This window comes from Miscanthus floridulus, chromosome 15 (genome assembly GCF_019320115.1).
Source record: "Miscanthus floridulus cultivar M001 chromosome 15, ASM1932011v1, whole genome shotgun sequence".
Lineage (NCBI taxonomy): Eukaryota > Viridiplantae > Streptophyta > Magnoliopsida > Poales > Poaceae > Miscanthus > Miscanthus floridulus.
Window position 1 is genome coordinate 17,698,826 of NC_089594.1, and position 72,089 is coordinate 17,770,914.

A 72,089-nucleotide genomic window follows, 5' to 3' on the forward strand; every position below is an offset into this window, starting at 1 on the left:
GGGACCTAGATGCTTTCAATCTCCCCCTTTTTGGTGATTGATGACAACAACCTCGAGTATGTGTATAAGAGATGAGTGAGGTTTTCAACATACTTGGTTTGTATAAGCATGAGATAATAAGAACAAGGGGTTAGGCATGCTTATACAAACCAAGCCAACATAAGTACTCAAAGAATATGAAATAAGCTCGAGTACAAAACATTATGCTAATATTAATCAGAGTAAAACACGGAAGCAAAGCAAATGAGCATAAGCGATGACATGACATATATAAATAACAGAGAGAGCACACATGTCACATTATCCATCACACATGCATGAAAGTAAATATGATATGCATGAAGAGCACCCAAAAGAATGAATCCATCTCATGACGCTCCCCTAAGTCTAACATACTCTCTCTCCCCTTTGGCGTCAAGCACAAAAAACTAAGGATCCTGCGGTGGGGTTGGAGCAAACGAGTCGGGCTATGAGGTCCGTGGGGTGTACTCAAACTGAGCAGCAAGAGTGTCGATGTCGGACTCTGGGGACTTAGAACTCTGAGCAGTCTGACCCTGAGCAGACTCAAGCTACCCCACTGACTGTGTAGGTGGTGGTGAAGCAGTCTGGGTCTGCTCAGCGGTCTCTGTAACTGGGTCGGCCGGGTGAGACTCTGAAGTAGCAGTAGCCGCGTGATCCTATGGCTCTGTAGCTGACTCTGGAGGAATAGGAGCCACAACAGCCTCCGGCTCTATCACTAGTGCCTCTGATACAAAAGAAGGAGAAGGAGGCTGCCTCACAATAGGTGGTTGCTCAGTCGACGCTACTGAAGACGGGATCGTCTCTGTCATGGGCACTGGAGCTGCTATAGTAGTCATAGGCACCTGATGCTCTGAAGGAGTAGGGTGGCATGTGAGCTCACTAAAAGAAGCAGACATGCTCTATGAAGTGGCTAGCTCTGACTCAGATGCTGTAGGAGTGAAACCAGTAATGATCGGCATAAACCCCTGAGCTTGCCCTGTGCTTGGAGTAGCAAACCACTGAGAGAACTGCATGGAGGGCGAGGCAAACTGAACTGGCAGCGGTCCCTAACTTTGTAGTCCGCTGGACTGTAATGCTAGAGTCAGGACCGAGGCGGTAGCTGCTGGACCAGTCTGCTGTAGCTGAGGTCTGTACGAAGGAGCACCAGTAGCCATAAGGATGTGCTCCATGAAACCGAACGTGGTCTGCTGCATCTGTGCTTGGGCTGCTGCCTAACACAGCTGCTCCTCTGCCTGGCGGTTATGCTCATGCTGCATCCAGTCAAGTATGGCTAAGAGAGTGGGGTCCGTCTACGGAGCCTGTTGTGGAGCTGAGCTAGAGCCGCTAGCCTCTCTGTCGTGTGTGCGTGGAGGCATCTGAGGTAACGACTGGTAGTCCTCGTCTGTGCTGTCAGACAGGAGGTCATCCAGAGCCTCGTCATCCTGTTGAGCCTTCAACTCTACAATCTCTATCTCTACATGTCGTCTGATAGCCTCATCCTGCTCCTCCACAGTCTCGGGAATAGCAGGTCTCTAGCGTGGCTCTCTAGCTACCTGTTCCCTCGACCCAGACCCATCCGCTAGCACATGTAAGTCTGAGTGGCTCTCTGGCTCTAGTGTTGTACAGCCTGTAATCACGGCCTTTGAAACTAAAGTGAATGTACCTATGATCTGGGTTGATCCAAAGAGAGGCGTAGAACTCCCAGACCCAAGACTCAATGTAAGCACCGGTCTGCCCAAGAAGGTCTGCCAAGCTAGGCAGGTAAGTGAGTAGGGGTCGAACCTGCTCTCCTCCAGCTGCAACTATCGCCTCTAGTGGTCATACTCGCTGAGATCTGATCACTGCTCCACTGTTGACATAGGCATTATGGAAGTTCTCCAGCAGCACTATGCAGAAGCCCTTTGAAGCTCTGGGGTCCCGCTAAGGTGGGAACCACTGCTCGAACTCAACAAAGCGTAACTCCTTTACTTAGCGAGCTGTGGCTGCTCTCAAGTCAAGGTGAACCACTAGCAGGGGACCATGTGGTCTGGGTGGTACACGAGCACCACGTCTCGGTCCCTTGGGTCTAGGAGACACCATGGTACGAGAACGAGAGGACCGATGAAACCTTTGCTCCTATGGCTGCTCAGGCTGCTCTGACTCCTGCTGCTCAGCCTCTGTCTCAACTGTGGTGTCCTTTGGCGGATCATCAAGATTGACACAGACACCTCCAATCATGACACTACCTCGAGGAGCACCGGCGGCTATCATCTGTATAGCTCTGTTAGCCCGAGCTAGATCTAGATCCTCAATCCGGAGACTACCACCTCTGCCACCTCTCTCAGCACTAGCGGCTGCCTCTGCAATGGCAATGGCCATCTGTGTATCTCTGTCAAGCCGCTGGTGCTTTTTCTTCTTTGCAGGCTCCTACATCTGGCCCTTCCCCTTGTCTCTGCCTGACGAAAGGGCAGGACGCCTCTCATCGTCACTTGGACCACCACCTGCATTCTTGCAACGCACCATGGTGATCAGCTTTCAAGAACAAACTGCCACTAGGAAACTGACAAACAATTTCTCCCCCTGACTTACTACCACTAACAGACAACCCACTGACTAGGTCATCACTGTACCAGCTGACACTCCAGAGGCTTGGCCTCAATCCTTATCCGTAGGCTTGGCCCTGGATTCACTAACACTGTCAACAGCCAAGCACTGTATCAAGCAACACGACCCGTACCTGACAAGAGCGACGATCCAACTATCAATAGCAAAGGGAAGAAGTCACGGGGGCCGAACATGTCACTGCAAGGGTGAATGCTAGAGGAGAGTAAGCAACAGCAAGGTATCTTTCTTTGCGGAATTTTGTTGAGCAACTACAGGGCAACCAACACGATACAGAGCTATGGAAGAGAGAGGATAATCACCTGCTCAGGGGGACTTGTCGGGGATGAGAATGAGCGTAGGGGCACCAGTGAGCCTTGAACTAGCAGAGGTGAGCTTGGCCAGGCAAGGGCGCGACAAATGCAGGGCGGTGCGGCACGGCGGCGATGGACCGGAGTGGCGGCGTGGCGGTGGTGATAGTGCGGGTGGCCGGTGAGCGTGGTTAGGGTTTGGATGTTGAGAGCAGCCGGCGACGTACGGGCGAGCGTGGGCGAGAGAAAGAGAGCGACTGCGGGCCCCACATGTCAGTTTGGATTTTAAACCATTTGCGCTTCCACTGCAGCGACCGGACGCGTCAGGTGAAATGACTGGACACCCCAATAGTAGAGTCCGGTCCAACACAAAGAGCTCCAGAAAGCCTCTTGAGATGACCAGACGCATCCGATGCTCTTGACCGGACACTGGAGGAGTCTAGTGCAACTATGCCGAATGATCGGACGCTCCCTTCTTCTCACGACCGGACACGACGGTGACATTTGTCACTGAGGCCGGTCCTTCACAACTGACTGGACGCCACTGTACGAGAGTCCGGTCACTGCGTCCGGTGCAAGTTTAACAGCTATTTCTTCATCTTCCATCGTGGCGCTTTCTCCCAACCAAGTTCCAACTCAAATAAGGGCCAAATAAACACCAATTGGAACTGGAATGAGTGACCTCTCTCAATCCCTCAAATTTTTTAAATATTTTGCCTTAGGCTATATGAATTTTAGCGAAAATAAGCTATAAAGCGGGGCGAGGAGCATCATGAGACCACACAATAGGGGTCATAACCAATTTAGAGCTTCAAATGCTCCCCCTATATGTGGATGAATTCAGCGGATGCTCAAACTTAACCAAAAAGAAACGACAAAGCAACACACATGCATATGCAATGCAATACTTGAAAGTAAATCTAGTTGCTTGTCAAGTTTAAACCTTGGTTAAGCGTCTTCACACACTTTTTGGGCGGTTATCTTAACCAAGTTAGCCAAGCCCTAAGTGCAATACAAGTTATTTAAACATGTTTTTATGTTACAATGCAATGCAAGGGACAACACAAGCTCATCTTTTAGTGAAATTACATAGATCAAGTACATTGAGCTCGTTCCTCAACTTACAAAACTGTGTTTCATCTAGAGGTTTTGTGAAGATATCCGCCAATTGATCTTCCATCCTTACACCTTCTAGTGATATATCATCCTTAGCAACATGATCTCTAAGGAAGTGATGATGGATATCTATGTGCTTGGTGCAAGAGTGTTGAACTAGGTTATTAGCAAGTTTTACGGTGCTCTCGTTGTCACACAAAAGTGGTACCTTTTCTAGAACTACACCATAGTCTAGAAGGGTTTGCTTCATGTAAAGAATTTGTGCACAACAAGCACCGGCGGCGATGTACTCCACCTCAGCGGTGGATAAGGCAACACTATTTTGCTTTTTGGAGGACCAAGACACTAGTGATCCACCAAGCATATGGCACCCTCCGGATGTGCTTTTTCTATCAACCTTGCAACCCGCATAATCCGAATTGGTATAGCCAACGAGTTGAAAATTAGCTCCTTTGGGATACCAAAGGCCAATGATTGGTGTGTGCTTTATGTACCTAAGGATTCTTTTGACGGCAACTAAGTGAGCCTCCTTATATTTAGCTTGGAATCTAGCACACATACACACACTAAACATGATGTCGGGCCTAGATGCGGTCAAGTATAACAAGCTACCAATCATAGAACGGTAGAGAGTTTGATCAACCGATTTACCTCCCTCATCTAGGTTGAGATGTCCATTGGTTGGCATTGGTGTCTTGATTGGCTTACATTCATCCATATTGAACTTTTTGTGAAGGTCCTTGGTATACTTTTCTTGAGAGATGCATGTCCCTTCTCTCATTTGCTTGACTTGAAAACTAAGGAAGAATGTAAGCTCTCCTATCATAGACATCTCGAACTCCTTCGACATCAATTCACCAAATTCTTCGCAATAGTCTTCATTTGTTGAGCTAAATATGATATCATCAACATATACTTGACAAATGAAGATTTCACCATCAAACTTCTTGGTGAATAGTGTGGTATCAACCTTCCCAATGGTGAAGGCCTTCTCAATAAGGAAATCCCGAAGGCACTCATACCAAGCTCTTGGGGCATGTTTGAGCCCATATAGCGCCTTGGACAACCTATAAACATGATTAGGATATCTAGGGTCTTCAAACCCCGGAGGTTGATCAACATAGACTAGTTCATTTATGAAGCCATTTAAAATGCACTTTTCACATTCATTTGATATAGTTTCATATCATGATGGGATGCATATGCAAGGAGGATATGGATGGCTTCAAGTTTTGCAACCGGTGCAAAGGTCTCTCCAAAATCCAAGCCTTCAACTTGAGAGAACCCCTTTGCCACTAGTCTTGCATTATTCCTTACTACAACGCCTTGATCATCTTTCTTGTTGCGGAACACCCACTTTGTTCCAATGACTCTTGCATCTTGTGGTCGCTCTTCAAGTGTCCAAACTTGATTGCGGGTGAAGTTGTTCAATTCTTCGTGCATGGCATTTACCCAATCCAGATCCTTGAGAGCATCATCTATGCTAGTAGGCTCAACACAAGAGACAAAGAAGTGATGTTCAATAAAAGAAACAAGTTTTTGAGAGCGAGTCATTACACTCCTTGAAGGATTCCCTATGATGAGATCTTGTGGATGTGATTGAAGTAGTGGAGTTGTTCTTCTTCCAACCACTTGAGGAGGAGGTTGTGGTGCATCAACATCTTGAGCTTGTGTCACCGCTTGATCATGAGAGACATATGTATCTTCATTTGTTTCTCTCACATCTTTATCATCATCTTGTGGCACATTTGATGAAGAAGGCATATCAATCACTTGCACCTCATCTTCATCATCTTTTGGCTTGATGGCTCCAACCGGCATGTTCTTCATAGCCTCCCTCAATGGTTCTTCACCTACATCATCAAGATTCTCATGTGCTCCTTGGGAGCCATTAGATTCATCGAATTCCACATCATATGTTTCTTCTACCAAGCCGGTGGCATGGTTGAATACACGATATGCTTTGGACTTCAATGAGTAACCAACAAGAAAACCAATGTCACATCATCTTTGAAACTTGCCTAGGTGTTGTTGCTTCTTTTAGATGTAGCATTTGCAACCAAACACCTAAAAAAATGAGACATCTGGCTTCTTCCCATTGAGCAACTCATAAGGGGTCTTCTCTAGAAACCATTGAATGAATAGGCGGTTGGACGCATAGCAAGCGGTGTTGATTGCTTCGGCCCACAAATTCTCTGGTGTGTTGTACTCATCAAGCCTAGTTCTTGCTAGGGTAATCAATGTCTAGTTCTTTCTCTCAACTACACCATTTTGTTGAGGAGTGTAAGTTGCAGAGACCTCATGCTTGATCCCAACTTCATCACAATAGCCTTCTATGTTTGTGTTGTCAAATTCTTTGCCACTGTCACTCCTTATCTTCTTGATCTTCACATCAAACTCATTTTGTGCTCTTTTTGGCAAACTTCTTGAATGATGCGGCCACTTCGGTCTTGTCATGAAGGAAGAACACCCAAGTATATCCTTAATAATCATCAACAATCACTAGTCAATAGAGGTTGCCTCCCAAACTTGCATAAGTTGTAGGTCCAAATAAATCCATATGGAGAAGCTCTAGCACTCTTGATGTTGACATAGAAGCCTTGCATGGATGAGTGTTGGCAACTTGCTTGCTGGCTTAACATGCACTATAAAGCTTGTCTTTCTCAAACACAACATCTTTCAAACCTCTAACCATGTCCTTCTTCAATATTTTATTGAGTGTACTCATTCCAACATGAGCAAGCCTTCTATGTCATAGCCACCCAATAGATGATTTGGTGAATAGGCATGTCTTCAAGTTAGCATCATCGGAGGTGAAGTTCACTAGATATAAGTTGTTGTATCTAAAGTCTTTGAATATGACTTGATCATCATCCTTGTTTGACACAACCACTTCTTTCTCGGTGAATAAGCATTGAAAGTCAAGATCACATAATTGACCAACGGATAGCAAGTTGAAACTCAATGAAGCAACAAGTAGCACATTTGAGATTGAGTGATTATTTGATATTGCAACTTTGCCCAACCCTTGTACTTTGCCCTTTGAATTGTCACCAAATATAATCCTTTCTTGATCATCCACATCTTCATCTAGTGAGGAGAACATACGAGGATCACCGGTCATATGTTGTGTGCAACCACTATCAATAACCCAATGACTTTCACCGGTCTTGTAGTTCACCTACACACATAAGAGATCAAGCTTGATTCTTATGCACCCACACTTGACGGGGGCCAACCACTTTCTCAACTAGTGACTTTGCTACCCAAATTTGCCTAGGCCTATTCTTGTTAGGTGGACCTAGAAACACAACTTGAGGTCTTCCTTTTGTGTCCTTTCTAAACACATAATGAGCATTGAAGGCAAAGGGTCTAGCATGCTTGGGCAAGGGTTGTGGTGATGGAGTTTTGCAATCATGAGCAAAGTGACCTTCTTGTCCACACTCAATACATCTCTTTGGCTTGGGCTTTGGCTTATGTTGATGTTGAGCTTGATATTGAGCTTTGGCTTTCTTCTCTTTGTTTGCCTTGAAGCCAATACCACACTTGTCATTCTTCATCACGGTGTTCATGAGTAGCTCACTTTGAAGATTATTCCCTTTTGTGAACTTGTACAAGCCGGTGGTGAGATGAGCCTTCTTAATCTTGAGTTTCTTATTTAACTCTCTAAGCTTCTCAATCTCATTCTTGATCTTGACACAATCATCATAATGATCAGCCACAACCACTTGCTTGCCTTTGCTACTAGATCCTTGCTCAATGTTCTCATCAATCAAATCATCACATGATGTAGCTATATCAATCTTAACAACATGGTTAGTAGCTTCATGAGGTTCATTTGATAAGAACTCATTTGAAATGACAAGGTTATCATGATTGACCTTGAGAGTGGTATATTCTTCTTTTAGCAAGCTATATCTAGTGTTGAGCTCTTTGTGTATCCCTTCAAGTTTATCATGTTTTTCTTTAACCTTTTTAAGTTAGCTTTGAGCTCCTTGAGGGTGGATGACACAACCTTGTTTTCATCTCTAAGCTCATCACTAGCTTTTTGGGCTATGTCATACTTAGCTAAAAGAGATTCATTCTCAAGTTCAAGCTTTTCATTTTTAGCTCTTGTCTTTCTTATGATTTTAGAGTACTTGTTAAGCAAGGCAACTAGTTCATCATAAGAAAGTGCTTCGAATTCATCATCACTATCACTACCACTTTCATTACCACTACTATCATCATCACTTTGTACCTTTCGTTCACCCTTGGCCATGAGGCATAGGTGTGTAGAGGATGATGGCGGTGGTGGTGGTGGAGGTAGTGAAGTCCCAATCACAAGAGCGGCCACCTTCTCCTTCTCATCATCGCTATCTTCATCGGATGAGCCACTTGGTGATTCAATATCCATGAGCCAATCACCAACAATATAAGCTTTGCCATTCTTCTTCTTGTGGTGTTGCTTCTTCTTGCCATCTCTCTTCTTGTATGGCTTTTCTTTCTTCTTCTCACCATCACTTGAGTCATCTTTATTGTCCTTGTACTTCTTCTTCTACTTGTCTTTCTTGGGCTTTGGACATTGATGAGCTAGATGACCAAGATCACCACAATTGTAGCAATCCATTTCGGAGATGGGCTTCCTCTTGCCACTTGTGAAGAATTTCTTCTTCTTGGAATCGAACTTGACACCATTCTTGTTTAGCTTTTTGAGCATCTTGGTGGTCTTCCTCACCATGAGAGCAATGTTGGTGTCATCTTCATCTTTAGTTGAGCTTTCAAGAGCCACTTTTGCTTTGCCCTTCTTCTCTTGGCTAGCCTTGAAAGCCAAATATTTCTTCTTGGTGGAAGAGGAAGAGCCATCTTGTGGAGTGATGTGCATGTACATCTCATGTGCATTGATCTTTCCCAATATTTGTGTTGGTGTAGATGTGGAAAGATCACCTTGATGAAGCACGGTCACAATATGCCCATACTTGTCAATGGGAAGAACACTCAATATCTTTCTTACAACATCGGATGGTTGCAATTGTGTAAGTCCAAGCCCATTGACTTCCTCTACAAGCACATTCAAGCATGAATACATCTTATTAGCACATTCATTAGGAAGCATTTCAAATGAATTGAGCTTTTTGATAACAAGATGATAGAGTTCCTCATGCTCACTCTTAGTTCCCTCATGGAGCGCACAAATGTCCGACCATAGTGCATGGGAGTCTTTGTGGTTCCGGATACGGTTGGAGACATCCTTGCAAAGGCCTCTAAAGAGGGTGTTTTTGGCCTTTGCATTCCACTTTTCGTAGTTGGCCTCATCACCAACAAGGTTGGTGGGATCCTTAGGTTTTGGGAAGCCTTGTGTGGCGGTTCTAAGCACTCCAATGTCTATAGCCTCTAGGTACGCCTCCATACGAATTTTCCAATAAGGAAAATCATCTCCCTCAAAGTAGGGAGGGGGTCCAACCCCATCAGACATCTTGCTCTAGGCGGTTAAGACTAAATCAAAGAGCACTCAGCTCTGATACCAATTGAAAGGATCAAGATGCCCAAGAGGGGGGGAATTGGGCTTCTCTAAAAATTCTTGCAATAATTAAGTCCTATACTTAGCCCTCTTCACCCCTAGTGCCTAATTGTGTATCCTATTGTCCTATCGCACAAAGAGTTTAGCAACCTAGGTTCCAATCCTACTGTAGCATGGCAATTCTAGGAATGTAAAGACAAGTATTGAATTGCTCAAAGTAAATGCTCATAGTAAAGAGAGGGAAGGAACACGGCGACATTTTGCCGAGGTATCGAAGAGTCGGCACTCCCCACTAGTCCTCGTTGGAGCACCGTGCAAGGGTATCGCTCCCCCTTGATCTGCGCAAGGATCAAGTGCTCTCTATGGGCTGATTCTTCACCACTCTGGCATGGTGAATCGCCCACAACCACTCACAAGATGAGTTGGGTCATCCACAAGCTTCGCCAGATGATCACCAAGCTGCCAATCACCACCAAGCCATCTAGGTGATGCCAATCACCAAGAGTAACATGCACAAACTCTCACTTAACCCAAAACAAGGCTAATGAGGAAGGTGGATGCACACTTGCTACTCTCTAGACACAAATGAGGTCCATAATCTTGGATTATCAAATCTCAATCACCCCACTAGGCACTTGCTCTCACTTGAACTCCAAATGGTTGCCTCAGCTGAACAAATGAGCAAGAGAGGTATGTTGGATGAGTAGGAGATGTATATATAGCCCCCACTTTCAAACATACCCGTTGAGGTCCAACTCAGCAACTTCAGTGATGACCGGACGCGCCTGTCGGGGTGACCAGATGTGTCATGTCAGTAGCCAACGGCTATGTGACGCCAGCTCTGATAGGCAACGGCTAGTGTGACCGGACTCTACTAGGGTCCTGTCCACACTGACCGGATGCGTCTGGTGAAGAAAACCCTTCTCTGGAACCTCTCTGCATTGGATCAGATGCGCTGACCTCAAGCGTCTGGTGCCACGGGCACAGCGTCCGGTCCTCACGGCACACAAAACCCTAAGCACAGTCGCTTCCGGTGATGACACTGTGTCAGAGTCCGAACGACTATAGGGTTCTCTCTGCGCTGTCTTACACTGATCTGGCCCTCCACCGGATCCTGCTCCCTCCACCGGACTCGGCGCCTCCTTGCCGGATCTGGCCCGTCATGGAGCCTGCTCGAAGATGCCATCGCATGTGAGCCCTACAGCAGCACAGGAGCAGCGACCCATCCTCCACCTCCGCCTCCCGGCCGCATGGGCCGCCGTCGGCTCTCCGCCGCTGGCCAGGGCCTCCCCACCACATGCACCGCCGCCGCACACGCGCGGATCCAGCCGCTGGTGCGAGCCCCGCCGCCACCGCTCGTTAGTAAGAAGAAGAGAGGGAGTCCATTTTCGCGAGAAGGAGAGGGAGTCCAAGAGGGAGGAGAGAAGAGAGGGGCACCGCGCCAGCGGAGAGGCTGGGGCACCGAGCTAGGGAGGAGAAGCAGGGGCGCGGTGCCAGGAAGATAGAGGAGCGCCGTGCCAGGGAGAGAGAGCTGAGAGAGAGAGAGTGCAGTTGAGAAACCCTAAGTCCTTTATTTATATGAGCCCGGTAGAAGCCCGATTTGGGCTTTGGCTGGGCCTCGGACACGTTTAACAGAAGCAGGCCTCATAAGAGGTCCGCCTCCGAAAATGGCCTCCATTTTTGGAGGCAGACCTCTTAGAAGGACCGCCTCGGTAAATCGATTTATGGAGCCAGGCGCCTTAAGACGACTGCCTCCGAAAATAGACCATTTTTTGAGGCGGTTGTCTTAAAACGACCGCCTCCGTAAATCCATTTTCGGAGGCGGGCATTTTCTGACCGCCTCCGTAAATCGATTTTTGGAGGTGGTCATTTTTTGTGCCTCGGTAAATAAAACGACTGACTCCGTTAATCGCAAGGTATTTTACGAGGCGGTTGGATTTTGTGACCGCCTCGGCTAAAGTTTGGACAGTGTCTTGCAAAATCATTTTTGTAGTAGTGTGATTGCTCGATTCGTCACACCAATTGCTAATATGCCGCCCTATCGTCCAAAGGCGACCTTCCCAGCCAGCTTGGTCACTAGCATGGATATGAGGGGTGTGGTGTGGATCTTTGAGGAGGAAGAGAGAGAGAGAGATGTGACACAGAGAAAGAACGGAAGAGAGAGGGGTGGTAGCGCCTGGTGTGTGGGATGGGGTATCTCTGTGTGAGGCTTTGGGGAGGCCGAATTTCCAGCCACATCTGAAATTGTATTTCTAGAGACAGCTTCGTCAGTGGGATCTGATGGAGGCTTCCGTAGAGGCGGCTAGAAATTCACCCGTCCATGCCCTAAAATGGTTGTGTTGCTAAAAAACAATTATGAAGTAGTGAACATAGTTATATATAACTGAAATGAATATACTGATGTACAATCAGGATTTACTTCACCATAGAGAACATTTTTGCATCGCTAGCTAAAAGAGGTTATAAATGCATCATAGATATTAATCAAGCAGAGGCCAGAAGACTTTTTTAAGACTTTGTATCACATCGATGTATTGTTCTTGAAAATTAATACAATCTTCCATTATCGAAAAATATGCATCATCGATGTAGGCATATATCTACAAAAGTTCCCTAAAACGGTTCAAAAGTATATTTTGGGCTATAGCCGTAGACCGTAGTGGGCAGGTCCATTGCCGTTACGAACCATGTCCAACTTTGACCACTTTGTATGACTGAAATAACCATTAGCCATTCTCCCGTTCCTGAAAATTTTTAGAGGTCGTGCTAACAAGGTGAGAGTGCGCTAGCTCCATAAATACACACACGTTAGCACCACAACTCAAAGTTTATTGTTGTAAAAGAAAACTCAAAGTTTGCACAAGTAGAACGAAACAGCTGTTATAGTTTACTTAAATTTGTAGTACTTTATTCAATCAAGTAGAACGAGTAGCTCCATTCATTTGTTAAAATTTTTCAAACAATTTCGAATGGGAGACATGTCCTCTTATCAAAGTTATAGTGCTTGACAAGATCTATTAAAAGTGTGTAGTTCAAACCTTTTTCATTTCAGATTATTTAATGGTCATAATATTCAATACAAGATTACTAAATCCTGATATGAAAGAATAATAAGATATACTCCCTCGTGCGTGCAAGATTTCCGGCTCCCTTAGCACTTTGCCTAAAGTTCTCGATACTGTTCAGTCCCTATTCACAACACGGTTCAGTAGTGTTTAACACACTGTTTATTTACTGCTAAAAACACTGCTCTGTTCAAAACCATGTTTTCCTGTTTACAGCACTACATATATGCCTGTGCATTAAAGCGCGCGTGTTAGGGCTAGTATCATATACTCACCCACGAGTGAGTGTATAGTTTAGTAGTAGAGACGTATCATGTGAGACTGACATTATCGGTTTAAAATCTTAGAAACCACTCTCTCCTTTTTTTTGTCTTCTTGAAGTGGTGGCCGGTTTGCATGTAAAGAAATATCTTCTCGCAGCAGTGTACATAGTGCAACTGAACATACATGGCCGTAGTGGCGGTAGTGCGCAGGTCTATTGACGTGTTACAAACCATGTCCAAGTTTGACCACTTTGTGTGACTGAAAAATAAGCACTACTCATTCTCCCGTTCCTGGAACTTTTATCGTGCTAACTCCTAAGGTGGGAGTGTGCTAGCTCTGTAATAAATATGCACACACGTTAGCTTCACAAGCACCACAACTCAAAGTTTGCAATCCAAAGTAGAAACACCAGCAGCAGCAGCAACGTCGCCGTGTAGATGGCCACCATCCCTGGTTTCCCTGTGCTTGTGGTCACCATCTTGCTTGCATTTGCATGCACATCCTGCTTCCTCTCATTCTCAACTGCATCTTCTTCAGCTCCTGCTACACTTCACAGCACGACATCCGATGATACTGATCTCCAGGCCCTGCTTTGCCTCAAGCTCCACCTCTCCGACTCCGACACCGCCGGAGCCATGGCTTCATGGAGCAATGACTCGTCAGTGCAGTACTGCAGCTGGCCTGGTGTCACCTGCGGCAAGAGGCACGCATCTCGTGTCACCATCCTGGATTTCGATTCGGCCAACCTCAGTGGCCAGATACCGCCATGTGTTGGCAGCCTCACTTTCCTTAGGGCTATCCACCTTCCAAACAACCAGCTGAACGGGCACATCCCGCCAGAGCTCGGCAGCCTGAATCGCCTCTTCTATTTGAACCTCAGCTACAACCATCTCATGGGCATGATACCAAGCACTCTATCCTCCTCCCGCCTCCAGTTCATCGATCTTTCAACCAATCTCCTTGAAGGTGAGATCCCCTCAAGTCTGGTGAGCAATAAAACTTCACAACTGCAGGAGATCATCCTGAGCAACAACAAGCTACATGGCAGAATCCCAGATGGGCTGGGTACACTCTCCAGCCTTTCAGCTCTACTTGTCGCCAACAACACGCTGACAGGAGGCATCCCAGCTTTCCTTGCAAACAGTTCATCGCTTGAATTCCTAGATCTAACAAACAACCATCTCAGTGGGGAGATTCCTTCCGCTCTTTTTAACAGCTCATCGATTGAAGTCCTAGGCCTTGGAGGCAATACCTTTGTTGGGTCTGTGCCACCACTAGTGCATATCTTGTCACCACTAGATACCCTGATCCTATCCAATAACAATCTCTCAGGTAGCATACCTTCCTCTCTAGGAAATTTTTCAAATCTTACTTGTCTCTTGCTTTCACAAAACAACTTCCAAGGAGCCATTCCATCGAGTTTAGGCATGATTCCAAGCCTTGAACAATTGGACCTGACTTTCAACAACCTGTCAGGGACTGTTCCAGCCTCTCTTTACCACAAAACAACACTTACATACCTCGCCGTCGGCACCAACAGACTCAGTGGCCAAATTCCATATGACATAGGTTTTACCCTTCCAAACATCCAAACACTAATTCTGCAAGGAAATCATTTCCAAGGTCAGATCCCTGCTTCACTAGGCAATGCAACAAATATTCAGGTGTTGGACCTCCATGACAATTCATTCCAAGGTACTATTCCTTCTTTTGGGAACCTGTCCAGCTTAACTGAACTGAATCTTGGGATGAATCAGCTAGAAGCCGGAGACTGGTCATTCTTGTCCTCATTGGCAAATTGCAGCCAGTTGGTTCTATTAAACCTAGACAGGAACATCCTTAAAGGAGAATTACCTGTTTCCACTGGGAACCTTCCAAGAAGTTTACAAGTATTATTGTTAACAGAAAATCAGATATCTGGAACCATACCACCAGAGATAGAGCACCTTACAAACCTTACCATTCTATACATGGAAAATAATTTACTTGCTGGAAACCTCCCTGACTCCATTGGAAACCTTCCAAACTTGTTTGTCCTTAGCTTATCCCAAAACAAACTTTCTGGACAGGTTCCATCATCCATTGGTAACCTCAACAAACTGAGTGACCTCTATTTACAAGAAAATAATTTCAGTGGCTTGATCCCAAGAGCTTTAGGATACTGTAAAAATCTGGAAACTCTTAACCTCTCCTGTAATGGCTTCACTGGTAGCATACCGAAGGAGCTCTTCACCCTTTCCATGCTTTCGGAAGGTCTGGACTTGTCTCACAATGAACTATCTGGAGAAATACCATTGGAGATTGGCGGCTTGATAAACCTCGACGTGCTGAATATTTCCAATAACCAACTGAGTGGAACAATCCCCTCCGCTCTAGGATCCTGCGTGCACTTGGGGTCCCTCCACATGGAAGGGAACCTTCTACATGGGAAAATCCCTGAATCTTTCATTAGTTTGAGAGGCATCAGTGAGATGGATCTTTCTCGAAATTACTTGTCTGGTGAAGTTCCTGAGTTCTTTGAGCTTTTCAGCTCTATGATGCTTCTCAATTTGTCGTTCAACAACCTCGAAGGACCGGTACCGACTGGTGGGATATTTCAGAAAATAGGAGAGGTTGTGTTCATTGAAGGTAACAAGTTGTGTGCCAGCAGTATCCACTTGCCACAGCTTCCACTTTGCAGTGAAGTGAGATCAAAAAAGAGAAAAGCCTACGGTATTCTGAAGATAGCAGGATTTACTGCTCTTTCCTTGGCCATCTTCTCGTGCTTTGTCGTCGTTCTCTCGAAGAAGAGAAAGAAAGTTAAACAAGAATCTCATCCACCTTGCAAGGAGTTGAGGAAGTTCTCATATGCTGATTTAGTCATGGCAACAAATGATTTCTCATTGGCCAACTTGATTGGTTCTGGAAAATCTGCATCAGTCTACAAAGGTAGACCAGGGCTCGAAGAAGATATAGTTGCTATCAAGGTTTTCAAACTCGATCAACTTGGCGCACCAAAGAGCTTCGTTGCTGAGTGTGAAGCGCTGAGGAACACTCGTCATCGCAATCTTGTAAGGGTGATTACTGCATGCTCAACATTTGATCCATCAGGACATCCATTCAAAGCTCTTATTCTTGAATATATGCTTAATGGAAGCCTAGAGAGCTGGCTCTATCCTAATTTGAACAGGTATGGGTTGAGAAGCCCATTGAGTTTGAGCACCAGAATAACAATAGCAATGGATGTAGCTTCCGCTTTGGATTATCTACACAACCATTGTGTGCCCCCTATGATCCATTGTGACTTAAAGCCCAGCAATGTCCTTCTTGATGATGTCATGTGTGCACGCCTTGCTGACTTCGGGTTAGCTAAATTTCTTCAAAGCTATAGTCATCAAAGTTCGACAAGCTTATTGGGACCAAGAGGATCAATTGGATACATTGCACCAGGTGAAAACTTATCCTTCAAAAACTTTCCACTATTCAATAATGCTTTTTAAGTTTTTCCAATATTAAGAAATAAAATTGTTTGATCAGTTACACACACATTAATTACAGAGTACGGCTTGGGAAGCAAACTCTCAGCAGAAGGTGATGTCTACAGCTATGGAATTATTATCTTAGAACTGCTGACAGGGAAGTGTCCAACAGATGAGATGTTTACAAATGGTTTGAACCTTCACAGATTTGTGGAGAATGCGTTTCCTCAAAAGATTGGTGAGATTCTAGATCCTTGTATCGTTCAAGGTTTTGAAGATGATGGTGATGTGTACAACAATTTGGAGCAAGGAAATAATGCAACAGCTGGAGTGGAAAGCTGCATCCTGCATCTTGTTAAACTCGGTCTCTCATGCTCTGTGGAGACACCAAAGGAAAGACCATCAACGCATGATGTTTATACTGAGGTTATCACAATCAAAGAAACATTTGCTGCGCTACGTGGATGAGTGAAAGGATTGTGGTTTCAACTGTTCACAAATTAGTGTTGCATGATGGCCATTGTCTAATTTTCTTTTGAAAGGTCTTTTACTCTAAGATGAGCAGCATTTAAAAATAGTTTTGAATTTTCATTAAAATATAAATTATGTATTTGAATTCGATTGTTAATACCTTTGCCATGATAATATATATTTCCCTAGAACTCAAATCCCTCACAAAAGAAACTTATTTCCATGTACAATTTTTCCTATGTACACAATTCTGCGGGAAAGTACCTTTTTATATATGCAGGACCAACATCTACCATGTCAGCAACTTTTCTAGGGAGGTAGTTCCTAGGTAAATAATGGTTCCCTACTGTTTCTTAGTAGTAAAACTATTAGTAAACGAGACAAGTTGATTGGAGGTGAGAATTGAACCCCTGAACCTTTAGAAGGGTTATCTTAATACTCTGCCACCATGGTTACAAGAAAGATAACGAGCGGATCGCCTAGCGACTTGCTCGAAAGCTGCCGCCATCGCCCCTACTTCCACCACCGCTAATCTCCATTCCCCCTCCGGCATCTCGCCGGAGGATGGAGGGAGTGGGGATCCATCGTTTTATTAAGTTTTCGAGTAGATTGAGTCTATTAGGGTTAGGGTCTCTCCATGTGTAGCACCCGGTTTTGAAGAACAAAATCAGATACACACTATATGTGAGCTCAGGAAGTAAAATCTCACATATAGCTACAAATAAGGGTAATATCAATAGACAATGCTCAATATATAACATACTTAGTATAAAGGATATAACCTTAAACAGCAAACAGTGGAAAGACAACTCCGATCTTCAGGTGAAGACTCTAATTCCACAGGGACAACTGACTGGTTGACCACAAGCCTAATTCCTCCAAACTCTAGCAATCTGGTACCCATCCGGGATTTTTATCCAAATAATTAAAAAATAAAGCAAGCCTAAGTACATGTCGTACTCAACTAATATAACATGGGGTTCATGAGGCTCAAAAGGCTGACACTGGTTCAACTGCGATTAGCTTTTAATTGTCACAATTTTAGCAAAGGAGTAGCAACAAGTTTATCACAAGCCCATATAAACACATGATCATGTAAACATGAATAATGAATAGCATAAACAATAATCACTAGTGAGCATCTTTATCATCAGTATCATCAGTGTTCATCATCTATTCCGTAAGGATTTCAAGGCCGCTCATGACCATGAGCACGGCTGTTATAACAGTTTTACACTCGGCAGATGTTGTACACTTTCACTGTGCGTCGTGATTTACCCTTTCACCTGAGGTGATCAGCCTCTTGACCCACTACCTAGGAAGGTCGGTAGGGTTCACTATGAAGCCTTTCAAAGGTTCGTCTAACAAGGTAGGGCCGCTAAGGTTTCCCCATCAATAAGCGTGAACCCCCCTCAAAGGAGTGACTAATAAAATACCAAGAAACCAAAGTGCACTTTTGCAAGTCATAAAACCTTAATTACTTGAATCCAACAATGATGTAATATGCTCAAAACCAACTTTGTGAAGATGTTCCTTTGATTCTTATGATCCTCATAGATGTCACTTATCATGCCCAAGTAGATAGTACCTCATGCTCCACAATGGATAACTCCAGATCATACGTTAGATGTTCTATCTCATGTTTTCTTGCATATGCCTCTACTTTTTTTTTCTTGCATAAGGACACATCCCACACCTTGATAGGGTGCATCCTAGTGGATATAAAGCTCTTGTCCTAATCTAACAAAGCTAATACATAGGTTTTACTCCAACCTCTCTTTTTTTTACTCCTTCAAACACTTACCTGAGGTTTCTTGATCCAAACTAACCTAAAAGCTTCTCCGGTAGCTCTACCAATATCTTGATGATCTTGGATAAACCTCCCTTAAACCTCATTGAAAACTCTAAGTTCTCTCTTACATTCTCGAGTGGATTCCAATCACATCATTAACTTTCTTCAATCCCAAACCTTCTTGTCATGCTTAGTATATCATTGGTATTTCCTGAGACTCCATAGAACCATCTATAGTTATTAAATATCTCATTCCTATGTCATCAACACCTACTTGTCCTAGGTATGTTGAAGATTGGACTCCTAGCTGAGGATAGCTCAAGTTGCAGGGCCATATTGATGAATGCATCAATTCCTCATAGATGATCCAATAACTTATCAACCGAGCAAATGATACTTACTTTGGATGATGAAGCCCTTAAGTGATATACATCCTCTAGGTAACACCTTTCTTATCAGATTAACCGATTCTTCCAAGTGAGAGCTAGAGACCATAACTGAACTTCTTATGGCACCTTGAGTATTTGGACCCTTCTTAGTTGGATAGTTTGCATAGGCGTGATCATCTATCTTATTGATCCCCTCTAAAGGTTTAAATCCTAGGACCTGCGGGTTATGGGCCCACCACGCTTCCGCTGCGCAAACTAGAACGTATGATACTTCATCTTGCAAATCCTTCAACTTGGCTACCCCCCTTAAGAAAAGATAAAATAGGAGACACCAAAGTATAGCTTGCACCTCCTTCCAGATGAGTTAACTAGTATCAGGACGTTCTGACATCCCAATGATACTCTCGTGTAGGGCAAGAACAAGAAACCTGGAATTCCTCACGAGCAGAAAAATAACAACGTAGTAAAACAACTGTAACTCTCATTCAGTTAATCCAATGAAGTTGTAGCTTATACTGTTGGAAAGATTATCAAATTCTCCACAACTTCCTTATAGAACACTTTTCCAAATTCTGCAGTTCAGGCAGTCGAAAACAGTGCATAACAGAAACTACTCCAGATTTTAGACAGCGCGGTTGCATCGTCTTGTGATTTTCATAACTCCATAACCAAAACATATATGAGGACGGTTCTTATGGTCACAGAAAGATATTGAAGTCTACTATTGTCTAGAATTTTTCTCATGATTTTTGGTCCTCCAAGAATAGATATATAAGCCGATAAAGACATGTTGATCCGAAAGACAAGATAGAGGAAATAGGAGAAACTAAAACCCTACTATTTATTTCATTAATCCTTATACCTTAGGCCTATAAACTAAATAAAATTGTGGGAACACCCAACAACATCATTGCAATCATTACAAAGATTCAAAATAAGCAGAAATATAATGACAATTTAACAAAGCACTAAAGGTGCACAATTCAATCATTGACTCAACTTGTGATACTATTGTCCTCATTGTACTAGGGGTAACAATCCTAAGACTCATCTTCAGAATACGCAAGAATGTGGTGAGGACTAGTTCTAAAATCATATCAAACGAAGGAGTGGAGATGAGAACAAGGACTTTAAAATAAGCACCAAGGTAGAGATAAATAGCAAGTGTAGAGATATAGTAGAGAAGAAAATATCAAGGTTCATAGAGCAAGGGTTTTTGTAGTAACTTCTAAATATTAGAACGACCAGTTTCTACTAGGCTTGTGTTCTACAGTCAGCATTGCTCTGAAACCACTTTATAGCAACCGGTTTTCAAGAACAAAACCAGATACACACCATATGTGAGCCCAGGAAGTTAAATCTCACATATAGCTACAAATAAGGGTAATATCAATAGACAATGCTCAATATATAGCGTACTTAGTATAAAGGATATAACCTTAAACAGCAAACAGCGGAAAGACAACTTCGATCTTTGGGTGAAGACTCCAATTCCACAGGGACAACTGACTGGTTGACCACAAGCCTAATTCCTCCAAACTCTAGCAATCTGGAACCCATATAGGATTTTTATCCAAATAATTGAAAAATAAAGCAAGCGTAAGTACATGTCGTACTCAACAAATATAACATGGAGTTCATCAGGCTCAAAAGGCTGACACTGGTTCAACTGCGATTAGCTTTTAATTGTCACAATTTTAGCATAGGAGTAGCAACAAGTTTATCACAAGCCCATATAAACATATGATCAGGTAAACATGAATAATGAATAGCATAAATAGTAATCATTAGTGAGCATCTTTATCATCAGTATCATCAGTGTTCATCATCTAGTTTGTAAGGGTTCCAAGGTCGCTCATGACCATGAGCACGGCTGTTATAACAGTTTTACACTCTGTAGAGGTTGTACACTTTCACTGTGAGTCATGATTTACCCTTTCGCCCGAGGTGATCAGCCTCTTGACCCACTACCTAGGAAGGTCGGTAGGGTTCACTATAAAGCCTTTCAAAGGTTCGTCTAACAAGTTAGGGCCACTAAGGTTTCCCCATCAATAAGCATGAACCCCCCTCCAAGGAGTGACTAACAAAATACCAAGAAACCAAAGTGCATCCTCTTGGCAGGCCGAGATCATACTTGTTGGAGCCCCTCTTGCGCCATAAAGGTAACCACTAACAAGCTAGAAAAGGTCCTCATACTGATCTAAAGCCAGAGCCAGGTAGCCCTCACAGTTGAACTATAAGTCCTGGATGTTCGCTTACAGATAAGTCCTTAGGGAGAGGAATCTAGAGCACCATAAAATAGCCCAATGCTCAAGCCCCCTGATTCCATGTTGCTAAAAACATCTTTTTGTGTTTATTGCATATACCATTAGTCAAGTTACAAGATCATGGTTTTGGTTGAGCACTAGCATCATACTACCCAATGCATAAACCCATAGGTATCAAGGTACAAGTATAAAAGACTATGATATCCTTAGTGGTAGTCAAGGTAGACACATGCAGCATGAATTAAATGATTAAAGATGTATAGGACAATAAGGAAGATCCAATGCTATACTTGCCTTAGACTTAGATCCTTCTTCTAGTCCAAACCTTCAATGGAACTCCTTCTTGATCAGCACGTAAAGCTCACCGACTGGACATGATCATAAAGCACCACACAAGCATCCATGCAATCATACACGAAGCAAACAATAGATCTAAATTAGAATAGTACACCAAACATAAAATCAAGATGAAAAGTTTGTAAAATGAATCTCTTGAATTTCAAAAGTTGAAAATATATTTAACAGTAGCTTGAACATGTAGATTACGTAATTACGAATCTAATGGAGCTTGAACGGGTCAAATCGGAGTTAAAACGGAGATTTTATGGCTAAAACAAGATCAGTGGCATTTTTGTAAATAAATAGAACTCAATTTTGATTTAAAATAAATAAAATCAGATTTTGAATTCAGGCCAGGGACTGTGGGTATTATTTCATAAAAAGGCAGGGGGTCTTTAGCAAAACTGTAGGGACGACGGGTTCTATATCAAAAATCCGAGGGGCTCTTATGCAATTAAGCCACACGAAGGGTTACTGGCTAATCTAGGGCTTTGGATCTGAAACGGACGGCTAAAATTAGAAGGAGGAAGGGAGAGGGGAAACTGCCGGCCGGAATAGTGACCTCGGCGGCGGTTCCATGGCCGAGCCCTCGTCGGAGTTCACCAAAACGGCGATTTCGGGCTCGGTTGCTTCATCGGATGGCATGGGGAGATAGATCTCGAGCTCACAAACTCGATGGGGATACCGGTTGAAGCAGAAGATGAAAGAATACGGTGGTGAGCTCGATTTGGCATCCGGTGTTGGTTCAGCGACAGCGTGTTGGTTCACTGATCACATGTGGAGATGTCTGGGTTTTTGGCATCCGACGTCACAATTTGCTCGAAACCTTTACAATTTTTTACCACAGCCTCCACATGTGATAACACGACGCCTCGACAAGTTTCATGATTTTCGGACTTCGTTTGCATTTTATATAATTTAAAATCACATTTCCGGCAAGTACCTCGACATGTTACGTCAACGAGATACTCGAGATTTCACGTGACTTCCTGGATACGGCCTAAACATACCCTAAATATCATGAGTATCAATTTTTGGATGACCAAAGTCCATTATTCCATGTACTTGCAGTTCAAATTTGAAATATCCCAAACAATTAGACGAAACGAAATAAACTAATGAAATATATCAAAAAAGTCAAAATTGCCCCAAACTTTAAAATAGAGTTTGAAATACTATCACAAGGCCACAGAAAAAAATTTGGGCCTAAAATCAAAAAAAAAATTGCCGAGTGCCATGGGGGGCACTCGGCAAAGTGGGCTTTGCCGAGTGCCGGCCCAGGGGGCACTTGGCAAAGCTGATTTTCAAAAATAAAAAAAAAATTTGCCGAGTGCCTGACGCTGGCACTCGGCAAAATAAGTTTAAAAAAAAATTTGCCAAGTGCTCAAGGCTTACAATCGGCAAAAATTTTTTTAAAAAAATAAAACCGCCGGCCCAAAATCCCCCCCCACCCCTAGTACCCTAGCCGCCTGCTCTGCTCTGTCCCGACGCCCGCCGCGCCTCCCCTGCCGGCCAGCGCCGCCAGTGCCGCTCCGTCGCGCCGGCGAGCCCCCGCCACCGCGCGCCCCCCACCCCCGAGCACCCCCCAGCCTGGCTGCGTGGCTCCCCGGCGCGCCCACGCCGGCGAGACCCCACCCCCGAGCACCCCCAGCCCCGCCGCGCGACTCCTCGGCGTGCCCACGGTGGTGAGACCCCGCCACCGCGCTCCCCCGCCCCCGCCCCCCGAGGACCCCCCAGCCCCGCCGCGCCTCCCGGCCGCGCGGCTCCCCGGCGCGCCCACGCCGGCGAGCCCCCGCCACAGCGCGCCCCCGCCCCCGAGCACCCCCCAGCCCGCCCACGCGGCTCCCCGGCGCGCCCACGCCGGCGAGCCCCCGCCACCGCGCGCCCCCACCCCCGAGCACCCCCCAGCCCGGCCGCGCCGCCGCCGGCGCGCGCGGCTGTCCTCCCCTGCACGCGCCGGCCCCGTGCACCCCTGCTCTTGCTGCTGGCTTGGAAGGAGGAGGAAGCAGCAGTAAGGAGAAGAAGGAAGAAGAAGGAAGAAAAAGAGGAGAAAGAAAGAAAAGGAAAAGGAAGAAGAAGAAGGAAAAAGAGAAGAAAAAGGAAGAAGGAGGAGGAGGAGAGGAAGGAGGAGGAGAAGGGGAGAGGGGGAGGAAGCCGAGGTAGAGGGGAGGAGGAGGTGCCTCGGCCGTCTTCTCTGCGTGCCCGTCCCGCCGATGCCCCTACCGTCACTGAACCGCCTACGAGCGTGGGCAAGGTATATCCACCCTTTCTCCGTTTGTCGGCCTTCGTGCCGTTGTGATGTCGGCCTTCGTGCCGCTGTTCTTATCGGCCTTCGTGCCGTTTGTGATTGTCGGCCTTCATGCCGTTGTTTTTTGCAGGTTTTGGAAACCTCCCCGTGCAAGGGAGGTGCTGCCGAAATTTTGAACTTATAGTGTCGTGTTTCTTCTTTTGCAGAGTAGGACCTGTTGGAAGTGACCCGGAGGTCCCCGATCGTTTTAGTCGGCGTCGCGGGTCTGCCTGCACTGCGTCGACTCGCCATTGCCTCGCTAGCCTGACTTCACCGACACCCTAGGTATAAATCATCTCTTTTTCCGCTTGTCTGTCGTCGTAGATCGGTGTAGCCTAGTTAGGCGTCTCCCGTCCGAAAGAGATATCTTTGGAGGTATGCAGATCTTTGCATATCTGCGAGCATTTCTGTTTTGGATTGTCCACGTTTTTTGGACAGCCCGCGGATGCGTAGATGGGTTAGTTTCCATGATCCGCTCCGGTCCGAGACGGTGTTTCGGCATCACCCCCTGTTGTTCTCCGGATACACACTCTCCCTTGCAGGACGTGTATCGGGAGAACAGCAGGGAGGTGCTGCCGAAATTCCGTCTCCGATAGGAGCGGAGCATGGAAACTAACCTCATCTACGGATCCACGGGTGGGATTAGGACCTATCCTCACCTATTAGAGAGTAGGGACACTGCGTAGATGCAATTGATGGTGACTCATATGTGCTGATACATCTGTTAAAGGATGGAGGACCGTGAGTGGATGTACACGCTCCGAAGAGACGAGCACGATTACGACTTGCTATTTATAGTCAAGGTCGAAGAATTCTTACAGCATGCATTTGGTGAGAGTGCCGGAGGCCATTCTCTAGTGGTTTGTCCGTGCAGCGGTTGTGACAACAAAAGAAGGAAAGATAGGTTAACCATGGGTAAACATATTGTGAAGTTTGGATTTACTCCGGGCTACCACCGGTGGATCCACCATGGTGAAGTCGATTGTATCAGGGAGGAGGTGGTGAGACCACGGCTCGAGGCTTTTCGATGATGATGCCGGGGTAGCAGACATGCTGGATGACACGCACCAAGCTCAGTTCACTGAAGGACATGACAAGGAGGAGATGGAGGCTGCCGCAGATGCCTTCTACCTGATGTTGGACTCGGCACAGAGACCCCTTCATGATCATACTAATGTTTCTCAGCTGGACGCCATTGGTCGCGTAATGGAGTTGAAGGCCGAGTTAAACCTAAGTCGAGAAGGCTTCGACAAGATGGTGGCCATGTGGAGCGATATGCTACCAAAGACACACATTATGCCAAAGAACTTGTACGAGTCAGAGAAGCTCCTTCTTGCACTTAAGATGCCGTATGACAAGATACATGTGTGTCCGAAGGGGTATGTCCTATTTAGGAAAGAACACGCGGATGCAAAGTACTGCCCGAAGTGTAAATCCTCTAGGTACATGGAGGTAGACTCAGGCGATGGCCAGAAGAGGCAGCTTAAGATCCCCATGAGAGTCCTACGACACCTTTCGTTCCTGCCGAGGCTCCAATGGCTATTCATGACCGAGGAATCCACAAAACAGATGACATGGCACAAAAACGGCACACGATACAATCCTGAGAAGATGGTACATCCATCCGATGCTGATGCATGGAAGTACTTCAATTCGCGGCATCCTCTCAAAGCAGAGGAGGCTCGTAATGTACGTGTCACGCTGGCAACAGATGGGTTCAATCCATATGGCATGATGGCTGCACCATACACATGTTGGCCCATGTTCGTCATCCCCCTGAATCTCCCCCCCCGGCATCTCCTTTCAACAGCATACCGTGTTCCTGTCGTTGATAATCCCTGGACACCCAGGGAGTAATATGGGTATATTCATGGAGCCTATGATAGATGAGTTGATCGATGCTTGGGTTAAAGGGGTGTGGACATACGACCGAGCTACGAAGACTAGCTTCAAAATGCACGTCTGGTACCACTACTCCCTGCACGACTTCCTGGCGTACGGGTTAATGTGCGCCTGGTGTGTTCAGGGGAAGTTCCCATGCCCAATATGCAAGGAAGCTGTGAGGTTCATATGGTTGAAGAAGGGTGGCAAGTATTCGTCGTTCGACAAACATCGTCAATTCCTCCCTCTTGACCATCCATTCAGAGAAGACGTCAAGAGCTTTACGAAAGGTGTCAAAGCGATGGACCCTAGACCGCACTAGAGGACTGGGGCAGAGGTTCATGCTCAGATAGATGCTCTCATGCCCAACGAAGATGGTGGTTTCATGGGATATGGTGAGCAACATATGTGGACTCATAAGTCTGGCTTGACGAGGCTCCCTTATTTCGATGACCTCCTACTACCCCATAACATTGATGTCATGCACACTGAAAAGAATATCGCTGAGTCACTTTGGGCAGCGCTCATGGACACTGACAAGTCTAAGGACAACCCTAAGGCTAGAGTGGACCTGGCGACGTGGTGCGATAGGCCAAACCTAGAGATGCGGCCTCCTGCAATAGGAAAGCAGTGGAGAAGGCCTAGGGCCCCCTATGTCTTGAAAATCGATCAAAGGAGGGAAGTACTTTGATGGATCAAGAATTTAATGTACCCTGATGGGTATGCAGCGAATCTGAGCAGGGGAGTGAACTTAGAGACTCTGCGAGTCAACGGGATGAAGAGTCGTGACTACCACATATGGATTGAGCGCATACTTCCATCGATGGTTTGAGGCTATGTCCCTGAGCATGTCTAGCTAGTGCTGGCAAAGTTGAGCTACTTCTTTCGCCAGCTTTGTGCCAAGGAGCTATCTTCGACCATCATTACAGAATTGGAAACTATGACACCTGAGTTGGTCTGTGAGCTTGAGAAGATCTTTCCACCCGGCTTCTTCTTTGCCGATGCAGCATCTAATTGTGCACCTCCCGACCGAGGCACGGTTGGGGGGCCCGTGCAGGCCCATTGGTGCTATCCAATCGAGCGATGTCTAAAGACTCTTCGCAAGAAATGTACAAATAAAGCCAGAATTGAGGCTTCCATTGCAGAGGCAAGCATTCGGGAGGAGGTTGCAAACTTCACGACATCCTACTACAAGCCAAACCTTCCTAGCAAGTATAATCCACCCCCTCGTTACAATGCTAGCGAAGTTGAATCGACCCTCAGCCTTTTCAAATGCCAACTAGGCAGCGCAAGTGGATCGACCCCCAAGAGATTGGATCCAGAAGAGTGGCGCAGAATCACGCTATATGTGTTCACCAACCTTGTCGAGGTTGCGCCATTCATTAAGTAAGTTCTCAACGAACTTGTTTCAATACGACGTCACTATTCTGTATCGAACCCCATTGATTCTCTTTGGTACAGGGAATTTGTTCGTCAAGAGTGGCATCAATCAAGGGATCCTACCTCGCACGAACATGATACCCTTCTTTCAGAGGGTGCGGGAGCTGGGAGTCCTGATTTCATTTTTTTGGTTCAAACAAAAGGTCGTACGTTCGTCGATATTCCTTAGTAGCTTGTATGTTCCAATAGTATAACGATGTATCATGCTTGAGCTTGCAGGCGCAAACCAATGCGTCCATGAGTGACGAGTTGAGACAGGTTGCAAACGGCTTCAAGTTAAGGGTGAAGTCATATACCGGTTATGATGTGAACGGATATCGCTTCCACATGTCAAGACACGAGCAGACTCGGCCCGGTCGGAAAACCACCAACAGCCAAGTTTTTACGTCGGGCACTAATGGCGTCGAATACTACGGAATAATTGAGGAGATCTATGAACTTGAATATGAGGGCCGGGTACCTCTTACTCCTGTCATATTCAAGTGCCACTGGTTTGATCCTGCACGAACAAGACGGCCCCCTCATCTTGGGCTAGTCGAGATTAGGCATGATTCCGTCTATAAAGGAAAAGACGTCTATATTGTGGCTCAACAGGCGGTGCAGGTGTATCATACGCCATACGCGTGCCAAGACAAAGACCATCTTAAGGGTTGGTCTATTGTGCACCAGGTATCTTCGCACGGTAAACTACCTGTTCCAAACGATGAAGATTACACCTTCGACACAAACACATATGATGGAGAGTTCTATCAAGCAGATGAGCTACAAGGGAGCTTTGAGATAGTCTTACCCGGTGTGACGACCGCCATGGAAGTAGACAATGAAACGGTTGATGACGAGGACCCTGGAGATGTAGTGCTAAATCCGAAGGACATTCAAATGCTTGAGCGATTCCATTTAGGCAAAGACAATGAAGAAGACACAGAACCTTTGAATAGTGTTGCCCATTTGGACAATTTTGACAGTGATGATGAGACCTATGACCCCAATCATGAAGATTATTCCTAAACCATGTAATACTATGTTTTTTATTAAATTTTGTTATGTTTATTCATTTTGAACTATTTGACATGTATGTACTAACGCTTGTTGTTCATTCTTTGTACATTGCAGGTGACAGAACAAAGATGGTGGGCAACCGTTCACCGAGGCAGGTGCTCTCAGTGTACCAGAGGCTACGCCCTCCTGATGGAGGCGAGGGGACGTCTTCGCCCCCAGCGGCGAGAGCAGGCCCGGGTTGCCCCAGCACGGGGAGGGGGAGGGGGAGGGGCCGGGGTCGCCCCAGGAGGGACCCGCCTCCTCCCCCGGCTCTCGACCAGCCGGAGGACCCGTCTCCTACCCCGGAGGGGCACGTGGTGGCCATGGGCACGACCACAGACACTCCGTCGGGGGACGAGGGGACTCAGCAGACGGAGGACAGTTCTGCTTTCTTGGCTCCCTACCTGCGAGGTCCCACAAGCCTTCCTCCGGTTCCGCTTCCTGACCGACGCCCACTGGTTCGTCCTATGGGAAGAAGGTAAGTAACTATAGATGTTATCACTAGTACTTCATATGATACGTTGAAAATCAAAAGAGAAACTGATAATTTTTCGTAATCACTTGTGCAGGGGCTGGCTAGTTCTGTCGGGTGCTCTTGACCCCCCACACACCCCCGCTACCGTCCTGGGATGTCTGTGCAGGAAACACTTCCCCGGCCTTGTGGACTTGAAAGAGGGGAGGTGGGAGCCGGCCTGGTCGTGGGATAGGTACAAGCTCGGCTCGGATGACGAGCAGGACAACAAGCAGGAGCGGGTTTTGGCAGACTTTTGGGTAAGTGTCTCACAACATAGCTCAATACATCTCCTCTATTGCTTAAGTCTTTTATTGAAATAATGAACGGATACATCGTGTTTGTATGCAGAGGTACTTCAAGGCCGAAAAAGGTAGAGAGACCCTGGCGGATCAGACGGCACACAGAGCCTGTAAGAAGTACGTCAGCGACATGATTCACGAGGCGCGACTCCAGGCCCACGTCAACTACTACAGGTCCATCAAGAAAGAGCCCCTCAACAAAACTGGCGCAAGAAATGTGGCGCTGACCAAGGAACAGTACCTTCAGGTAGGTGAATAATATTAATTCATTTTGAGATTTAGTAGGTCCAGAATTGATCTTCTTATATGTCAAACACTTGATGATGTGTAGGTGCCGGCCTCGTGGTGCATGTCGCATAGATCGGCATCGTCGAGGATCGTGGACAGGTACCTTGACCCGGCGTACATCGCAAAGCACGAGCAAGGCAAGCGGAAGCGGGCACTGAGGACCGCTCCAACTCACCACCAAGGCAGCCGCAACCTCCCCGCATTCAAGCGGGCACTTGTACGAGATGTCATTTATCTATTCTAATGCTCAATTTTGCCTGATTTCTAATCATCTTGCCTTCTTTCTCGCAGGAGGTGGCACACCCGGACGTGCCGGTGTCGGAGTTTGGGGCATGGGCTGTGTCCCACATGGGCCCGGTGAAATCCGGTGTCGTCTTCAACCCGGATGCCCCTGCCCAGGCTTACTCTGACCCGAGCGTCCACACTAAGGTCAGAGACTACACGGAGGCGATTAGGGCGCTCCATGGCTCAGATCACAATCTGAGCACTGAGCCCCTTGAGATAGAGGTGATCATGAGGCTAGGGCAACGCAGGAAGCACGGGCGGTTGTGGATTGCAGACGGCGCCGACTCCTCGAGCTCTGCACCCTCTCTCTCCGACGTGAGGGCACGGAGCACGGCCAGAAGCCTTCCCATACGTGCACGGCCTACTCCAACACTGTTGCGGGTCGACGAACTTCAGGTAATTCTGGTTTCACTCGTCGTACATTGAACGTTACACACATTGATCAGATTTGCAATACTGAAACATGTGATTGAAACACTGCAGGCCGAGCTGGCAGAGACAAGGGAGACGCAAGCGCACCTGACCGCAGAGCTGGAGGCCACGAAGAAGCAGATGGCGGACATGTATCAGATCATGCAAACCATCGGGCAAGCATCGGGTGTCCAAGTGCAGTTGCCAGCTCTAGCTCTGGTTCGACACTTCACTCCTGTGAGTATGGAAGTTTAATGCGTTCGTGCCGTTGGGATTGTCGGCCTTCGTGCCATTGTGATTTTCGGCCTTCGTGCCGTTGGGATTGTCGGCCTTCGTGCCGTTGTGATTGTCGGCCTTCGTGCCGTTGTTTCTTGCAGGTTGGAAACCTCCCCGTGCAGGGGAGGTGCTGCCGAAATTTTCGATTTTTAGTCTAACACATGCAATCTCTTCTCTTTTGTGCAGCCTCCGTCGGCGGGTTCAAACAATCCCGCTAGCGTGTCACCGGCGGCTGATCACGTCAACCCTTCGCCGCAGTCCGGTCCTTCACCGCTGTCCAGGGGCCACACCTGCAGTTTCCGTCGCCGCAGTAGAGATGTTGAACTTTGTGATGTTGAACTTGTAATAATAAACTTGTGATGTTGAACTTTGGTGCATTTGTGATGGATTTTCGATGGATTTATTAAATATGCGTGTGCTTGTGATATATAATGCATGTTGGTGATATAGATGTGATGATTGATGTATGTATATATATATATATATATATATATATATATATATATATATTGTCTGTTACAATGGAATGTAAAAAAAAAATACAATTCTCGGGGTCTTTGCCGAGTGCCATGGGCAAGGCACTCGGCAAAGTTTTTTCCAAAAAAAAATCCAGAAATTCTTTGTTGAGTGCATGGGCTGGGGCACTCGGCAAAGTATTTTTTTTAAAAAAATAAAAAAACTTTGCCGAGTGTCTGGGCAGGGGCACTTAGCAAAGTTTTTTTTAGAAAAAAATAAAAAAACTTTGCCGAGTGCCTGGGCAGGGGCACTCGGCAAGGATTTTTTTTAAAAAATCCAAAAATTCTTTGCCGAGTGCCTGGGCTGGGGCACTCGGCAAAGTATTTTTTTTAAAAAAATAAATAAAAATTTGCCGGGTGCCTGGACAGGGGCACTCGGCAAAGTAATTTTTTTAAAAAAAATAATTAAAAAACTTTGCCGAGTGCCTGGACTTGGGCACTCGGCAAAGTAATTTTTAAAAAAAATAAATTTTTTTTTTGCCGAGTGTTGGGTCAGGCCCTCGGCAAAATAACCGTTAACGGCCGATGTGGAACGGCCGAAAATATTTTGCCGAGTGCCGCCCAAGCACTCGGCAAAATTGTTTTTTATTTTGCCGAGTGCCCCGATAAAAAGCACTCGGCAAAGACCCTTTGCCGAGAAAATTTTTGCCGAGCGGACTTTGCCGAGTGCTACACTCGGCAAAGCCTTTGCCGAGTGCAAAGGGCTCTTTGCCGAGTGTAAAAACACTCGGCAAAGCCGCGGCCTCCAGTAGTGGAGAAAGAACGGAAGAGAGAGGGGTGGTAGCGCCTGGTGTGTGGGATGGGGTATCTCTGTGGGAGGCTTTGGGGAGGCCGAATTTCCAGCCACATCTGAAATTGTATTTCTAGAGACAGCTTCGTCAGTGGGATCTGATGGAGGCTTCCGTAGAGGCGGCTAGAAATTCACCCGTCCATGCCCTAAAATGGTTGTGTTGCTAAAAAACAATTATGAAGTAGTGAGCATATATATAACTGAAATGAATATACTGATGTACAATCAGGATTTACTTCACCATAGAGAACATTTTTGCATCGCTAGCTAAAAGAGGTTATATATGCATCATCGATATTAATCAAGCAGAGGCCAGAAGACTTTTTTAAGACTTTGTATCACATCGATGTATTGTTCTTGAAAATTAATACAATCTTCCATTATCGAAAAATATGCATCATCGACGTAGGCATATAGCTACAAAAGTTCCCTAAAACGGTTCAAAAGTATATTTTGGGCCATAGCCGTAGACCGTAGTGGGCAGGTCCATTGCCGTTACGAACGATGTCCAACTTTGTCCACTTTGTATGACTGAAATAAGCATTAGCCATTCTCCCGTTCCTGAAAAATTTTAGAGGTCGTGCTAACAAGGTGAGAGTGCGCTAGCTCCATAAATATACACACACGTTAGCACCACAACTCAAAGTTTATTGTTGTAAAAGAAAACTCAAAGTTTGCACAAGTAGAACGAAACAGCTGTTATAGTTTACTTAAATTTGTAGTACTTTATTCAATCAAGTAGAACGAGTAGCTCCATTCATTTGTTAAAATTTTTCAAACAATTTCGAATGGGAGACATGTCCTCTTATCTTAGAAACCACTCTCTCCTTTTTTTTGTCTTCTTGAAGTGGTGGCCGGTTTGCATGTAAAGAAATATCTTCCCGCAGCAGTGTACATAGTGCAACTGAACATACATGGCCGTAGTGGCGGTAGTGCGCAGGTCTATTGACGTGTTACAAACCATGTCCAAGTTTGACCACTTTGTGTGACTGAAAAATAAGCACTACTCATTCTCCCGTTCCTGGAACTTTTATCGTGCTAACTCCTAAGGTGGTAGTGTGCTAGCTCTGTAATAAATATGCACACACGTTAGCTTCACAAGCACCACAACTCAAAGTTTGCAATCCAAAGTAGAAACACCAGCAGCAGCAGCAACGCCGCCGTGTAGATGGCCGCCATCCCTGGTTTCCCTGTGCTTGTGGTCACCATCTTGCTTGCATTTGCATGCACATCCTGCTTCCTCTCATTCTCAACTGCATCTTCTTCAGCTCCTGCTACACTTCACAGCACGACATCCGATGATACTGATCTCCAGGCCCTGCTTTGCCTCAAGCTCCACCTCTCCGACTCCGACACCGCCGGAGCCATGGCTTCATGGAGCAATGACTCGTCAGTGCAGTACTGCAGCTGGCCTGGTGTCACCTGCGGCAAGAGGCACGCATCTCGTGTCACCATCCTGGATTTCGATTCGGCCAACCTCAGTGGCCAGATACCGCCATGTGTTGGCAGCCTCACTTTCCTTAGGGCTATCCACCTTCCAAACAACCAGCTGAACGGGCACATCCCGCCAGAGCTCGGCAGCCTGAATCGCCTCTTCTATTTGAACCTCAGCTACAACCATCTCATGGGCATGATACCAAGCACTCTATCCTCCTCCCGCCTCCAGTTCATCGATCTTTCAACCAATCTCCTTGAAGGTGAGATCCCCTCAAGTCTGGTGAGCAATAAAACTTCACAACTGCAGGAGATCATCCTGAGCAACAACAAGCTACATGGCAGAATCCCAGATGGGCTGGGTACACTCTCCAGCCTTTCAGCTCTACTTGTCGCCAACAACACGCTGACAGGAGGCATCCCAGCTTTCCTTGCAAACAGTTCATCGCTTGAATTCCTAGATCTAACAAACAACCATCTCAGTGGGGAGATTCCTTCCGCTCTTTTTAACAGCTCATCGATTGAAGTCCTAGGCCTTGGAGGCAATACCTTTGTTGGGTCTGTGCCACCACTAGTGCATATCTTGTCACCACTAGATACCCTGATCCTATCCAATAACAATCTCTCAGGTAGCATACCTTCCTCTCTAGGAAATTTTTCAAATCTTACTTGTCTCTTGCTTTCACAAAACAACTTCCAAGGAGCCATTCCATCGAGTTTAGGCATGATTCCAAGCCTTGAACAATTGGACCTGACTTTCAACAACCTTTCAGGGACTGTTCCAGCCTCTCTTTACCACAAAACAACACTTACATACCTCGCCGTCGGCACCAACAGACTCAGTGGCCAAATTCCATATGACATAGGTTTTACCCTTCCAAACATCCAAACACTGATTCTGCAAGGAAATCATTTCCAAGGTCAGATCCCTGCTTCACTAGGCAATGCAACAAATATTCAGGTGTTGGACCTCCGTGACAATTCATTCCAAGGTACTATTCCTTCTTTTGGGAACCTGTCCAGCTTAACTGAACTGAATCTTGGGATGAATCAGCTAGAAGCCGGAGACTGGTCATTCTTGTCCTCATTGGCAAATTGCAGCCAGTTGGTTCTATTAAACCTAGACAGGAACATCCTTAAAGGAGAATTACCTGTTTCCACTGGGAACCTTCCAAGAAGTTTACAAGTATTATTGTTAACAGAAAATCAGATATCTGGAACCATACCACCAGAGATAGAGCACCTTACAAACCTTACCATTCTATACATGGAAAATAATTTACTTGCTGGAAACCTCCCTGACTCCATTGGAAACCTTCCAAACTTGTTTGTCCTTAGCTTATCCCAAAACAAACTTTCTGGACAGGTTCCATCATCCATTGGTAACCTCAACAAACTGAGTGAGCTCTATTTACAAGAAAATAATTTCAGTGACTTGATCCCAAGAGCTTTAGGATACTGTAAAAATCTGGAAACTCTTAACCTCTCCTGTAATGGCTTCACTGGTAGCATACCGAAGGAGTGGAACAATCTGGAAACCTCGACGTGCTGAATATTTCCAATAACCAACTGAGTGGAACAATCCCCTCCGCTCTAGGATCCTGCGTGCACTTGGGGTCCCTCCACATGGAAGGGAACCTTCTACATGGGAAAATCCCTGAATCTTTCATTAGTTTGAGAGGCATCAGTGAGATGGATCTTTCTCGAAATTACTTGTCTGGTGAAGTTCCTGAGTTCTTTGAGCTTTTCAGCTCTATGATGCTTCTCAATTTGTCGTTCAACAACCTCGAAGGACTGGTACCGACTGGTGGGATATTTCAGAGAATAGGAGAGGTTGTGTTCATTGAAGGTAACAAGTTGTGTGCCAGCAGTATCCACTTGCCACAGCTTCCACTTTGCAGTGAAGTGAGATCAAAAAAGAGAAAAGCCTACGGTATTCTGAAGATAGCAGGATTTACTGCTCTTTCCTTGGCCATCTTCTCGTGCTTTGTCGTCGTTCTCTCGAAGAAGAGAAAGAAAGTTAAACAAGAATCTCGTCCACCTTGCAAGGAGTTGAGGAAGTTCTCATATGCTGATTTAGTCATGGCAACAAATGATTTCTCATTGGCCAACTTGATTGGTTCTGGAAAATCTGCATCAGTCTACAAAGGTAGACCAGGGCTCGAAGAAGATATAGTTGCTATCAAGGTTTTCAAACTCGATCAACTTGGCGCACCAAAGAGCTTCGTTGCTGAGTGTGAAGCGCTGAGGAACACTCGTCATCGCAATCTTGTAAGGGTGATTACTGCATGCTCAACATTTGATCCATCAGGACATCCATTCAAAGCTCTTATTCTTGAATATATGCTTAATGGAAGCCTAGAGAGCTGGCTCTATCCTAATTTGAACAGGTATGGGTTGAGAAGCCCATTGAGTTTGAGCACCAGAATAACAATAGCAATGGATGTAGCTTCCGCTTTGGATTATCTACACAACCATTGTGTGCCCCCTGTGATCCATTGTGACTTAAAGCCCAGCAATGTCCTTCTTGATGATGTCATGTGTGCACGCCTTGCTGATTGGAGGTGAGAATTGAACCCCTGAACCTTTAGAAGGGTTATCTTAATACTCTGCCACCATGGTTACAAGAAAGATAATGAGCGGATCGCCTAGCGACTTGCTCGAAAGCTGCCGCCGTCGCCCCTACTTCCACCACCGCTAATCTCCATTCCCCCTCCGGCATCTCGCCGGAGGATGGAGGGAGTGGGGATCCATCGTTTTATTAAGTTTTCGAGTAGATTAAGTCTATTAGGGTTAGGGTCTCTCCATGTGTAGCACCCGGTTTTGAAGAACAAAATCAGATACACACTATATGTGAGCCCAGGAAGTAAAATCTCACATATAGCTACAAATAAGGGTAATATCAATAGACAATGCTCAATATATAACGTACTTAGTATAAAGGATATAACCTTAAACAGCAAACAGCGGAAAGACAACTCCGATCTTCAGGTGAAGACTCTAATTCCACAGGGACAACTGACTGGTTGACCACAAGCCTAATTCCTCCAAACTCTAGCAATCTGGTACCCATCCGGGATTTTTATCCAAATAATTAAAAAATAAAGCAAGCCTAAGTACATGTCGTACTCAACTAATATAACATGGGGTTCATGAGGCTTAAAAGGCTAACACTGGTTCAACTGCGATTAGCTTTTAATTATCACAATTTTAGCATAGGAGTAGCAACAAGTTTATCACAAGCCCATATAAACACATGATCAGGTAAACATGAATAATGAATAGCATAAACAATAATCACTAGTGAGCATCTTTATCATCAGTATCATCAGTGTTCATCATCTATTCCGTAAGGATTTCAAGGCCGCTCGTGACCATGAGCACGACTGTTATAACAGTTTTACACTCGGCAGATGTTGTACACTTTCACTGTGCGTCGTGATTTACCCTTTCACCTGAGGTGATCAGCCTCTTGACCCACTACCTAGGAAGGTCGGCAGGGTTCACTATGAAGCCTTTCAAAGGTTCGTCTAACAAGGTAGGGCCGCTAAGGTTTCCCCATCAATAAGCATGAACCCCCTCAAAGGAGTGACTAACAAAATACCAAGAAACCAAAGTGCACTTTTGCAAGTCATAAAACCTTAATTACTTCAATCCAACAATGATGTAATATGCTCAAAACCAACTTTGTGAAGATGTTCCTTTGATTCTTATGATCCTCATAGATGTCACTTATCATGCCCAAGTAGATAGTACCTCATGCTCCACAATGGATAACTCCAGATCATACATTAGATGTTCTATCTCAGGTTTTCTTGCATATGCCTCTACTTTTTCTTCTTGCATAAGGACACATCCCACACCTTGACAGGGTGCATCCTAGTGGATATAAAGCTCTTATCCTGATCTAACAAAGCTAATACATAGGTTTTACTCCAACCTCTCTTTTTTTACTCCTTCAAACACTTACCTGAGGTTTCTTGATCCAAACTAACTTAAAAGCTTCTTCGGTAGCTCTACCAATATCTTGATGATCTTGGATAAACCTCCCTTAAACCTCATTGAAAACTCTAAGTTCTCTCTTACATTCTCGAGTGGATTCCAATCACATCATTAACTTTCTTCAATCCCAAACCTTCTTGTCATGCTTAGTATATCATTGGTATTTCCTGAGACTCCATAGAACCATCTATAGTTATTAAATATCTCATTCCTATGTCATCAACACCTACTTGTCCTAGGTATGTTGAAGATTGGACTCCTAGCTGAGGATAGCTCAAGTTGCAGGGCCATATTGATCAATGCATCAATTCCTCATAGATGATCCAATAACTTATCAACCGAGCAAATGATACTTACTTTGGATGATGAAGCCCTTAAGTGATATACATCCTCTAGGTAACACCTTTCTTATCAGATTAACCGATTCTTCCAAGTGAGAGCTAGAGACCATAACTGAACTTCTTATGGCACCTTGAGTATTTGGACCCTTCTTAGTTGGATAGTTTGCATAGGCGTGATCATCTATCTTATTGATCCCCTCCAAAGGTTTAGATCCTAGGACCTGCGGGTTATGGGCCCACCACGCTTCCGCTGCGCAAACTAGAACGTGTGATACTTCATCTTGCAAATCCTTCAACTTGGCTACCCCCCTTAAGAAAAGATAAAATAGGAGACACCAAAGTATAGCTTGCACCTCCTTCCAGATGAGTTAACTAGTATCAGGACGTTCTGACATCCCAATGATACTCTCGTGTAGGGCAAGAACAAGAAACCTGGAATTCCTCACGAGCAGAAAAATAACAACGTAGTAAAACAACTGTAACTCTCATTCAATTAATCCAATGAACTTGTAGCTTATACTGTTGGAAAGATTATCAAATTCTCCATAAGTTCCTTATAGAACACTTTTCCAAATTCTATAGTTCAGGCAGTCGAAAACAGTGCATAACAGAAACTACTCCAGATTTTAGACAGCGCGGTTGCATCGTCTTGTGATTTTCATAACTCCATAACCAAAACATATATGAGGGCGGTTCTTATGGTCACAGAAAGATATTGAAGTCTACTATTGTCTAGAATTTTTCTCATGATTTTTGGTCCTCCAAGAATAGATATATAAGCCGATAAAGACCTGTTGATCCGAAAGACAAGATAGAGGAAATAACAGAAACTAAAACCCTACTATTTATTTCATTAATCCTTATACCTTAGGCCTATAAACTAAATAAAATTGTGGGAACACCCAACAAGATCATTGCAATCATTACAAAGATTCAAAATAAGCAGAAATATAATGACAATTCAACAAAGCACTAAAGGTGCACAATTCAATCATTGACTCAACTTGTGATACTATTGTCCTCATTGTACTAGGGGTAACAATCCTAAGACTCATCTTCAGAATACGCAAGAATGTGGTGAGGACTAGTTCTAAAATCATATCAAACGAAGGAGTGGAGATGAGAACAAGGACTTTAAAATAAGCACCAAGGTAGAGATAAATAGCAAGTGTAGAGATATAGTAGAGAAGAAAATATCAAGGTTCATAGAGCAAGGGTTTTTGTAGCAACTTCTAAATATTAGAACGACCAGTTTCTACTAGGCTTGTGTTCTACAGTCAGCATTGCTCTGAAACCACTTTGTAGCAACCGGTTTTCAAGAACAAAACCAGATACACACCATATGTGAGCCCAGGAAGTTAAATCTCACATATAGCTACAAATAAGGGTAATATCAATAGACAATGCTCAATATATAGCGTACTTAGTATAAAGGATATAACCTTAAACAGCAAACAGCGGAAAGACAACTCCGATCTTTGGGTGAAGACTCCAATTCCACAGGGACAACTGACTGGTTGACCACAAGCCTAATTCCTCCAAACTCTAGCAATCTGGAACCCATATAGGATTTTTATCCAAATAATTGAAAAATAAAGCAAGCGTAAGTACATGTCGTACTCAACAAATATAACATGGAGTTCATCAGGCTCAAAAGGCTGACACTGGTTCAACTGCGATTAGCTTTTAATTGTCACAATTTTAGCATAGGAGTAGCAACAAGTTTATCACAAGCCCATATAAACATATGATCAGGTAAACATGAATAATGAATAGCATAAATAGTAATCATTAGTGAGCATCTTTATCATCAGTATCATCAGTGTTCATCATCTAGTTTGTAAGGGTTCCAAGGTCGCTCATGACCATGAGCACGGCTGTTATAACAGTTTTACACTCTGCAGAGGTTGTACACTTTCACTATGAGTCATGATTTACCCTTTTGCCCGAGGTGATCAGCCTCTTGACCCACTACCTAGGAAGGTCGGTAGGGTTCACTATAAAGCCTTTCAAAGGTTCGTCTAACAAGTTAGGGTCACTAAGGTTTCCCCATCAATAAGCATGAACCCCCCTCCAAGGAGTGACTAACAAAATACCAAGAAACCAAAGTGCATCCTCTTGGCAGGCCGAGATCATACTTGTTGGAGCCCCTCTTCTGCCATAAAGGTAACCACTAACAAGCTAGAAAAGGTCCTCATACTGATCTAAAGCTAGAGCCATGTATCCCTCACAGTTGTACTGTAAGTCCTGGATGTTCGCTTACAGATAAGTCCTTAGGGAGAGGAATCTAGAGCACCATAAAACAGCCCAATGCTCAAGCCCCCTGATTCCATGTTGCTAAAAACATCTTTTAGTGTTTATTGCATATACCATTAGTCAAGTTACAAGATCATGGTTTTGGTTGAGCACTAGCATCATACTACCCAATGCATAAACCCATAGGTATCAAGGTACAAGTATAAAAGACTATGATATCCTTAGTGGTAGTCAAGGTAGACACATGCAGCATGAATTAAATGATTAAAGGTGTATAGGACAATAAGGAAGATCCCATGCTATACTTGCCTTAGACTTAGATCCTTCTTCTAGTCCAAACCTTCAATGGAACTCCTTCTTGATCAACACGTAAAGCTCACCGACTGGACATGATCATAAAGCACCACACAAGCATCCATGCAATCATACACGAAGCAAACAATAGATCTAAATTAGAATAGTACACCAAACATAAAATCAAGATGAAAAGTTTGTAAAACGAATCTCTTGAATTTTAAAAGTTGAAAATATATTTAACAGTAGCTTGAACATGTAGATTACGTAATTACGAATCTAATGGAGCTTGAACGGGTCAAATCGGAGTTAAAACGGAGATTTTATGGCTAAAACAAGATCAGTGGCATTTTTGTAAATAAATAGAACTCAATTTTGATTTAAAATAAATAAAATCAGATTTTGAATTCAGGCCAGGGACTGTGGGTATTATTTCATAAAAAGGCAGGGGGTCTTTAGCAAAACTGCAGGGACAACGGGTTCTATATCAAAAATCCGAGGGGCTCTTATGCAATTAAGCCACACGAAGGGTTACTGGCTAATCTAGGGCTTTGGATCTGAAACGGACGGCTAAAATTAGAAGGAGGAAGGGAGAGGGGAAACTGCCGGCCGGAATAGTGACCTCGGCGGCGGTTCCATGGCCGAGCCCTCGTCGGAGTTCACCAAAACGGCGATTTCGGGCTCGGTTGCTTCATCGGATGGCATGGGGAGATAGATCTCGAGCTCACAAACTCAATGGGGATACCGGTTGAAGCAGAAGATGAAAGAATACGGTGGTGAGCTCGATTTGGCATCCGGTGTTGGTTCAGCGACAGCGTGCGGATAGAGGAGGAAGAGAGGGCAAAAGTGGGGTACCGGGGCTTCCTTACCAAGGTGTGAAGGCCAGGGAGCAGCTTAGACTGACAATAGAGCGGCGAGGCGACGGGGACGCATGCAATGGCAGCGAGCTAGGGTTCGACGCACTTGCGAGCTCTGGGCAGAGGCGGCAGCGGCACTAGGGTTGGGGTAGGGATTGGGGCGCGGCTCAGGGCGCTATTTATGGCCCCTGAGTTGCTTAGGGCGCACGCCAGACGACGAAGTCGGGGGCGCGACGGACACGACAATGGCAGAGTCTTTGTTGGCGATGAGAGGAAGAAGATGAGAATGGCATGGGTGGCCCACTTGTCAGCGAGCGAAGAGGTACGGGGCCAACGACCAGAGATGGCGCGAGAGGGAGGTGGGTGCGTGGCTTCGCACGCGGGACTGCGCGCCGGTGTGGGCCGAGTGAGCTGGGCTGCGAGGGAGAGAGGGGTAAGGGAGAGGGCCAGGCTAAGCAGGCCAGTGGCCAAAAGCCGAGAAAGTAGGCAGAGTGAGGAAAAATTCATTTCTTTTTTTCTTCAACACATTTTAAAATCCAAATTCAAATCAAATTGAAATTCTTTTGCAAATTTCAATCAAACCAAAGCATCACAAAATAAATATGCATCAGCATGAACGCACAAACATGTATGTAGACCTTATATTGGGTTTTAACTTTAACTAGGTTATTATTTTCTAAATTTAAATGCTCACAAAAAGGCATAATAATTCAAATTCTCCTATTTTAAAATCATGCAAACTTTAGGGTGTTACACCATGCCAAGTTTTCTTAGTTCTAGGGATTTATCTCCTCCTCCTTCTCCCCGGCAACGGCGAGGGGTAGGGTGGATTTGTTTTCTCCATGGCAGCTCTGTTGAAGATGAGGGCGACAATGGCGTCAGCATCTTCCTCGGCATGATGGCATGGAGACTTGGCTTTCCGAACAGCAACATCAAGGCGTAGATAATGTCGCCGCCATGTAATAATTTTCTTTAGTCTCTTCTCCGTTTTGTTATGGTTAGATCTAACCATGATGAAGGACCAGGGAGAATAATGAAGGACCAGGGAGAACAAGTTTTAGATCAGTCTGTCTTATTCTTCGATGGCAGAAAGAAGAAGTTCTCAACATCGCCAGTAGTAATGTTGGCCGTCGTTCATTGGGCATGGCCTTTTGCCAAGTGTTTGCCTGTGCGGTCATCCACAAAATTCATCATACATGTTTAGATTTGAGATTTGGAGCTATATAATGCATCGGTACAATTTAGATGATTAGTTGATATATTCAGATATAATCTAATATAATTCTTCTTTCATCTAAAAAAATATTACTCCGCCACCACTTGAGTTACATCCCCAATTTGTATATAACTTTTCACTATAATTATTTTTTTTACTTGCACTCCTTACTCATATATAAGAGTCGATAATGGAACAAGTGGCCTCAATTTTGTACACTTGATCGTTAGTCAATTTGAAAAAAGGTCTACATGGTGATTAATTAGAATAGTTCTTTTGATGATCTATGGAAGAGTTTATAATGTATTAAACAAAAAAATCAGATTGGAGATGCATGGAATTCAAACCTAAACCTTTGTATATATTTACAAATGGAAAAGAAAGCTTATCATGATGGTCTACCAATCGAGCCTACATCCAAATTCATTTCACTTTTGTAGTATAATTTATGTTATAGTTAATTATTTTCCTTTTGCACTTTGAACTTGCATCATAGTCGGCAATGGAACAAGTAGTGGTGTCGATTTTGTGCTCGAGATTATTAGTCAACAAGCAAATAAATAGAAATAGTTATTTTGATAAAAAAAAAGAGTTGATAATGTATTAAACTAAAAAAGAAGTTGATTGCAGACGCGAGAAATTGAGCCATATTTCCCCATATTTTTACTCACTTCTGCAGTCCAATTAAATTCATAATTACTTATTTTATTTTATTTGTACTCACAACTCATAAAAATTTTGTGCATTTGATCATTATAGTCAATATGGAGAAAGATCAACATGGTGTTTAAATAGAAATATGATCAAATAAAAGAGTTGATAATGTGTTAAACAAAAAAATGTCGTTGATTGGAGATGCTTAGCATAGAATAGAAATAAAAAGCTTATCTTACAATGAATATGATAAGATTTTTTTTTAGAATTACACAGTACAACGATGACGCCCACAACACGCACGCACACCCACCCATATGAACACACGTACGCAAACCCTACCCCTATGAGCATCTTTGAAGGACTGAGCCAGCAAATTTCGAAATTCACGAAGTCACCACAGGCGCCTCGCTGTCGACGGGGACGTCACCTACCGCTCAATGCATAGCGCTGTTAAATCCTGGAATAAATCCAGAAAAATGCGAGCATAAGTCACCACAGACGCCTCGCTGTCGACAGGAACGTCATCTACCACTCAAAGCATAGCGCCGTTAAATCCTGGAATAAATCCAGAAAAATGCAAGCACACGTGCCAAGTCGGGGACTTGAACCTGGGTGGCCATATTTCACCACAAGAAACCCAACCAACTGATCTATGATTAGTTCGTATATGATAAGCATTTTTGGAATCATATAATGTTGATTTGTTTTCTTAGGGCATGTGTTAGAGTGCACAGCGGAACCCGGCCCAGCTCGCTATACCCACGAGCCGACACCCTTCATGCCCGGGTCCACCGGAGCTCAAAACATACCAAGGCCTTGGGCCTAACTCAATGCAATAGACTAGCCTGATGGGTGAGGGTTGCCCCGCCTGATATGTTGTGCTCCCCCACCATCAATTACCGATGTGGGACTAAACCTATCAATCTCTCCCGTCACACATCGGGCCCAACTCTTCACATCACACAACCCATGTGATCTCCGGAAGACGTTCTCCAGGCCTCGAGTCCAACGCTCTATATCACACACAACCCTGTGAGCTCCAAGACATTAACGGGCTCCCCATCACCATGTGACCCTTGAGATTTTCCAAATTTTTCGATCAATGGCTCTGATACCACTTGTTAGAGTGCGTAGCGGATACCAGTCCGGCTTGCTATACCCACGAGCCAGCACCCTTTAGGCTTAGGCCCACCGGAGCCCACAACATACAAAGGCCTTGGGCCTAACTCAACCCAGAAGACTAGCATGATAGAGGGCAGCACCGCCTTATATGGTAGAGTGCACGGTTAGTTCTAGACCCAAACGGATCTACTAACCGATGTACGCAGAAGTATAACCACCATAAAAGAAAATACACAAACGAAAACGATTTAACGAGGTTTAGCGATGTGCCTAATCCTCGGGGCATGACTATGGGGCTCCCCCATAAAATAGCAGCTACACTGGCATTCAGACGATCCCACGGCCTCACCGCCACCCAAACCAGCCGACAAGTTGTCTCATGATTATAATAGGGGTTGCCTCATGTTTATGTCCCCTAGGATACAGAGTTCGACTCTAACTCTATCCTAGCCCCTAATACAACTCAAGTCGTAGCGTAACCAAACTGTACACATATTCCATATATATCTAACAGCATGTACAGTCCATACATAGTCGTCTGTAAGTTTTTTGAAATTAAGTTTTTGAAATCTAATACATAGACAACTAAATAGACAGGTCATATCTGTTAGTTGTTCAATGCTCGCATATAGTCATGATCAATTATGAATGTGATTTATATACCATTGTGTTGCTAGTTGATACAAGCACATAATTAACCAATAAAAGGAAAGGCAAATTTGATTTTGCTAAAACATAAATAATCTGACAGCTACGTGAACAACCAATGTACAAACACGCTCTATGCACTGTCAAGGGCTCAAGGCAAGGGAGTAAATCCAACGTAATTTTATAAGACCATGAATATGCCTGTGCGGGACATAGTCCATGTAAGGCCCAACCAATGTGTAGGCTTTCAGCTAAAAAAGAAACGAGCTAATAAAGATTGATGTTCGCTGCTTAACTGAACAAACCATTCAGAAATCTGTTTCACTTGCACAATGAAAGGACCTGATAATTGTCTACTTTGAATGGCAACAGTTACTTCACGTGCACAACGAAAGGACCTGACAATTGTCTACTTTGAGTGGCAACAATTTTGTCAAATGGCAGTGGAAGACGCTGACCAATGCACCAATGGCAGTAAACTGAATACTTAAACTCCATGATTTTGTAAAACTTGTCCCTGTTAACAATGATGATAATTTATTCCTCAGCTTATTAACACTTCTCTCCTCATAACCAACATCGTTGACAAAGGACGTATAAATTATTAAATTAGGACATGAACAGAACAGATCATACGCATTAGGAACAAATTAAGAAATACAAGCCAGAACCAAAGATATACTTGTAACTGAATACATATAAAAGTAGACTGAAATCTGAACTGTATGCACATGGTTGACCCATCTACAAAAGTTTCTGCATGCAGATAAAGAAGAAATGCACAAGGTGGAAATCAAGCCTGAAATCAAACCTGCGACCATCTTCTATTTTTAAGGATCATTGTATGCAAACTTCTGCTTATCTGAGATTGGGAGCTTTACCCCTTCATGTGTTGGCCCCTGCTGCTGACACCTAGCAACAGTGCTGGCTGTTAAGTTTAGTCCCACATCGGTAATTGATGATGAGGGAGCACAACATATAAGGCACGGACAACCCTCACCTATCAGGCTAGTCTTTTGAGCTAAGTTAGGCCCAAGGCCTTAGTATGTTATGGGCTCCGGTGGACCTAGGCCTGAGGGGCGTCGGCTCGTGGGTATAGCGAGCTGGGCCGGTTTCCGCTGCGCACTCTAACAAGTGGTATTGGAGCCCAAGGTCAGAAAACCTAGAAAATCTTAGGGGTCACATGGTGATGGGGGAGGAACATTGGACTCGGGGCCTAGAGAACGTCTTTTAGAGATCACACAGGGTTGGTGGACCTAGGCCCGAGGGGTGCCGACTCGTGGGTATAGCGATCTAGGCCGGTTTCCGCTGCGCACTCTAACACTAGCACCCAACGCTACCGATACACTTGCCTTAAACGGTTCAACCTTGCTCTTCCGCCCTGACACTGCCCCCAATAATGAACACCGCCACCGATGAAGCCCAGCAGATAGCTGCAAACTAAACACCCAATTAGGTCAAAATAAGGACCTTCGAATATCGTGTCCATGGCACCCCACACCAGCTAACTTCCAAGGCCCCCACAACTTCCAGAAATACGAGGGGAACACCAAACAGAAGAACTATCGCCTCACCATGAGGGCAGCATGTAGGCATAGAGAACAACCACTTTGTCGTTGCAGTCGGCGACTTGGCTGTGCCTGGCTTCAACACCTCCGGCATAGTCCGACCTCAAGAACTACTTCATCGATAACTTCTAAGGGGCTTACATGAAGCCCGACAACTCATGGGACCTCATGAACGGCAAGTAGAAGCATGGTGACTGGCTCCGCAACTACAACCCAACGCTTTACCAGAGAGAGAATTACATGTATGGTACTGTGAAACTCAGTATTCCTTCTACGGCTCTTTCAAAGCTCAAAATTTTTTGTATGACACTGTGTTCGAATTTCTGTGCACTATACGACACTACCATCCCTTTTGTTAGAGATCTTCATTGAAAATGTGGGTCATCCGTGTCAGAACAATCTGAAAGTGACCAAAATGCCCCTATGGCTGAAACAAGCCAAAAGACCGAAACCCTCATCTCCTTTACCGAGTGTTACTGCTCGTCCCATGATCCCTAGATCGGGCGGTGCGTGGAGACGGGAGAGGGTCGAACGGGCTCTACTCTCCAGGCCGGGGCACGCGTCCGGGGCGGGCGGCCACCTGTCCGGGTCGCGGCCAGCTCCAAGCTAGGGGGATGTAGCCTCCAACGGGCGGGCGCCAGTCAGGGGCGTGGCCTCCAGGGCATGCGGGCGTGTCCATGACCTTGACAAGGGATCTCCCACTTGTCTCGACCGCAGATGCCGTGAGAATTTAAGAGAGAGATCTACTGGTGCCGTGCCACACGGAAGCCAGCCAGTGAGGCAGTGATGCTGTGAGACATGGGTGGGGGGATACGGAGCCAGTAGAGGCGGACGCGGCAGTAGCTGGAGAATTAAGGCGGCCGACGGCGGCCGAGCGCTGGCGCATGTACCGCGGCCTAGCGCTGTCACTGTGGTTCATCCCAGACAACAGGGTTCATGGATCAAAACGGTGACAAGGGTGTGAATGTGAGCCACAAAAAGTTCTCTTCGGGAAAGAAGTTGACCTATATCCTAGTTACAACCTAAAGTCCATCCTTGAGATAGAACTTGCTGATCGTGTGCAATCCATTGCACATAAGCATGATTTTCGACCTCCTCTTTGGTCTTGTCGACCATCTCGACATGAATCATCTCGAAAGGCTGGACAGAAGTTCCTCTTGCTGGCTCACCCTCTCGAGTAGCCGAGCGTTCGACTCCTCCGCACCAAGCAGCTGCCCCCGGAGCACGATGACCTCCTGCTCTGATGACCGCACCCGCTGCTCGACGTCCGCTCGGGCCTTCCGCTCTGCCTCTAGAGCCTCCAGGCACTTTTCAAGGGCCGCCTCAGTCTCCATCAAGTGGGCCTGCGCCACGTCAAGCTTCTGCTCGGCAGCAGTCGCCCGCTCGACCTCACGCCGCTCTACCTCTCGGGCTCCCGTCGCCTCTACCACCCAGTCTTGGGACTAGCGGCGGGCGACTTTTAGCTCATGCCTGAGCTCGTCGACCTACCGCAACGCCGCCGCATACCGCTCCATCTGACCGTACATGTCCTGGAGAAACCGGGACTTGGGATCGACATCGCCTCCAAGCCCTACGAGACAAGAAGTAGGCATGCTGAGACGACTATTTAAATGCCAAGGAATTAAAGACAACACCAGGAATGCAGAAAACATACCTCTGCAACATGCGGCAGGTCAACAGTCATGGCCTGATGGATGAGCTCAACCTCTCCAAGGCCTCCTAGAGCCTCGTCGTGGTAAGGGCGAGGTTAGACCCCATCGACAGCCCTCTCTCCCCAAGCAGGTCCCAAAGCTTCACCTCTGCCTCATCGCGAAGTTCGAACCGAGCCTTTCCTGGCTCGTCGGGCTAAGGCCACACCAGATCGTGGGTCGCCTCCGACATGGCCTGGCTGACGAACATGGCCTAGGCGGGGCCCACCGCTACCAAAATAGGGCACGACCCCACGCGAACGACCCTCCGCCTTCCCAGGCAGGGTTCGGAGGGGGCCACCGATAGAGTCTCCGCCAAGGAGAGGCCAGTGGGCTACCCGAGTCGGTCGAATGGCTCGAGCGTCTACAGAGAGATGGGTAGGGAGCAGTGGAATGCCACGCGAAGGCCATGCCGACCCCATCACGAATGACGGATCTGGATTCCACTCAGGCATACCCGATAATAGCGCCCCGAGCCCGTCACTCGAGCCATCGAGTTAAGCAGCATCAGCTCAACCCCTCCGGTTGTGGAAACCGCGGACGGGGCGATGCCTGAAAACCCAACCGAGGTAATTTTACCAACCATCTGTTTTTCTTCCAATACATGAGGATTCATTCATTCATCTCAGGCACACATACATTCATTCATTAATCCATACATTCATCTCATGTATCCAATCATTGCATATGCAATCATTACATCGAGACGCTTCGCGTCGCGTCACGAAGCGGTAGTCGGCTCATTCGAAATGAGCCACGACCGACCGAGGTTCGAAGGCCGGTCTGTGAAGGACTCAAGGCCGCCTCGCATCAAACAGAGCCAGGGGAGAAAATGCAGATGAGCCCCAGCGGCCCTTGCCCGACCCGCTTAGAAGTGGATAGGGTCATCTCGAATTTCTTGTTCTTTCCCAACCTCGAGCCATGCCCACAGAATCTCCATCGAGGGGAAGCCATCGGGCCACCTGAGTCGGTCTCCGGAATGGCTCGAGCATCTATCGGGAGGCGGGTTAAGGAGCAGTGGAATGCCATATGAGGGCTATGCTGACCCCATCATGAACGACGAACCTGGATTCCGCTCGGACATGCCCACTAGCGAGCTCACCGAGCCCACCACTTGAGCCATCAAGGAGAGTGGCGTCAGCTCAACCCCTCCGGTTGCAGAAACCACGGACGGGGTGACATAGGAAAACATGCGACCAACCTCGACCAGCCCCTAGTGGCGCGGGGGCTTGGGTCACCAGATCCCGACTCGGGAACCCGACGGACCGCACAGCTCGCGGTCGGAACGGAAATGGGCAAACGGCCCGACTAGCAAGGACACAAGAGTCCATGGCCCCAAGAAAGAGTACCAAGGTGCTCAGCCTCTAACTAATTCGCCAGTCGACCATAGTCTCGGGGGCTACACTCACCGGGTGCGCTCGCGCGCACCCAGCAGAAGACAGACTACCAAGAGTCCCCCTTGAGGGCAGGGGCGCTTGTATCCACTTGACGCGCCTCCGCAGCCTTCGCCAGTCCTCTCCTCAGGGGCTGGGCGCCTAACCCTAACCCGAAGGGGAACACCAAAGTTCCAATAATAGCCCGCCTCCACAACACAATGGGCACAGGGAACATATAACAATATAAGCTTTCATTAAGCTAAAAACAGAAGCCCCAGGCTTTTACAATATCACGCAAAGTGTGTGTGAATAGCCCTAGGACTGCTCTACACCTTAGAGCAAGAAGCAGGACAAGGGAGCCACGCTCCCTATTCTCCCTCTACAATGATCTCCCCCCTCTCCTCTGTCCTCTAATTCAGCATCCAGGACCAAGGTCCGGCTAGGACACACGATGCTCTCTCCTTACGAGAGATCTTCTAGCATCATGGCCCCTGGACTTGCCCGGAGAGGCTTTGGAGGGAAGGAGCTTGGAGCATCTATTACGAGAAATCTTCTGGCATCAGGAACTGTGGCCGAAGCCACCCCTGGCAAAGAGCAAGAGCCTCAAACCAACTAGTTCTATAACTTGAGCCATGAGCACTCCAAAGGCAGGAGCAGCCCTATTTATAGCCTGGGAGTAAGCTACCATCCGGGAATGCTACAGCACGCACCCGTGACCACGTAGTAAAAGAGCCTGAACACAAGACAACATCATAGTGTCCCTGTGAGGCTGATCCTTATCGGGGGCCTATACTTGCACATGGCTCGCCCCATTCTTTGCAAAAAGACGAGGGTGAACAGTGTCCCCATGAAGCTGATCCTTATCTAGGGCCGGTACTCGCACACGGCACGTCCCTTTCTCTACAAAGAAATAAGGACAAACAGTAGTCCCGTGCGCTCCTCAAAAGCAGCAACCAACCGACCGTCGCTTGACAACCCCTTCACAGCTTCACAGAAGCCCCAAAGGGGTCGGGGCTGCTGTCGGATTCATAAACCTAGGGTCCTCAATGGACCCGCTTTCTCGCAACGCTTGGCCCTGTAGGCGAGGCAGCTACAGCACACATCTAGGTCGGTCCAAATACACGACGACAGGCTGAGACCGTGATCTAGCCGCTAACCGGTGCCTCCAGCCGGGGGGCCTTGTTGATGCCCCGACTAGAAGGCCTGGCCAAGATAGGACCACAGTCTGACTTCGACTGAGTTCCCCCAACTAGGAACACGTCGGACCTACTCGCACCGCTCTTTCTCGACCGATGCGGTCGGGGCCGACCGAGAACGGCCGACCGGGGACGCCCGCTAGGTGTGGGCTCAGGGAGCAGGTGGAGCAGATAAAGGAAACGCATCCAAGTCAACCATAATACCGAGGCCCGTACCCTGCCATGCCCTGCGCACATGCAGGGCGGTGCCATCATGTCTTATCAAGCGGACACTGTGCTGACTGCCCGACGAGACGGAACTCAAACCAGGATAAAGTGCGGCGCCGTCTGCCATGCCAAGCGAACACTGTGCAGCCTGCTAGATGCTACAGCATATGAATGGGGATGGTGGCAACGGCCATCCCATACCCTACAGCGTGGGCAACAAGACTGGGCAGCGCCCATACACACACTCTCTCTCTCTCTCTAACTTGTAAAGTCATCTCGTTAAACTATAAAAGGGGATGGGCTCTCTATGGGATAGGGATCTAAGATCTGAGGCATCTGAGGAGCAGAACACAGTCTCAACAGCACACAAGCTCAGACACACAAAGACACACACACGTTGCTCTGTCTCTTTAGCACTTAGCATATGTTTGAGCCCCTGTCGCTCTTTTCCACTCGGACCAGAGTCCGAACGGGCCTCGAACACCCCCCTTCTCATTCCTCACTCGTTTGTAACCCCACAGCAAACTTCGAGCATCTGGGCTCAGGAATATAGTCACCGACCGACCCCAAACTGGATATAGGGCCCGTTGCCCGAACCAGTATAAATCTTGTGTCATTGTGTTCTAGGCCACATCTGATCTTAATGCATGGCAAAACTACAAATATTTACTTGTCGGCCATATTTCGCACCGACGGTTGGCGCCGTCCGTGGGGAGGACGTTGTGCGTTCACGTTTTTTGGACATCGGATGGCCCACTGTCCTGCCACTTTCGGCATGGCGGGCTCTGTTTTCAGCGATTTTTGCGAACTCTGTTTTCATATCTTCTCCTTCTGAACTCCGTTTTTAGCCGTTTTTGCGCTCACGCGATCGTAGAAAGAATACCTACACGTAAGTAACCTTTTCTTAAGTTGTTTATCATGTTTGGTGTACTGTTTTTATTTATTTGCATATGTTTATTTGTATGTCTATGCGCCTGAAGTTTGCTGCGAGTGGAAGAGAAGTCATCGGTGGATCCTGGTGACCAAGAGTTCGAGTTGTTATGCATTTCTAAGCCTAAAGCAAGTGTCCTTGACCATACTTGCACCTACTTTATTTTACTTTGAGTTAGAGTAGTTAGACCATTAGCTGCATACTGAGTCTAATTTTGAATCCCATGTTACGATTTACTAGATTTGCAATATCATCCTTGAAACCCGGTTTGGATGGGTAGTGCCATGCTTAGCTTGTAGTATTGGGTTGGGAAGGTTATTATTTAATATTGACTAATGATTTATGCAACTTGGGTTGGTAATCTTTTTAGCAACATGGTGACTAGGAATCCAGCAGGATGGTTGGTCTTGATGGTGGTATGATGTTGGATATTAGTAAATGTTTTTCTGGTGGATGTTAGAACTGGTGGAATGGGTTTGTGCTCGTTCCTTCTTGGATTCTAAGGACCGGTTCTCAAAGCCTGTAACCTGGCTTAACAACGTAGCCATGAGGTCAATATGGTTCGACCTGGCTAATTAATTAGTTTCCTCCAAGTTATGCTACATTGGGTCGGTTTGTGTGGCACAAGAGGGGGCTTCTGCAGTGGTGTTGGTACCCACTGTTGGCTGTAGAAATCTTAGTGATGGTGTAAAATAGACTTGGAGGGGCTTCATAAAGGCCTTGTAGTGTGACCCCGCTGAGCACCTAGGCAGTGTTTAGCGTGATGGGGAAAACACGACTCGTGGGTAAAGATGTGCAACCTCTATAGAGTGTAAAACCGATATATCAGCTGTGCTCACGGTCAAGAGCAGCCTGGACTTCTTCTTGATTAGATGGCTCTGGTTCAGTTGGGAGACTTGGATGGAATCCAAGTGTGGTTGGCTTGGATGGAATCCAAGTGTTGGTTGGCTCGGATGGAATCCGAGTATTGGTTTCAGTGGTTCTCTGAGGAGAAGGAAGATCTCACCTAATTAAATAGGTGCTTAAGATTTAAGGTAATAGGTGTGTTGCTTAGGTTCTGGTGTCAACCTTTGTAAGCCTATCCTTGTTATAAGCCTCATGTCATATTTTCCCACACTTGCTGAGTGCATTTCGATGTACTCACCCTTCTCTTTGTCCTCTTTGCTACCCCACCTAGCTGTTCGGACTAGAAGATGGTGTTTCCTAAAGACGGTGTTGATGCTAGGCTGGTGTACCCCCGGTCGGCTGCCTGCGGGGATGGAGACTCTGCTCTGCTAGAACTCTGATGTAGTTTTGTGTTGAGACCCTCTGGTCATTCTTGTAATATGTAATCGCTTTTGTATTAAACAGTGCAATGTATCACTTTTGTCGTCGCATGGATGAATAAAAAGATCCTGGCATACATGTGATGTGCATTCGGTTTTGTTTTATAAAACTGGGTGTGACAAGGACCCTCAAGGACAAGAGATGACCCGTGTCTCACTACAGTAATCGTTGCCAACAGTCATGCCACCGTCTCTCCGTCTGCATGAGCCACCCACGCAGGATAAAGAAAAAAACAGAAAACCAGAACCTATAGGCAGTATACACAATGCGGAGAGAACACACATAGTTATGAGTTACATGCAAGATCTAGTCATTTCTTATCTTTGGCGAGTTGTTTTACAAATTTATTGGAAGGCATTTTTTTCCTTTTTTTTTACTAAAAATCAAAATAGGTAGTTGTTTAGGTAGTTGTTTTACAAAGCTCCTGGAGTTGCTCTAAAGCTCCTTTGCTGCTCCCTCCATCCAGAAATATAAAAGGTATCCAAGTAATTTGAGGGCATATTATATGGTAAGACAAATGACACATAAACCCTCACTGATTACCATATGTTTAGGTTTGTGTGATAGACATTAATGGTAGGTATGCATGTGAGTGTTGCCTTTTAGAGTGTTTGTTCACCTAAAATTCTTTATAATTTGGTATAAATTTTGAACTCTTGATTCTTTATATAACTAGTTTTTTGAGAGGCCGGTCGAGGTAGCACATGACATATACCTGCAGTATTAGCAATGACACATCAAGCGATTCCAAAAGGTGATTCCAGCTAGCTAGCTAGCTAGCTAGATGCATCCTTATTGGTTACGCTGCATGTAGGAGCCCGGCTGTGCACGCACATATGTCGGACGGAAAAGCACACTAGCGCATCAAAAACAAGCAAAGAAAGGTATCATCGGCAAGCTTTGCCGCTCTTTCACCTCCGATTAGCAATGCATGCATGCAGATGGCGACAAGAATCAAATCAATCCCTATCTGAGCAGCGACTCAAAGCGCGATTAAGCATTTAGTTGTTTCCACGCATGCACGCCACCGTAGCGCGTGTGGTGCATATCGTCTACACACACAAACACAAATGTGTACGTGAATGCACGCCACCGATCAAGCATTCACGTACGTTCCCAGCAGCGCGTAGCTAGCAGCTAGCTTGGAAGGAGATGGCGGAGGCGATCATCGGGCCTCTGGTTGGGAGGCTGCAGGAGGTGGCCGTCGGCGAGGCCCGGGCGCTGGTGGGGGTGAACGCCGACATCCACCGGCTCTGGGACAAGCTCATGTGGCTGCAGGCCTTCCTCCGCGAGGCCGACACCAGGCGCCGTGCCGTCACCCACGAAGTCACCAGGGTCTGGACGCTGCAGACGCGGGACGCCGTCTTTGACGCCGAGGACGCCCTCGATCATTACCATCTCTGTAACAACCCAAAAATCCACACACCAAAAATACCAACTACAAAATTTTTCTCAGAACCTCCATGTAATGATGAGTGTCATGTAAAGTAACCCAACCAGGAGTTGCATTAGAAGTAACCCAACCTAAGTCAATACATAAGCATAATGTGTCATATGTTGATTATGATTATCAATTTCTATTAACTAGATGTTGCATACATGATTAACTTAAATTGTGATTTGGATTCTCATTGCTTTATGTTATGACTAACAATTCTATAAAGTTTATTACTAAACAAAATTCTCTAAACCCCAATGAACAAGTTACATCAGTTTTAAATTCGAAATCTAAACCAAATTTGAATTTAAACAAAAGAGATGAAATGAAAAACAGAAAAAGGAAATGAGGAAGAAGGCCTCGCAGCCCAGGCTGCTCGGCTTCGCGGCCCAGCCAGCCCAACCGCGCCCACCTTGCACCGGCGCGCACGTACGCAGCCCATGAGCCGGCCCAGCGCATCACCCACGCTCGCGCACCCGTCTGCCTCGCTCGTAGCCACTGCCTGCTGGACCCCGCATGTCAGCCGCACCCCCCCCCCCGTCTACAGTGTCGTCTTCCTCCCCCACGCCTCAACCGCCTACGCGACCGGCGCCCGACAGCTGTGGCAGGGGCGGGCCAGGGGGTCACGCCCGGGGCATGACCCTGTCCCCTTGCGCCGTGCCCACGCAACCCCGCACCACCGTCTGATGCGATGCATCTGCCTCCACCGCACGATGCCATCCTGCCCTTGGGAGGCATGGCGCTCTGCTATAAAGCCAGCCCGCACGCCGCTCACGCCCGGCGCCCTAGCTTTCCCCTCAGCCTCCGCCGCCGCTTGGTGGCCCAGCAGCCGCACCACATCGAGAGTAGAGGGCCGAGAAGGAGATCGTGAGGGGGGAATCGGAGCCCCCGCACGCTGCCGAAGTCGCCAGAGCCGAGGGCAACGCCGTCGTCAGCTATCACGATCGTGGATCGGCACTGCACGGCACTGCTTCCGGAGCTACACGGTCCGCAACTCGACACTGCACCTGCCATCCTTTCTTCCACAACACCTACGGTGAGCCCCGGTTCAGTCCCTGCTCGCCACTGGACCTTGCTACTCCGGCCATGGCGCTCCATACCGTGAGCACGTAGGCCAAGGCCATCCCCGGCCTCTAGGCACACCAGCACAGCACACTCACGTTGACCGTGACCATCCCCGAGTCCTTGGACGCTGTAGGCCTCTCTAGGTTCCCCGGACGCCATAGCTGAGCACGCATGCCGCGCTCGCAACGCCGCCGCCATGACGCAGCCACCACTAGTCCAAGCACCAGACCACAGGTCCGAGCACCTGACCACCAGTCCGAGCACCAGACCACTGGTCCGAGCACCCGACCACCAGTCCGAGCACCAGACCACAGGTCCGAGCACCCGACCACTGGTCCGAGCACTCGACCACCGGTCCGAACATCAGACCACTGGTCTGAGCACCCGACCACCGGTCCGAGCACCGATCGCCGTGGCCAGTACCGCCGGGAGCGCCTGGCGCCTCCTTGACTCGCCTGTTCCGTTCGCTGAAGCCACGGGTAACTCACGCGCACGCCGTGACCACCCCGCAGGAGCCCATAGTGACCCGCGCGCCTCGCCGTCGTCACCATGTCGCCGTGGCCGCCGGGAAGACCTTACCGGCCACCTAGAAACCAGAAGTCCTGCCCTGAGCTCTACACGCCCTCGCCGCGTCCACACGGCTCCGTGGGAGCCTACACGCCTCGCCAAGACACTTCACCATGACCGTAGCCACCTCACCGGCGCCGCCGTGGCCAAAGCCACCGGAGGCCTTGGAGGACCCCTCGAACTGCCCAACATGCCCGCTGGTGCGTTGTGTCGCCCACGCGCACCACAGAACCGGCCTATGCCGCTGCACCCACGCCATTCCCGCACGCCGGTTGTGCTCGAGCCACCGTTCGCCGTGACTAGTGACTTAGAATGCACCATCCGTCGCCCTGACTCCACCATTGCAGTCGCCGTGGCACAGGGAGGCTTTTCCCCACCTCTATTGGATGCCTGAGCCATTGTGGGAGCTTGCCAGTGAGCACGTCGCCGGCAGGAGCGCGCCGTGGAAGAAACAGAGGAGAAGGGGCAAGGTGAGCAGCGCAGCCCTGCACCCGGTGCACATGAGCCGAGCCGAGGAGAAATGACGATGGGCTCGGTCCACCATGGACCCAGCCTTAGGACCATGGACCAGGAGCGCTGGTCCACCATGAGCCACACGGTGTGAGCCGTGCTGTGGACGAAGCCCAATAAGAGCCCATGGCCGTGACGTGGCAGCGTCACAGCGTGTCACGTGTTCGGCCCGACCCGAGCCCACCAAGGCCCGTTTGAGACCCGGCACGTATTGACCGTTGAGCGATCAATATTGATCGTTGACCTGGCCCACATGTCAGCAGCACAGACACGCTGGACCCACCTGTCAGCTCAGAACCGAGACGATGACGTCATGCTAACATTAGCATGCCACGTTGACCAGTGACACCGTGACACGTGTCAGCCCAGGATTAATTCAGCCTTTATTCAACTTCAGAAAGGATTTAAACTTTAGGAATTCATAACTAATTCATACGACCTCGGAAAAATACGAGACCAGGACCAAAATTCATCTAAAATCAAGCTCTACGCAATGAACTCATGTTTGAGTGCATTTGACTCTTTTGAATTTTCATTGCTTCTTTGTGCTATTCTATAGACGTCGCTAACGCGACTATAATGCAAACGTTGCAGACTCGGAGGAGAACCTGACAGACGAGGACCGTGAGTACCGTGAGGAGAACGGAGACGACTACACTGAAGGTGCCACATCCCACCCAATCTCGTAGCACCTATTACGCATGGCTAACTTAGAACTGCTATCGCTTTACTTTACTGCTACAATTATACTATGCTAGGACTTGCATGGTAGTATGCTTGCTTGAAAGCCTTTACCTTGACGCAACCTTACCCCTGCATACCCTGCTATTAGGCTAGACACACGCTTACTGCTATATATTTCATTACTTATACTTCTACTACGCTTATACTACGTGCGTGGTGGAAACTGGTGTTACCTGGACTATGGGGAGAGTGCTGCGTATGTGACTTGGGTGTGTGGAGGGTGAGGGTTGTGTTGACCAAGTTGGAGTATACGACGAGCCTGGGGCAAGTCTTGCTAAGGGATGCTACCTGGGCACCCCTAGAAATGGATACCTATGGTGGGTAGATGGTATATGAGGTGGACCTGGGTGTGAACCTGTGACGGGTGGAGCCCGGGATGGAGGTGCTGTGGTGGCACGGTAAATGGAAACCCCGATGGAGACATTCTGGCTTGGTCATCCCTAAGGACTTACTAGTACTCAGATTCGCCAGGAAGCCTTACGTACCACTCGCCCTATATGGTGCGGGACGGCTGGACTACTTGGTAGGATATTGTCACTACTGCTAGGTTGATAGCGGACAGTGTAAGGAGGTACGGGGCGCGGAGGATTTCCCCCCACACCCTTCCGAGACTTTATGGAGACCTTGTGGACCCGGCTCATGACTCACAGTTTCAGCCACCCCAGACTTGACTTGGGGTGAACCAGGGCTGAATGGTAGAGTGGCATTATCCTAGGCTAGCAAGCAGCCGGAATCAGCCTAGTTGACGACGGTCAGCGAGGAAGGCGGATCTTGTGGTTATGTAAAACCTCTGCAGAGTGTATGGTTGATCGATCGATACATATGCCGACTTGTCGGCTATGGACCTTTCCTGGGTTTCACTTAAACTAGATAGTGAGATGAGTCCTTCTCTTCTTCCCCCGTGAGAGAGTGTCGGCCGTAGCCAGGGGCTACGGCCCTTGAGACAGTGCCGAGAGGGAGTTGGCCTGTCGACTGAGCGATGGTAGGGTATGGTGATGGTATGGAGATGGTGGTATATCGATCCCAGGATCGAAACCTGGCTCGGAAAAGGGAATGGAGTGGAATGTGTGTGGGAATGGTGTTAAAACTTGACAAAATATTATTGTTTACTGATATGCTAAATGCATAGGAAACCCCAGCCTTATAGGTTCATTTTGCTTATACCCAACTTGCATCCAATTTCCACAAAGCAATGATCATAGGGTTGGGAGTGGCCAGTACAAATCGTACTGATAAATTTTGGCACACAGGTTCTGCTGAGGAGTATAGCTCCGAGGAGTTTGACGGATGAGGGGTTCGTGACTACGCTCGAGTTTGGCGATCTTATCTTCAAGCTGTTCTGAATGAATGCTACTTTTGATCCCGCCAATGCGGCGATGTAATAAATTATGTAATTCCGCACTATTTGTACTCTGATATTATCGTTGTATGGATGTGATATTCGACTGGAATTTGGGTAATATGATCTACAACGATCTTATTACACCTCGACGCTGTGGATTTCCCTTCGCGGAAATTGGGGTCGTTTCAATCTCCATGTGGACCTGTCCAGGTATATACCCACCCACTTTTATAGTCGTCCATCCGCAGCACACAGCTCTATGTAGTATACCAACAAGTTTTGCCAAGAACAACTACGACTTCGGATGACGGAGATAGTACTGTCCCAACCCCAATGCAAGTATGTTAGTCCCCATCAAGGTGGTGAAATACTTCCTCTGTTCCAAATATAAGACGTTTTAGCTAGCTTCCCTAAATACTACAGATCTTTCTCTAGGCAGTCAAAATGTCTTATAATTTGGAACGGAGGAAGTAATAGATTGGCGATACACTACCACAAAAACGATTCTAGAAGGCAGCCTCTCTAATTAACATGAAAGGGCTATGCATATCTAACAATTACACTAGACAATCATATAGAGCAGTCTATTCATGATCCTACAATCCACAAAATTGATGGCCTTCTTTCTTTGTTTCTTAGTTGCTTTATCTTGCACACTGTTCCTTTTTATGCTGTTAATAAATTCCTGTAGAGGCCCCCACCCCTCCAGTTTCGTAAAAAAAATGATGGCCGAATGGTTGCAACAGATCAGACAATTGATGTGGAGCAAATCTGAAATAATATACCCTTTTCCCTTGTAATATCTCTACATTTTTATTATGAACAGTGCTTCTTTTATATTTGCTCCAGCTCCACATAGGTTCACAAAAATCTTCTCTAGTTTATAATATGCTCATATATGCATTCTGAAGGTACCCAAGGTGGGCTCGTCCTGCTATGATATGTCTTGAAACATTCACAACTCAAGTACGGATGAGACCACTACTACAGAATGTTACTGTAGGGGCGGCTCTAGAGCCTCTGTAGGGGCGACTGCGCCAGCCGCCCTTCCCAGGGTGTTCCTACAGAGGGTGCCTCTGTAGGGGCGGTTTCCTGACCGCCCTTGCAGTGCCCTCTGCAGGGGCGGCTGGTGTTTTCAGCCGCCCCTACAGTGCCCTCTGTAAGGGCGGCTAGTAATATCAGCCGCCCCTGTAGTGGACTTCTGTAAGGGCGGCTGTATCACCAGCCGCCCCTGCTGTGTGTATTTGTAAGGGCGGTTCAATCAAGAACCGCCCCTACAGTGGATTTTCCAGCAAAAAAAATAATTCAAATTCAAATCTAACCATATATATATACATATATATATATATATACATATATATATATATATATATATATATATATATATATAATTCAAATTCAAATCTGACCGCCACAAATATACATCCACAAACACAATACCATTATTTAGAACATCGTCACAAATTGATAGTCAACTATCTTTAGGGAATGAGAAACAAGGTTCATATTCTTAAACAGAGACGACAATATGTAGGATAAGATAGCATGCTCCATAACACATCCTAACCAAGTACAAAATTCAGTCTCGAAAAACAGAGACGACAATATGTAGGATAAGATAGCATGCTCCATAACAGAGACGACAATATGTAGGATAAGATAGCATGCACAAGAGGAGATTTATCCCTTGCATACCCGTCAAGCATATAAACTTGCTGGTCAGAAAACTACAAGCAGGTACTACCATGCGTAGTGCCAGGCGTGCTGCCTCCCTTTCCTGCTCTCTCTTCATCCTCAGCTCTTCCTCAAACTTTCGTTGTGCAGCTGCTTCAGCAGCCTTCACCTGGGCCTCGATCCTTGCTTTCTCTGTATTACAGTGAAAAAAATGAAGTGGTAACCCTGTTAGCATCCACAGGAATGGCTTGGCTCATGTCAAGATGATACAAAAATTACAGCTTCTGAATATGCCACAATGCAGCTTCTTGACCGAATGCTCAAAGTACTGACTATATTCTTAATCCCCCAAAACAGAACTCTCAACCTCAAGATGCCTATTATTCTAGCAAGTATATGCACATAGGTCATGTTTAAAGAGCACATAAAATAAAAGTGAAAAAAAACAAATAATCAGGAAGTTAATTTCAGCACAGTTTATAACATGCCTCCGGTACCCAGTTCCCAACTTTAACCCCCACCAAATACATTTAGTCCCAAGCAAGTTAAGTAGACTAAAGATGATAACCGACAAGAACAAAAAAAAATGCAGCATGAAAATTCAAAAGAGGTATATACAAATTTAGTAGTGATAGTAAAGGGCAGGTCATGTTTTGAGCACGTGGATCATGATCTCCACGCACTAATAGCTGAAGTTCCCAAATCCCAACTGGAACCAGTCTACCAAAAACTAGCTCATACACCCAGTGGCCTGTGACTGAGTTGACTGCAGGGCAGATACCAGTTATTGATTACATATTAAGGCCATTGTTACCAGCTCAGCACTATCCAGAACGTAAAACAAGAAGTAAAAAGTTTTTTTAACACAGTTTTTCATCCTGTGCATAATTGAGGGTCTTTCCTTTGCATCTAATGGCCTAGTGCTGATTCGAAACCTCAATCTACAGAATCTAAACACCCAGGCCAAAACAGCATGCCTTGTGTTAGTCTCTTCACCAGTAAGTACAAATCAACGTGACAGCACGCTAAACTCAGGACACTGCTGATACTTCACCAGGGACATTTTTGCAAAGTTAAGGTTTCTCAAAGCGAAGTCAGGAAAGCATCCGAGTATTTTTATTTTAAAATTATTTTACTAATACAAAACTATCCCCTCAGACTGGACCAGTCTAGGTAAGAGATCTACACCAGTCTCAGTGACAGATGTACACATATATCCAGATATTTGTTCTACTCACAGGAATTCTAGAGGTACTAAAAACAGGTTCAGACTCTTACCTTCTTGCTGCCTCTTTTCCAGCCTCTCCTTTTCCAATTGCAATTTCACAGGGTCTATATTCTTCCCCTGGGGCATCAAAACAGCATGTCAGCAAGAGATGCGTTGCTGCACAGAGATAAACTTGTCCTATGCGAAGCCATTGCCAACTAGAAGACCACAAAGTTCAGCACATATGTTTGGAACATTACATGATCCAGGAGTGCCTTCTGTTGAGCCTTCACTATAGTGCCAGCAAAACGACTCCTGAGCATTGCTGCACGAAGAGCCCTGCCTGGTGACAAAGGTTCATCATGAAGGTAACCTTCCTCGCCTGGAATTCACATGAGAGCATGCAGTACATTAGCCAAGAATTATATGGACAAAATCAAGTACCCTAAGCTCCTAAATGTTAAGTTTTCATTGTTTCCAGTAACAGGAGTTAATAAGCAGATGAATTAAGTATGGGAGAACACGTGAAATAACCTTGCAAAGAGGAAGCGAGAGGCGAAGTAGAAGTGTCATTGCAAGACCATGATTCTTTTCCTAGGATTTCAAGTATATATTAGCAAAACAGAAACTCTGGAATAACATTGTGCAGAAATGCTCAACATACCAATTGAACCAGAGCTGCGCTCAGTTTCTCGTGTCCTTGAAATTTTAGCATTCCCCTGAAGGTAGAAGATATAGCTTTAGATCGGGAGTTACAAATTTTTTTGTACTGTGAACAGACAATAATGAATCAAAAAGAATGAGAAAGTAACTCATGCCCAAATTGATAGTCAACTATCTTTAGGGAATGAGAAACAAGGTTCATATTCTTAAACAAGGTTCATATTCTTTAGGGAATGACAAATTTTTTTTCACAAGGAGATGCTCGTCGACGGGGGCGACCACCGCCGGGGCCAGCGCTTGTGGCAGTGCCATTTCTACGCCGGTGCATCACCCGCGCCGAGGCCCGAGGCCCGGCCGATCCAGGATGGCCATCGATGGAGACGCAAAACCCTAGGTCGGCGGGGGCCGGCAGGCTAGGCCCAGTGCCGCGGGGCAGTGCGCCACCGGAGCCGAGGCCGGGGCTAGGGCCGCAGCCTTGATCTTCAGGAACCATGGCGAAGAGATGAAGAAAGGTAGCTAGGGTTTCGTGGGGCACGGGAGGAGGAGACGTGAATCGGCATGAGCAAGCCGCGTAGGAGGCACCCGCGCCGGCGGCCACCGGCGAGGCCCGCTTGGGCTGTGGCATGGGCGGGTACGGCGGCCGCCGGGACTCCCGCGCGGCGGCGCACCGCAACCCGGGGGCACCATCGGCGGGCGAGCGCGCGGCGCGGTGAGGCGGCGGTGCTGGGGCAGGCACGTCGGGAGAGGGCGAGGGAGAGAGAGGAAGGGAAGGCGGGGACGGAGGCGGCAGAGGCGCAGGCGCCGTTCCGTGGGAGGGTGTCGGGCTCGGGAGAGGAAGAGGGAGGAATACGGAGGAGAAGCGTGGGGAAGGGAAGAGAAGCGTCGGGAAGCAGAGGCAGCAACCGACTAAGGCAAACCACGGTAGGGGCGGCTAAGGCCCCTACAGTTAATTTTTTTTTCAAAATTCTAAATCGAAATGAATTATTCACATATAAATAATAAATAATACAGTACAAAATTTAATAATTATTTTTTTATAGATATATTTACATATACAATAACTAAAACAACTACATCAGTTTAAAATTACAAAATTGAACCTTTAAAAATTAAAATTTTAAAAAATTAAAATCAAAACTACTAAAATAATTTTGAGATACCAAATGATCTCAAAAGAAAATTTGATAAACATCAAAGTTGTAGAGGTCATGAAGATCTACAACTTTTATTTTGATCTTGTCATTTGACAAAATTTGAACCTTTCAAATTTGAAATTTTAAAAAATGACAAGTTCGAACCAAAATTGGAGACCCAAAATGATTTCAACATAAAAAGCGATGAATACCAAAGTTGTTCAACTCATTAATATCTACAACTTTTATTTTAGTCGTCTTGTCATTTGACAAAATTTGAACCTTTCAAATTTGAAATTTTGAAAAATGACAAGTTCGAACCAAAATTTGAGACCCAAAATGATTTCAACATAAAAAGTGATGAATACCAAAGTTGTTCAACTCATTAATATCTACAACTTTTATTTTAGTCATCTTGTCATTTGACAAAATTTGAACCTTTCAAATTTGAAATTTTGAAAAATGACAAGTTCGAACCAAAATTTGAGACCCAAAATGATTTCAACATAAAAAGTGATGAATACCAAAGTTGTTCAACTCATTAATATATACAACTTTTATTTTAGTCATCTTGTCATTTGATAAAATTTGAACCTTTCAAATTGGAAATTTTGAAAAACGACAAGTTCGAACCAAAATTTGAGACCCAAATTGATTTCAACATAAAAAAGCGATGAATACCAAAGTTGTTCAACTCATGAATATCTACAACTTTTATTTTGGTCATTTCTTCATTTGACAAATTCTTAGCACACATTGTTCACTAATCTTACACATGCCTCATATAGTTTATAAAACCTTATGAGAGATGTGTCACATTTGTGAACAATGTCGTTACCACTTTGTCATATGAAGAAATGACCAATACAAAAGTTGTAGATCTTGATGAGTTATTGAACTTTGGTATTTATCACTTTTTCAGCTGAAATCATTTGGGGAACCAAAATCTTGTCTGAAGTTGTATTTTTTTGAAATTCAAAATTTAAATTGCTCAAACTTTTTATATGTATATATTGACAAAACCAATAAAATAAATTGATAGAGAATGATTTTAGAAAATTTTAGGAAAAAAAATCATCAGATTTGGAGTTAGTATGAGGAAGAAAAACTAGTTACAAAGTTGACTCACAGATTAAAAAAAGAAATCACACTGTTCACTATGATAATGTAAGGATCATCTAGAACAGTGTGATTTCTCTTTTTAATCTGTGGGTAAACTTTGTAACTAGTTGTTCTCTCTCATACTAACTCCAAATGTGATGGTTTTTTTCCTAAAAATTTCTAAAATCATGCTTCAGCATTTAAGTTTGATCAAACTTGGATGTGACAATGTTTTACACATTTTAAAATTTGACAAGTTCAAACCAAAATTTTAAACCCTAAATGATTTCATATGTAAAAGTGATGAATACAAAAGTTGTTCAACTTATCAAGATCTACAACTTTTATTTTGGTCATCTTTACATTTAACTAAATTTGAACCTTTCAAATTTTGAAATTTGAAAAAAAAGACAAGTGGGCACAGTAGGGACGGCTGGTGATTGAGCCGCCCCTACAGATCAGCCCCAACTGTAGGGGCGGCTCAGGTTATCAGCCGCCCCTACAGTGCCATCTATAGGGGCGGCTGGGCTGTTGGGGCCCGAGGACACCCACTGTAGGGGTGCCCCCAACACCAGCCGCCCCTACAGTAAAAATGCCCCCGTTCCTGCTGTAAGAATCTGGCGTAGTGGACGCGGCCTATCTACAAAAATTAGAGCCATCAACATGAGTCTTGATGGCATCATTGAAAACAAAGAAAAATACAAGATAGAGGATTCCAATAAGAAGACAGATGTGACATGGAAACCTTCTACCTCAACATCTATACGTTACACTCATAGAAAGTTGTAAGTAGACAGATTACCTTTTGTACTTAACTATATTCTATAGCTGATTTCACTTGTGTCATTCCTATGGTAGGGAGTAAGAAATCACTACTTATGTGACAAGATCACTATTCTATAGATTTCTTTTCTACAAATAATCCAATAGAGATGAATTATTTGCCTTCCAACTTCCGTCCTCTTGCTTTTTTTAGTAAAAAATTGAAGAATGAAATGGGTAAATGCCACATTCACTTACATTTCAGAATAATTTTCTGCCTTACTTGATTGATAGGGCACATTAATTATGTTGTCCTAGTCAATGGGATAGATAGATAAAAAATCTTGTTTAATTAAATTGAGCATAAATTCCTATCTAAGGAAACACACACCATATATAGTTCCCCCGGTGAGTACCAATGGAGGATCTTACTCTTCTAGTGGGTTATGTCTCCAATATATTCTCTTAAGTACATTGGTATCATCTTATAGTCGGTGTGATGTTGTGCCACATAGTCTTGAGACGACTTAACAGGCAACTCATATAATGTGTAGTCTTTAGGTTGTCTTGTGTCAACCGCCTCTTTCCCTCAACCCCCCCCCCCTCCCGTCGTCTCTCATCCACATCATCCAAAATCCATTGTGGTATTGGATGAGACAACATATATATAAGACTCCTTACACTTACCAATCACCAATGTACTTTCCCTTAGGTGGTAACAAACTAATTTTTGTGTGGTGGTTGAGTTGTGAGGGTGTGACTTAGTCACTATGGTTGAAATTGAATGGTTTTAGGAGTTCATTTGTAGGCATGTGATAGGAGCATTCGTGGGTATGCGATTGTGGTATGTCGTGTGGGGAGGAGAGTATTACGAGCAATGTCACCATTGTAACTGGTGGTGCAGCAATAGTTTTCTTATAAAGTAAAGACTTAACTATACTTTTAGAACATTAATAAGAGCTTTGAGAACTCTAACATGATTCAAGTTTCAGAAATATTAGACTGATTGTTTTAGTTTATTTTAAAGTTGAAACTTCAAGAATTCAAAAATATGATTCTTAGGTTTCAAATATAAGATTTCAAGTCTTAGAAAGTATCATTGATTAAAAAGTTTACAATGCAAATTATTTTTATTATTAAGTCAGGATAGTGATATATTTAGGGTTCCCAGGTGCTAATATCCCCGCATCTAGTAATTTTTTTTCATTATATCAAAAGCAGATTATTGCAACATATATGTTTTAGATCTAGCTAATCATATGATCTCATGTAAACTCCTAACTGTGTAGTAAGAAGGTTCTTGATTTGGATATGATATGGTGTCTTATCGGCTAGCTCCTAGTCTTTTTTTGCAATCTAAGTTTGACCTCCCCTCTAATGTACCCCACCTAATGCTTTTATAGTTGGGTTAAGGGGAGATATGTTATACACAGAGTCCCAAGTGAAACAGTTTGGATCATACTTTTCAAAATATTTAGGAATGTTTCCTTGTCTAAGGATATCTTTTGTATAACGCGACTAATAGCCAAACTACCTACATGTACCTTGTTTTCCTACCATGAAAGTTGTTTATTACCAGTAATAATGAATATGAGGGTATGCCCAATAATTATTAGTTGGGGTTATATATGCTTTGGATCTAGAGCTAGATAGTAACACAAAAGACACAAATTTAGATGGGTTGGGGCCCTCAGAATGAGTTAATACCATATATATGTCTCGTGTTTGGTGGTTTGTAATGCTTGTTTTCGTATGTAGATGTGGATGTTTTCTAGCCTCTATTGGCTCTGTCCTAACCTAGGGACCCTACATGCCTTATATAGTTTGGGGGTAGGGTTACATGGTCGATTTTATTTCCTAGTTGGATAAGGTATGGTTCCTATTGATATAGAATCCATTTCTCAAAGTAATGAAAGTCATTCTCTTATAGGAAATGGTTCAAAAATCGCTATTCCACCTTTTAGGTTAAGGTATCATGAAAAGTGATACATGTGAAGATCGTGTATTTCAGTCATATTCACATCCATTTTTTGAGTCCATGATATAACTACATTATATTGGATGGATCTTCCACCTACTTAGCTAAGAAAGAATAGACGTAGCGGTGGATAATAGATCGATATGAAGATCATGAGCTGGTGCATAATGAAGCTGCTAGTAGTCGTGAATAGCCCCTTCATTCCCTAATCCAAGATTGGAGAAAGAAGATCTAAGAGGGGCCTATAGAGAATAATTCAAATAGTTAATTAAGTTTAGAAGGCTATTCCATAATTGAATTCCGATAAAAAATACTTAGTCTCTTAAACAAGACATTCTAAAACTTAGAGAATTCTAGTCATTAGGATTTCCTTTTATATGAAGTAAGCAATATTTGTCAAAAAAAAGTAAGCAATATTTGAGAATTTCCTATAAATATAGGTTTTATTTGGAATTCAATCAATCAAATATGAAACAAGAGAGCTCTTTTATTTTCACAAAAAGAAATACAAAATTAACAAAAATAGATATAAAAATGATTATAAACTAAAATGAATCAAACTTGTTTGGTATTTTAATAATTTTTAGCTAATAACTAGATAACAAAATTCTTTGATTAACCTTTTGAATTTAAGCAACTAAACCCATTCTCAATTTTGGAACATGAAGAGATATACATGCTAGTTATCTCAAAGACGACTTCAGGTGTTCTAGGTGGCAATACTACTGACCCTAGACCAGCCCTAGTTGTGGTAGCCACAACGTAGTCCCTTTCAGGGTAATTGTTCGCAGGTTTTTATGATTATAAGTGAAAATTGAATAGTCTAGTTTCATAAAAAAAGGAGGCGAGTTTGTCGGTTATGATATATCCATACATTGATGTGTACTCAACTTTTGCGCCAGCACATGGGTTCTTAAAGGCAGCCCATCGCTACTAAAAAAAGATTTTCGGAGAGTCCTTTATTAATTTATTCATAGGTAGCGCTTAACTTCCATTCAATGGGTCCAAGGACCCATGCTACCTCTGTAAATCGATTTATAGAGGCAGTGTGACGGCAGTCTTAAGATGCATGCCTCTGTATTGTGCATGTAGTGTTATAAGTGGTATCCCTTCTCACTTTTATTTACAGAGTAACTTTGGCTGATCGAGGCATATATTGACTGAAAGAAGTGGAAAATGATTTTCATTTTTTCTTAAGAAATATCGGTGGGCAATGGATAGATTGTATTTGGCACTATGTTTGATTGTCAACTTACTCTTCAGACTAAACTTACTTGGACTAACCACTATACAATGGTTGAATCTCAGGGATGATGTCCATGATTCAGATGCGGTCATATATGTGGAGGAGCACAACCAATTAGAGGAAGCCCTTGTTAATAACTTAACTGAACACCAAGAGTGCAAAGAACACTATCCCGTCATGATCACTGTGTCCGGAGAAAGTAGTATTGGCAAGACAACTCTTGTGAGAGACATATACAAAAAAATGGAAAAGAAGAAAGTGTTTGAAGTGCAAGCCATGGAAAGTTTTGCGCCTTATTTGACTGCTCCCAACATCCTTCAACAAATTACTCAGCAACTGACACAAGACGACACGAATTGCCCTAAAGAATTGGCATAGGAGATGCTGCAAAATAAATTGAAAAATAAGAATTACCTGCTCGTGATAGATGGTGAAGTCAGTGGTACTGAATGGAAGCACTTTTTGACTAGCATCCCAGTTGGGCCTAGGGGTAGTAGAGTAGTGCATATCACACAAGGTAAACCAGAAGAGCCACCTACCAGCTACCATCATGTCACCATTCAGTTAAAAAAAACTGACAGAAGATGCTTCCATGTCATTGTTTCGTCGGAGGCTACCTAAGGAACTGCAAGATAAAAACCTTAAGAAGTACCAAAAGAGTATTTTCAAAATCACCCAAGGGTTACCTTTGGCGGTTGTTCTTTTATCAGGTCTTGTGCAAACCAAGGTGCTCCCAAGTGATTGGGTGAAGGTTTTTCACTACCTTAAGTCCAAGCCATCAGCGAATCTTGAAAGCATGTTGTCAGTTTGCTTTGATGATCTTCCACATGAGCTAAAATGTTGCTTCCTCTACTTTGCTGCGTTGCCAACTAACACTACAATTGAGGCACGCAGCTTGGTATTTATGTGAGTTGCAGAGGGATTTCTAAGTTCAAAGGGCGGGAAGACAATGGAGAAGATTGGCTACATCTACCTATCTGAGTTGATTAATCGGAATCTTGTCAACCGAGTGAAAATGGATGATGATTCTAGTTTCAGGAGTATGTCGGTCACAATCCAAAACAAAGTCCATGACCTTTTGCAGATAGAAGCACAAGAAGCAAGCTTCATGGAGGTCCATAGCCATGACGATATCCCTACATTAACTAGTGCTCGACGCCTCTGTCTGCAGAACTACACTGACAAATATACTGTCCTACCCCATCCATTGCCAAAGCTACTGTAACACCTTAAAATTTGCATGGTTTTAAAATAGGAGAAAATAATTTAATTATGCATTTTGTGAGCATTGAAATTTAGAAAAATAATAACTTTGTTAAAATTAAAATCAAATATAGGTCTACATACATGTTTATGCATTCATGCTGTTGCATATTTGTTCTTGTGATGACTGTATTTGAGCAAAACTTCAAAAGGATTCAAATTAGATTTGAATTTGTATTTCAAAATTGGTTTGGAAAATTAGTTCAGAAAAAGAAAAGAAAAATTTACCCTCTCCCTAGCTTTCAGCCTAGCTCGGCCTGTTTTCCCCACCACGCGTCGCTCTTCTCCAGCGGTGGCCCAGCAGACGGCCCAGTTTCCTGCCGCGTCGCCGCGCCCATCTCACCCATGCCTTGTGCCGCTGATGAGCCAGCCCCGCATGTCAACCGCGTCGTCTCCTTCCTCCAGCTCGTGTCCGGCACGGACACTGCTCTGCCACTGCCGGAAGTCCGCGGCCGCCACGCCTCACCCTTGCCTTGAGCTCCAAGCTGCTCCTAGCCATAAATACCAAGTGCCCGTGGCTGTGCCTCCCCATCCCAAGCTTTGAAGCTGCCTCGCCGAGACGCCAAGCCACGCTAGCCCTAGCCGCCACCGCCGAGCTCAATCCGTCAAAGCCGCACGCCGCTTCCATCCGCTCCGCGCCTTGGTAAGTTACCTAGCCGAGCTCGCCATCGTCCCCTCTTTCTCCCGGTGCCTTCGGTTTGTTTCCTCGTGGACTGTATGCCATAAATCACTTGCGCCGCCCTTCTATGGCCATGGCGCCACCGACCTCGCTGGCCGTTTCCCTCTCCCTCTGATCTAATCTGCGCCATTCAATCATGATCCAATGGATCAAATCTAACCATACCCCTTCGCCCGTCGTCTTGTAAAAAGGCCCTTATAATTATTTGCATTTCAACCCACCGTCCCTGCAATTTTGTTAAGAGGACCCCGCTTTCTGCAATATTTTGACCGCAGTCCCTTGTTCGGTTGAAAATCCAATTTTATTAATTTAAATTCTAAAATCAAATTCCATCTATTTACAGTTTTGCCACTAATCTTGTTTTAGCCATAAAATCTCCGTTTCAACTCCGATTTGATCCGTTCAAGTTGCGTTAGGATCGTAATTGAGTAGTCTACATGTTCATACTACTATTAAGCATGTTTTCAACTTTTAAAATTCAAGGAAATCTTGTTTAATTCATAACTTCTTCGTTTTAGCTCCGATTTTTGTGATCTTCACGTCTATGTGTTCGTAGCAAGACATACATTCATTTTACAAACTTTTCATCTTGACTTTATGCTGGTTGGTATACTATTCTAATCTATAGCTTTTGTTTGCTATGCAAGATTGCTTCTGGATGCTTGTATGTTGCTGTGATTATCGAGTATAGACGGTGAGCAATTCGTGGGTGATCAAGAGTACTACTTTGACGAGCAAGAACAGCAGGAGCACTTTGTTCAAGGCAAGTATAGCATGGGATTATCCTTGTTTCCTATCAACTTTAATACATTTAATTCATATTGCATGTGTCACCTTGATAGGAATTCCCTAGAATTGAACTTATACCTTGTGTCCTATGAGATATGCATTGGGTAGCTTTGCTAGTGCTTAACTAAACCATGATCTTGTAACTTGACTAATGGTATATGCAATAAACATTAAAATATGACTTTTTAGCAACTTGGAAATAGGGGGCTGGAGTGTTTAGCTACTTTCTAAATACTTCAGATTCCTCTCCCTAAGGACTTATCTGTAAGTGATCATCTGGGACTTACAGTATAGCTGTGAGGGCTACATGACTCTGGCTTTAGCTTAGTATGAGGACCTTTTTTAGCTTGTTAGTGGTTACCTTTATAGGCATAAGAATGGCTTGACGAATCGGGTATAGGACAACCTCTACTCTTATGTGTATAGCCATGATGGAATTGTGCCATTCGACATGGGGGTTCCTATATCTGTTTGCCAAGTGAATCTAATGGCCCTAACTTGTTAGATTAATCTTTGAAAGGCTTCATAGTGAACCCTGCCTACTCACCTTGGGAGTGTTTCAGGAATAATGAACCGATTATGATACTCACACACTGACATAGATCCTTGCTTCAAGTTGAGGAACTCTTCTTGCTTAAGTTCTACCTCACCTAACGGAATATGATAGGACCTAAAATTCTCCTTGAATTCCTGCCAAGTGATAGCAGGACCATTGTTGAGACGCCCGTACTCAAATGACTCCCACCAATCTTGGGCAGTTCCTTGCAGTTGACTGGAAGCATAAAGCACCTTTTCATGGTCATCACACTGAGCTATGTCCAATTGTCGCTCCACAGCTCTAAGCTAATCATCAGCTTCTAGTGGTTTGCTTGTATGAGAGAATGTCAGTGGGTGTCCCTTCATAAATTCACCACGCTTGTCAATAGGTGGCGTTTGATGTGGGTTGTTCAACACATTTTGAGCAATAAACTGTAATAACTGAGTCTGTGTCATCAAAGCTTGCTCTATAGATGGGGAATTGGATGGTGGTGGACTAGAATTGGCAGGATTCCTTCCAGCACCTTGTAAAGCACTTCTCCTGATAGCAACCATCTGTTATCAACATGTATGAATTAGGACTCAGTCATTCATAGCATTCTTAAATGTAGCTTCAAGAGATGGCAAGATAGGATTGATAGTATGAGAGACAAGACAAGACCCCACCATAGAGATAATTGATGCTTCCAAATGAAT

At 45.3% G+C, this 72,089-nt stretch overlaps 3 protein-coding genes and 2 pseudogenes across 4 annotated transcripts; 3 read left to right on the forward strand and 2 right to left on the reverse strand.

Annotated features, from left to right (window-relative positions):
- The first annotated feature begins 13,182 nt into the window (after nucleotides 1-13,182).
- LOC136508566 (probable LRR receptor-like serine/threonine-protein kinase At3g47570) lies at nucleotides 13,183-16,960 on the forward strand. 2 transcript variants are annotated; one of them, XM_066503273.1, is made up of 3 exons: nucleotides 13,183-16,265; nucleotides 16,374-16,406; nucleotides 16,501-16,690. In XM_066503273.1, exons 1-3 carry the CDS (start codon nucleotides 13,274-13,276, stop codon nucleotides 16,542-16,544), a joined length of 3,069 nt encoding a protein of 1,022 aa, XP_066359370.1. In that variant the 5' UTR covers nucleotides 13,183-13,273; the 3' UTR covers nucleotides 16,545-16,690. The 2 variants fall into 2 exon arrangements, with proteins under 2 accessions (XP_066359370.1, XP_066359369.1); XM_066503272.1 differs by having other exon boundaries at nucleotides 16,374-16,960.
- Nucleotides 16,961-23,005: 6,045 nt separating this feature from the next.
- Nucleotides 23,006-24,091, reverse strand: LOC136507110 (uncharacterized). The gene is made up of 2 exons (XM_066501941.1): nucleotides 24,015-24,091; nucleotides 23,006-23,540 (listed from the first exon to the last, which is right to left on the reverse strand). Exons 1-2 carry the CDS (start codon nucleotides 24,089-24,091, stop codon nucleotides 23,006-23,008), a joined length of 612 nt encoding a protein of 203 aa, XP_066358038.1.
- Nucleotides 24,092-32,653: 8,562 nt separating this feature from the next.
- Nucleotides 32,654-36,060, forward strand: LOC136508916 (probable LRR receptor-like serine/threonine-protein kinase At3g47570; annotated as a pseudogene).
- Nucleotides 36,061-53,847: 17,787 nt separating this feature from the next.
- The window catches only part of LOC136507111 (putative disease resistance RPP13-like protein 3), a 24,473-nt pseudogene continuing 6,231 nt past the window's right edge, over nucleotides 53,848-72,089 (forward strand).
- On the reverse strand, nucleotides 59,786-62,530 carry LOC136509372 (transcription factor GTE8-like). The gene is made up of 6 exons (XM_066504193.1): nucleotides 62,237-62,530; nucleotides 61,907-61,961; nucleotides 61,777-61,836; nucleotides 61,503-61,624; nucleotides 61,314-61,380; nucleotides 59,786-60,227 (listed from the first exon to the last, which is right to left on the reverse strand). The coding sequence occupies exons 1-6, from the start codon at nucleotides 62,528-62,530 to the stop codon at nucleotides 59,941-59,943; spliced, it is 885 nt and encodes a 294-aa protein (XP_066360290.1). The 3' UTR covers nucleotides 59,786-59,940.

Bases quoted from the DNA above. Each gene is read 5' to 3' on its own strand.
- LOC136508566 (XM_066503272.1), top strand. From the start codon at position 13,274: ATGGCCACCATCCCTGGTTTCCCTGTGCTTGTGGTCACCATCTTGCTT. The intron at 16,266-16,373 runs GTGAAAACTTAT...CATTAATTACAG, and splicing joins AATTGGATACATTGCACCAG to AGTACGGCTTGGGAAGCAAA.
- LOC136507110 (XM_066501941.1), bottom strand. From the start codon at position 24,091: ATGGCGAGTCGACGCAGTGCAGGCAGACCCGCGACGCCGACTAAAACG. The intron at 23,541-24,014 runs GTCCTACTCTGC...CCTCCTTCCAAG, and splicing joins CTCCGGGTCACTTCCAACAG to CCAGCAGCAAGAGCAGGGGT.
- LOC136509372 (XM_066504193.1), bottom strand. From the start codon at position 62,530: ATGCCACAGCCCAAGCGGGCCTCGCCGGTGGCCGCCGGCGCGGGTGCC. The intron at 61,837-61,906 runs GTATGTTGAGCA...TTGAAATCCTAG, and splicing joins GCGCAGCTCTGGTTCAATTG to GAAAAGAATCATGGTCTTGC. The intron at 61,625-61,776 runs GTTATTTCACGT...TGTGAATTCCAG, and splicing joins TCTCGCTTCCTCTTTGCAAG to GCGAGGAAGGTTACCTTCAT.